Consider the following 72,089-nt stretch of genomic DNA (forward strand, 5'->3'; position numbering starts at 1 on the left):
TTGAAACACTCCTACTGTCAGAGTTATTCATTCTATCTGGTCCATGGTCCATGCAGATGGATCAGCGTGGAAGTGGTAGGGCAGGCCTCTTTCTGTGCTGCGTGACTCTGCAACTAGCACTGAGACACTGACACCTCTCCTCCCTGCTCTGCGGCACTGTGTGACTGCCTGCATCAGATGTGTAGCTGCCGCGGTCACTGGTCACCAGGGGGAGGGAAAGCTGTATCCATTCTTGCTCACTTCATCCCCTGTATTAACTCATTAGCAGACTCTCCTCTCCGATATGCCGCATTAGATGGATTATGATGAGGGTCCTTGTACCAGGAACAGGGGAAGCATTGTGTGGGGCCTTCATTAGCATTGCTTAAAAAGGACGTCCTTCAGTGTGATTAACAAAAAACAAATAATCCCTTCAGGGGTTTGTGTAACAATAGCGCTGACAACCCTTCCATGTAACACGTAGACAGCCTTGTGTAAAGAAACATTCTTACACATACATATATAGATGCACTTCGAGAAATAAACACACACATATATGAACATTTACCTATAGAATTAACTATGTGTTACCTATGTATATATAAATGGGTAGGTTGAAATATACACAAGGATATACAGAGGATCGTCAAAAATATGTACATAAACAAACAGAATCATAAGAGACCATGCACAGTCATAAAATTGTTCAGCATGGAAACTTACTCCACATATGCACCACCTTCTGTGTAAGTAACTTGCCTCATATCCCTTCCCTTCTCACTTTGAACTGATCACACACACACACACACACACACACACACACACACACACACACACACACACACACACACACACACACACACACACACACACACACACACACACACACACAATGCTGGAGGAACTCAGCAGGCCACGCAGCATCCAGCATCTGCAGATTTTCTCTTGTTTGTGTTTTAAATCTGTGCCCTCCAGACTTGGACCCTCCCACCCTGGGGAAAGTACTGTGACTGTCTGGCACGATGCTGGGCCCAGAGGGCCTGTTCCTGAGCTGTTCCATTCACTCTGTCTGCTGCTAGTGATCTTGTATGCCTGTATAAGACCAGCCAGGCCTTGACATACTGTTTACAATTAATTTGTTCTTTGGGATGAGCAGTGTTCATTGTTCATCCTTTACCTTGAGAAGGTAATGGCGATCTGCCACCTTAACCGGCAGCAGTCCTGCTGGTGACGGTGCTCCCACGGTGCTGGGGGGAAGGGGGAATAGTGCTCCGGGATTGAGACCCAGTGATGATGAAGGAACAGATATATTTCCACGTCAGGGAGGTGGGGGACACGGAGGTAAATCTGCCGGTGGTGGTGCTCCTCTGAACCTGCCGCCTTTGTCCTTTCTGGACAAGGGCAAGGAAATATTTATAAATTACAGACATGGACACGGGCACAGGATGCTTGCTTCTCAAGCATCCACATATAATATTGCACATTTAAAAGCGGCTCATAGATAAGGGCAGATACGGTTCTGAGGTACACAAAGAAACACATCGTATCATACAGATAACCAGTACTGAAACATTGACATGGATACAAGGTGGATAAAGGTCCACGGCGATCGCGTGTGTGTCCTTGTATGTATTTCGCTGTATGAATGTCTCCGTGATGTATTTGGTTAATTTAAATATTTCATTGCCTATAAACATGTCTAAAATTAAATGAAGGAGTGATACGCAACAAGCACAAATGGACACGGCGGAGTCGCTCTCTACACCCACACAGATACACGCTAGGCAGCGGCACAGACACGATGGAGTGGTTGATAAACCCACGGGCGCAGAAGTTTCGGAATAAACCTGCCCCGACAGTTTATGCCAATCTAGAATCTCTCAAGGTTACCCGGTTGATATCGCTTCTATACAAATTCGTGTCTCGTGTCTCTCTGTGGTCTCGTGTCTGCTCTTAAAGATGGTAAATTAATTTATTGTGGTAACGTGTGTGGTAGTTCTTATCAGGGTCCATAAACCAGTCACTCACTATATGACGATGGTATATTCGCGACAAGGAGGCTGTCTCTCTCGCTCCCTCTCCCTCTCTCTATCTCTCACTCTCTTCCCCCCCCCACCCCGTTTCTTTCTTTCCCTCCCCCCCCCCCAAACTACCTTTGCCACATTATCCCTGCACTAAAAACTGCGGACGTTAAGTGTGGTGTTCAAATCACAATCGCGCCTTCCAATGTTTAAATGTATTACACTTTTAACCCGTGACTCCGCATCCCTTCCATACAATCAGGACAGAGTTTCGAAACTAATTCGTTAAAAGACTCGGCCGTTATATTCTGTGCGAGTTAACACCCTGTACTACAATCTCAAATAGAAGCCTTAACCTTGCCCAGTTTTAGTAAGTGTGAAATGAACTGTCGTTCCGCTCAGTTTAATGATTCCAAATACAGAGGGACGCCGTCTCCTTGGGAGAGCGGATACTGTAAAATCCAATAACCGCATTAACAAATGGCTATCGATTGCCATCTAGAGCGGCTGGCAGTTCATCTTATTGCCCAGCCCACCGACACCCACCCTCCTCCTCTAACCATCTCGCCAATCTCACTTCCAGACCTTGAGAGAACGCTTCTCAGTTGGCGCTGCTCCGCCTCACATCTCCTATCGGTTGCAAAGGATCACGCGTGAGTTTCTTTTTTTTTAATTAATTAGCTTTGCATCTCTTTTCTTTTACTCCACAGACTGTATGCGTTGCACCGTCAAACCTGTGTGTTTTTTTTTGTTTCTTACTACTGTGAGGAAACCGCATCTCAAACACAAGTGATTTCTCTCCCCATTTTCCATTTACAATGGAAGAAGAGGGACGTGTGTAACTGCATGTACAGTGGACCCCGCGCGGCTGGCAGCTGCAATTAAAAGGGTAATGCCGCTCGACCGCGCGTTTGCATGCTGCAGATGTCCGTCCCATCGGGCCGGTTCCCTCCGCTTGAGGGGGATCACTCCTCACAAGCATTAGACTCGGAATTCCCAGCCCACCCCACTCCCCCTGGGACTTTCAACCCGCTAAACACTTTCACCCCAGCTGAAATCTGTGACACCTCTCCGGCGGTGGGATAAGAGGGGTTAGTAATCTGGATCAAGGAACAAATGCAAAACAGGAGGGGCACAAGCAGATGGCGGAAAGGCCACTACCCCCATTAAATGTGAACATAGCTGATCGACCCCAGGCCTCACATCCTCTTCTGTGTCTGTTCCCCATACCCCTCAGTCCTCTGACCATTAAAAAACGTTTCAGCTTTCTCTTCTCATACCCCCGAAACCAGCTTCCACGGCCTTCTGGGGTTGAGATTTCCAGAGACTTGCCACTCTCCGCGAGAATTTCCTATACATAGCTCAGTTTGAAATGTTCCAAAGATGTCCCTTTGCTATAGACTCTCCCACCAATGGAAACATCTCAATATCTACCCTGCCAAGCCACAGTAGGATCTTAAATGTTTCAATTAGAATGTCCCACATTCTTCTACGCTCCAGATAAGGCAGGTCCAACTCCTAAAGCCACCCGTATTCCGACAATAGTAATTCCAGGGATTGGTCTGGCCAATCTCTTCTGACCCAACTTTCCTAAATTCCGGGAACAGCATTCCGAGTGTGAGCCCACCCCCCCCCCCCCCGGCACCCGTGCCCCTGGTTGTTGTGGGAAGCTGGAGCCAGGTGAGCAGGCTTCCAAACAGAGAGACTGGGCGAGTTGGCGGCCTTGAAACTCCAAGTGGCCTTAATCCAGTCGGTTGAAGCTTGAGGAGTTAGGGAGCTGATTGAACAATACTACCAAGGGGCTGACATCCAGTGACAGGAGACATACCAATATAATGAATAGGGGTTGATGTAACAATGAGGCTGATGTCCCAATAGGAGTTGGCGTACCAGTAAGGACATCCAAATGAAAGGATAATGAACTAATGGGAGTTGGGGCACCAACAAAATCAATAGAACCAAGGGACTGATGTGGAAAAAGGAGGCTGTGAGCCAATAAAATCAATATAAGTGAGGGATTGATGCACCCATCACATTACACGCACCGGTAAGATGAATAGGACCAGGTACTAATGTGCCAATAGTCGGTGTCCCAATAAAATCAATAGGACCAAGGATGGGGGTGGGGGTGAGGAGGTACTGTGAGGCACAATTGTTGCTCTGTCCAGGGCATCTCCTGGTAGCCAGGTGTGGACCAGATATCTGAGACACTGGGACAAGCACGTGATCGGCCTTCCATCCACGGGAAATTCACGGAGAGAGAGGACGACGGTTGAAAACAGGGTAACCTCACCCCAGCCCGGGAGAGTAAAGAAAGACAACGTGGCTTTGGCGAATCAGAGAAAGGGGAACATTAACACGCTGGAGTCTGATGATGATAACGAGCCAGGAATCATTAGACAACCAAACCTTCTACTACGGGACACTGGTGCAGTAAAAAAACCTTGCCAAAGGGTTTCATGGGAGTACAATCGAAGTTATGTCAAGCAATCTTCAAGGGTAACTCTAGGAGACTGGAAGTGAACGATAGGCTTTTATTAACAGCAAAAAGGGAGCACGACCATGTCGAAGACCGAGGGAGGAGCAGAGCCCCAATCGCCTTTATACAGGGGTCTGTGGGAGGAGCCACAGGAGCAGTCAGCAGAGGGGCGTGTCCAGACAGGTACACACATAGTTTACCACAGAGACGTACTGGGCCAAGTTGCTCAAGATTGTCCTTTTAAGCAGGGTGGATGGAAATGGAGATGGGCTGGGGTTTTGGGAACAACATCGAGCCAGTGACCCCTGGAACGAAGGGTGAGCGGTACAGGTGAGCGCCTTTCTCCATTGCGCGCGGATAGCGACGTGCGCAGTAACACGGCCAACAGCACCTCGTGCCCTCTGACTGGTCCGTTTTACTTAATCCGCAAATATCTCTCCAGGGCAATGAAGAAGAAATCACTCCTTCCTTTACCGACCCTAATGGGACCTCGCATCGCAATGAAAATATAGATGCCATGAAACCTTTAGGTAGATCAATAATCCTGGGAGTGATGGCAAAACTGGGTCTAATCGATGGTTTCGGTGTGTTATAAACTGAGTCATAGATAGCCGGGAGTGAGTACACTCTGGAGTCTGATCAGTGGATTTCCATATAGAATAACGGGTATCTGGGAGTGATTACAGGCTGGAATCTAATCCAATGATTCGGGGGGAGGGGTGGGATGATATAGAGAGACTCATGAATTATTCCGTTTATGTGAACAATAATGAATGCGCGGGAAAAACTTAGCGCGTTTATAAACTGTGCTCTCTGTTATGCATGCAATATGCAGTATGTGATCATAATGTAATGAAAGAGAGGTGGTGGGTGTATTGTGCCCGCTTTAGAAGGTAATTAAATCACGCGAAGGTACAGTCCACCAGACAGCGATGTCCTCTAGACAACGTCCGTGCTCTTACTCGAGAATTTTGCAGTTGATGACAATTGTGTCATGAGAGGTAGTGAGCGGGGTCCAACCTCTGTCGCGACGTTTGTTCCCTGTCGCCGACAGACATTTCCAGGCGGTCTCCGTGCGATCAAAGAGTCGGGATGTTTAAGTGGCGAGGCGGAGATCACGTGGCCTGGTGGTTTTTCTACGCCACGGCGCCTCTCCAGGAGCAGCCAATGGCTCTGTGGCGCTTCACCAGCCCCACTAGAGTCAGACGACACATCTCATTGCAGATTAAAAGGGAAAGAGTGAGTGAGTGAGTGAGAGAAAGAGAGAGCAGGTCAAACAGACACAGTGCTTTACAAGAAGTTAATTGAGAAAACATCAATAGCTGGCAAGGCCCAGATTTTATTCTTCACTGAATCTTCAATTCGTGTATCGTTTCCCTCAGATCAGAATGTGTAGAAGCTTCTGTTGTAAGAACTACTCCATGCTAACCATACCCCACCCACCACCACCGCCGCCGCCGCCTCCTTTTCCCAGGATGACCCGTTTTTCTGTCTGCCCGCCTCTGTTTAACCCCTTCCTCCCCACTTCCCATCAACGGCGTTGTTGGGATGAAGCTGAGAGGAAAAATGGGATTACACTGAGCTAAGCGAACAGAAAGGGAAGGGGGTCCACGCAAAGGTAAGTGAGGCAGGAAGGACGGGGGAAAGAAAATGAGAGGAGTAAGATGGGAGGGGAGAAGAGTAAGAGGGAGAGAGAGTGAAGAGCAGTGTTTACTGTCATTGAAGCGGGGCCAATAATACTTGGAGCCCCCCCCCATCATTTTTTTCAAGGGTGAACTCGGCTGCAGTAGCGGGCGCAGGAACTGCCCGAAACACACTAAGCGTTTCTTCTATTTATATTCACTTCTTTAATTTTTACAGCGGACAGAGAGGGAGAGGAGGGGTGTAGAAGAACGAGGAGAGGGGGGTGGTGTAAAGAAAGACACATTAAAGGTGGGCTGACAGGCAGGCGTGGGCAGCGTTAAGTGCGACGGAGCGGGTAGACGTAGGGAGCCGGCGATGCAGGTAGCGAAAAGTGCAGGGCCCACGCAGGTAAAATAAGCTCAGGACGGGAGATACAGGGGGAAGGCAGTGTGAAACCGTTCAGCTCCATTTGGGAAAGTTGCAAATACCGGCTTGGTATTCGAATTTGTGAAGTTACCCGTGATAATGGAAGGGTAGACGCGGGGCGTCCAGTAATAATCCGGGGGTGTTGCACGGGGAGTGATGAGATTAGGGGACGCCTGGGTAAGGGTGGAAGAAAATTACGTTGATGGGGTGAGGTGGGCGAGAGGAGATTATGTGGGACAGGAAGACCAGCGTATGGTGGGATGGTCTTTGAAGTGCGGAACAGCAGAGCGGACATTTCAACCGGAAGGTGTCCTCCAACAGACCAGGTGTGCGGTGGGGCTTCATGAGGTACTCATAGGACATTTAAATTCTAGCGAATGCCCTAAATCGGCACCACGCCGGGACAGCAAGGCATCCGAAGAGGATACACGCTGTTTTATCATGTGACGAAACCCACACATACAAAACAGAACCCACTGAAATCATCTTACCTTCCTAAAGCCGTAAGACATACAGCACATAGCAAATCCGCGGAGGAACTCAGCTGGTCGAGTAGCATGGGGGGGGGGGGGGGAGAGAAGAACTGTCAGTTATGAGAGGCATGGGTGGGCAGAATGCTTTCTCTCGGGAGAACTGTCGAACACCAGAGAATACGATTATAAGGTGTGGGGGGGGGGTCGTATGGAGTAAGGTTTTTAAACGCAGTGAGTGGTAGATACCTGTACTGTTAGTGGAAACAAAGTTTGCTGCAGTTTTAGAGGCTCTTAGAGATGCACATGAATATGAAGGGAAAGGAGGGATATAGATGGCACACACAAGTAGAGAATATTTAGTATAACATTGTGGGCCGAACGACCTGTCCAGCGCCGTTCTGTTCTATGTCCTATGAGTGTCTGCCTTACACACCCACCCTACTCCCGTAAGAATTTCACTTTGAACGCTATCTCTTAACAACCCTTCAACAACTAAAGGGCCAATATTATCGGCCGAGCACAGAACAGGCAATTCAATAAAATCAGAACTGCGAGAGAGGAGAAAACGCCTTCATAGGTCACCAGCGAGCGTTGCCGCTTTAAGAGCATTAACTTTCACTTTAGACATTTTCTACACGCTGCTTCAGTTTCGGGGTTGCAAGGGTCGAGAAGCAGTGCCGGTTCCCCCTCTGCAGTGAATGTGTGGCCAAGCTAAGAATCGGCCGGCCGGTTCCGCTTCACCTCTCCCGAAACAATTCTCAGCGCAGCCATTCTGCCGACCCAGTGGACGGCCGAGGATGGTATTAAACGGTCGGCAGTTTCCACTCTCCGAGAGGGTTATGAATTCTCCGTTTGCTGAACACACTCCCATTCTAACCGTCGCCTGGGAATTATTATATATTGTGTTTGCCTTCGCTGCTTTGCAAAACTTTCTCGTCCGTCTACCCAATTCAATGTCAATTGCTAGACTGGAATCATTTGAACGTATACAGTATCTGCCGTTGCTAAAAAAACTGCAGATGTCAATCTCGTTTTTGACTCCGCCTCCCCACTATTGGTTGAAAGTGCAGCGAGAGCAAGCGCAGTTAGTTAGTTAGTTGAAAACGAGCTTCTGTAGCTGTAACTCTGAAAGCCTCTTTCCCTCTCTTCCCAACTCTTAATTTGAGAAATACATCTATAGATTCCTTTTAAAGGAGATTTTTAGTTGTTTTGTTTTCAGGATTTTGCGCGCGTTTCTAAGGACTAAAGTTGGATTTATTTTATTTTCGTAACATTTATTTATTTATCTTTGTTTTAATTTTGAGAATAAGTTGTAGGCTTTAAGGATTCGAGCGACCTTATCCCTGCCTGCAATCGAAGAGGGAAAGAGAGAGAGAGAGAAACACCGGCAGCTGTTAGGGAGAAGCGGCGCCTCTGTGTGTGTGTGAAAAAGAGAGAGGGAGCAAGAGTCAGAACGATTCACTTTGCCCTGGTCAAAACGACAATTATTCGCCAGTGAAGAAGCGCAGAACAGGCACGGAGAAAATTCGAAGGATCGGTCATCGTTTGGGGATGTTACATTAAGTGTTCTACCAAGGAGACGAAATTAAGGAGATCAGAAAACGCAACATTGCACACCGGAGGGTTTACCTTGCTGGGCTCTTTTGACGTTTGCAATATTTCGTGGTATTGCAACAGGAACTTTTTTTTTTGCTTTTACAATTCTGTGAAACCAACCGGCTGAGATCGCGGGCTCAACGATGACTGTTACAGACGCTTAGGGCCCAGAGTCTCCGCGTCTATATCCAAAATCTTAAAGAAGAACATCAAGGAATCTCGATTTTTGTGGGATATAATTTAACAGCAACCATGAACTCGCTCCTTAGTTTACTCAACTGTCTTTTGGCTGCTCTCTTGTATTTTCACAGCGCGAAGGCAAGTTATCATTCTCTCTGTTAACCTTAATAAATTAACAGTAATTTAGTAACTGCTGAAAATATAAATTTGCATGTACGTTGAAGTGTTCCGCCGAGGCACATGTGCGTTGGTTTGACAGACATTAAGTATGTTAGTAAGAGGCTAATAATACTATTCAAATTAATTTACCCTTCCCCTTATTCTCGCGCGCTCCCATTTCCTCAACCCGTCCCTTGAGTGTGTTTGTCCCAATTTTCCCCTTCGCCCGCTCCCTGCCTCTTCTCCCCCACTCTCCTCATCCATCTCTCTATCTCACTTTCTCTCACTCTCCTTTGCCCTCTCCGTCTCTCTCTTCCCTTTCACCCCGTCTCTCCCCCTCTTCGCTCCCTCACTCGCCTACCCTATTACCCCTCTCTCTCACACATTGCACCCTTCTCTCTTCCCCTTCTCCTCGCCTCTCTCTATACCCCATCTGCCCTCACCCCTTGCCTCCCGTTTTAGCTTTCACACATCTGCCCGTCTCTCTTTCTCTTCCCCTCTTTTTTCACCACTTACCCCTCTCTTTCTTGCACACACTTTCTATCGCTTCCTGTTCCCCCTGCCCCGTTTCCGTCCCCCCCCCCCCCAGTCATCTCATCCCTTTCCCCGCCCGCGCACACATATACACAACGGCGAGCGAGTCCACCCGGGCTTTAACCTGGAGACCGAGGAGTCGCTACCCGGACTCGACTCGGGGGAGTGGGGGCTGGTTTCTCAGATAAATGTGCCACTTCCCCACCTCCCCTTTTCTTTATAAGCAAATGACGAAACATTGCTGACGGCCCTATTAAAACGACAACGTGCGCGCTTTAAAACCCCGCTTCAAAGCTAAATCCGGGATGTGTGAGCGGGGGAGCTCACCGCTGAATGGTGAGAGCTCGGCGCGGGCTCCGGGACTGTCCCCGATCACTCCGCCAACGCCTGGGGGCTCGGCATCAGCCCCTAACCTCACCGCCTTGATCCCGGCAACCTTCTCTGAACAAACCCTCCCCAACAATCCCTGCACCACCTTACTCTCTCCTATCCCTCTCTCTTGCCTGTCCCTAATTCCCCGTCCTTGGCCCTTTCTTCTGCCTCTTTATCTCCACATTTCTACCCAAAATCCCAGTCTTCCCGTGCCAATTCCCTATTCCCTTCTGCCCCCTCCCCTGACTCTCTCCGTTCCTAGCCTCCCATTCATGTCTCTTCTTCCCGTGTTTCCCTCTCCGTATTCCCATCCTTCTATGTCACTCCTTCCAGAACACTGTTCCCGAATCCCCTCTAACCCACCCCCACCGTCCTGTCGACCACTTGTTTCTGTCTGCCTTCCCAGTCGTGCGGTCTGTTCACGAGCCGGGTGCCGGGATCCGGGAGTTTCCCACCTTCCCTGAGCCCAGGCTTCCTGTGAGGGAGAAGGGAATGTCAGGGTTGCGGGCGGAGATTATTCAATAGCTGCTCAGGTCGCAGAGTGAAGGGTAGTTATTATAATTCGCGAGGATGCGGAAGAGGATTTAAATTTCAACGCAGAGTGAGTGAGCGTGTGTGAGAGAGAGACGCCCGCTTTCGAAGGCCAGCGAAAACGGCTGGCTCTCCCTGCTCCAGCCCAGGACGTCCACACGGCAGAATCTCCGCCAAATCGCTACGTACTTCGTCATATAAATATACTTTTTCAGATAATTACACAACTACACAAGCTGTCAGGGAACCATGTGCATTGTCGTAGTACTACTGTCGTACACCCACCTCAAACACACACACAGTTATACATACACTGACATCTCTCCTTCACACTCACACACTCCCCCTCTCAAAGATACACTGATACCTCTCTCTCTGCTTCCCTCCCTCCCCATCTACATCCACTCATGCCCGTGTTCCTGTCCGTCTTTTTGCCCATCTCTCCGTCCCTATCCTCCTCTCTCTTTCCTACCCATTTCACTCTTGTCTCCCAGCCCCGCCCCCTGCTTATGTCTGACCATTCCTCTACCTCTTCCTGTCAATCCACCTCCCTCGCCCCCAGCCCGGGGCTTCTGAATTTCTGCTCCATCCACTAACACCTTCCAAAGGGCCAGAGCCGGCGGCAGCGCCGACACCAGGTGCCGCTGTTGTACTGCGTTCAATGTAAAATCCAAGCCATTCGCAACCTTCAGTGCTTTTACCCCCAGCTAAATATTTTCTCTCGCACTCTGTCTCTTTCTCTCATGCAAGCAAATCAATATTTCTGTATAAAGTCCGAGATGTCGAAATGTGAAGCTACAAGGTCGAATTTCAAAATAAATAAATCCCCCTTGACCCAGGTTCACGATCTGTTAACTCCTCCCACCCCTAGTTCTTGTTCGCAAGTTTGTGGAGTGAGTGTGTGTGTATATATATGTGTGTGGAGGTGGGGTGTTGCTGTGATGGTCCGGAAGTTTTCCGCGATCGTGAAATAAGGGAGCTTTTTCGGGGAGTTCTGAATATCAATGTCCGTTTAGGCGTTAAATAATTAATTGAATGGGGAAAATGTGTCGGGGGATGTGTGAAGAACAAGTGGCGACAGCGTGAGCTCGCTTAGTTTCCCCTCTTAAGATTCTACAAGCCCTTGTTAGATAGAAGGCACGCAAGGGTTAAAAAAAATTATGGGAGACCTGGATAGAATAATTGCGGGACGCTTTGGCAGAGGTATCTAATACTAGAAAGCATGAGTTTAAGGGAAAGAAGTATCGAGAGGGTGGTTGGAATCTACAGCACGCCGAGATGAGAGGTGGAGGCAGAGAGACTCACATTTAAGAAGTATTTGGACAATTTCTTCAATCACCAAGGCACTGATTACTACAGACCTAGTGCGGGTAAATGGGAGTTCAGAATGGGGACGTAGTCCTGTCCGATGACTCTCCAGCACAAGTCGTATAAAACTACCAATATACGCAGTCTTTTTCCCAGGTGAAAGGGATCGACAACGAGAGAGCAGAAGCTTAAGGTGAGAGAAGAGAGATTGAAAGGGAAATTGCACGAAGAAAGTGAAAGGGATGTGGAACGAGCAACATTGGAAAAGACTCGGAGAAGTAGAGGGACAGGAAAGCTTTAGAGCATTGTGGGTAAAATGTAGGAAAATGAGTTTAGGTGCGGCCTAATCATAAGGGCCTGATTTTGTGCTGTGTGACCAGACTCTAGAGCCTGATGCCTGGAAATGATGACTTTAAAGGTAGTAAGTTAGCAATGTGACTTCTATTTTTGTCTATGTTGCCGCTAATTTTAATAAATGAATTAGTGAATGTAAGGTATATTCAAATAAAAATATTGCATGTATATTCACATCCCCGTTCTCTCTTTTCCCTGTCCTGTCTGCAGATGGCCCACATCCCCAACGAGGGACTTCGGAGGAATGAAGGTAATGATCTGATGACCGTAAGTGATCGTAGTAATTGGGTTTATACTGTTCCTGTGGGTCCTGTCTGTGTAGCTCTCGCTGGCCTGGCTTGCTCATTGTGGACTGGGTTCGCCACCTGCTGGCCACTGGCAGAAACTTGGCTGACAGCCCATGCTCCCTTCCCCCTCGCCCCTTTACCCTTCCTACCTGCCTGCTGTGAGGTGGTGGGGGAGGGCGCTGAGGATCTCCTTCTAGGCCAAGCAGAACGTCCGCCTTCCATGGATGGGCGAGCCAGCTAAGAGCACAACTGCATGTTTGGTTTCTTGCTTAACGTGCACGCCTCCCCTCTCTGACACCAGCGCTTTTAACTGGGCACTCAGAAGGCGCCAGCAGCCGTTTGTAGGGGCAGTGGGGCAAATGGGTCACAGTTCAGCATCGCAGTTAGGCCATTGAGTGACAGGTGTTTCAGAACAGCAGAGGCTGTCGGTCAGGAAGCATTTGGATTGGGGTGGGGGGTGTGTTGGACATTCAGATTAGTTATGTATTCAGTCATGAGTTGTGGGCTTTGTAGAGTGAGTCAGCATTTAATGCCCCATTCCAAGTTAGTCTTGAGAAGGTGGTGGGGAGCTGTCCTCGAACCGCTGCATTCCCGGAGGTGTGGATATACCCACAATGGGGGAATTCCGGGATTTGGACTCAGTGATGCTGGAGGAACTGCAGTATATTTCCAAGTCAGGATGGTGTGGACAACTTCACAGTGGTGGTGTACCCTGTGTTTTCATGACCCTGCCTTTCTAGTTGGTAGACATTGTGGGGTGGGAGAGTTTTGGTGAGTTGAGTAACTAAGGAGTTACTGTTGGATGTTTTCTCTGAGTCGGTGAATGAGTGGTGGGGGTTCTCCCACACTGACCTGCAGCAGTGTTTGAGGGTGGTGTAACAACTCGGGCTATAGAGAAAGTTCAAAGTTCGATGTAAGTTTGTTATCAAAGTACAAGTATGTCACCATATACAACCCTGAAATTCACTTCCTCGTGGACATACTCAATAAATCCATTTTTGAATAGTGACCATAATAGCATCAGTGAAAGACCGTACCGACTGGGCATTCACCACCTCAAATGGCACAAAAGTGAGTACTGTCAGAGCTGGTAGTATTCAGGCAACAGTACAGATCTCTCTCTCTCTCTCTCTGATAGCGGTGACACCTGTACAGAGAGAGGACCTGACACAGTGAAGTGAAATACAGGATTTGGCACTGTATGGTTATTAACCAGCACTGCCACTGCCACAGTACAAACACTGACAATATTTACACAGTGAGGACACAAGCTGTGAGACTGCAGAAGAACCTTCCTCTGGGACAAACACTGATCCCGGAAGAGATAGAGACTGTAGAGAGGACTGGTGATGTCAAAGTTCTTTGCATTGAGATTGACACTAAAATGACACAGAGACTTCAACACCATAAAACTGTTTTTCAGATAATCACGGTTTTTGTCATTTGGCTGTGCACAATTTGGCCGCTGTGACCGTACATTGAGAGGGCAGCTTTGACTATTATATTTTGGACTCATTGCAACGGTCACCGGAGGTGCTCGGGGTGTGCAGGTCTGTCTGTCGAAGGACAGATGAGTGGTCGACATACAGCATACCTGAGCAGAGATGCACGTCAGGAGAACAGAGAGAGATCATTGCCCCAGCACAATAGGTGACTGGTCGTGGTCCAGTGGAGAGACCGTCGGCAATGAGCAACGTGTCGGAAAGTCAGGGTGTTTTGTGCGTTGCTGGTGTTAATTGGAGCAAAGTCCACGTGTTTTTTGGTCTGTCACTCCCACAGTGGCTGTACATCTCCAGTCCTAGCCCAGTGGTCCAAACACTAATTCTGGCAATGCAGTGTAGCTGCTGTGGGACCCAGTGATCGATACATGCACTGAGGCCATAGGAGGATCTGATTCTGGTACAAGCATTGGTGTTTGCACAGGCGTTGAGACTACAGAGGGGTCCGATACAGGAAAGACACTGGTGCTATTACAGGGACGTGATATCGGTACAGGCAGTGACACTGTGCAAGTACTGAGACTGTAGGAGTTCCCTCCCCTACAACACTGTGTGAGAGCCTTCAACAGTAGCTGGAGAAGGCAGCTCACCCCCACCTTCTCGAGGGCAGTGCAGGACAGGTTGTACCCAGATTCTGAGTGCCTGAATTAAGTGGTGAGGAGAGTCACTCTGCTCCCACTTTCAGTCCTTGTTACTATTGTCGGATTGAACTCAAGTCTCTGGACCTTGGCATGGTCATCTGCAGCTCCGGTCCAGGGGTTTCCGTATTACCTGTCTCACCTGGCCTGAACACTCCTTACACCGCCCAACACCTTAGGCGCACAGAAGGAGCCCACCTCTCACCCAGTCACAGGTCCGTGCCTGTGAGCTCATGGTGCCCCTCTGTGGGAGAGGCAGGAATTGCCCTTCCTGTCAGCATCACACGCCTTTCCGGTCACCACCTCTCCGTCCCACCCGAGGCTCTTCGCCAACTAACCTGAGCCTTGCCCCAGCTGGGAGTCACTCACCAGCCTCTGCTGAAGCTCACCGCCTCAACGCGTTTTCGCCCGTTACCCCGGAGAGGTTTGTGGTCGTATTGCAGCCGTGCTCTCGAACTGCACTCCTCGATTACAGTACAAGTGAAAATATCTCACGATACTCAGCAGGTCGGGCAGCAGCTGCAGGAAAAGAGGGAAAGACATTGACCAAGGGCGCTCTTCCTTTGCATCTGCTGTGCGTTTGGTTAAATAAATCAAAGTGTGAGAGGCACCTTTTGCATTCATCTGAGGCACAGTTAGATACTGGCCCCTGGGGCAGTGTACTGTACAGGAATCCTCACCCCCACCCTTTTCCTGAGGGGAGAGAGGTTCTGTCTGCTTGGGTATAGGACAGAGATTGGCTCCGGATTTGGAGGCTTGTGAGGTGAGGAAGGTGGCTGCTAACTGTCATGCATTTTGTACTGTCTGACATTGCTTGTCGCTGCCCCTCTGACTGGGGAGGAGCAAGGGAGACAGAGAGAGAGAGACAGAAAACTGTACAAACAACTCTGTGTACAGTTTAGAGAAATATGAGATAAGATAGTACGAGAGCTGGTTATAAAGGCCATCTTTAACATGTGATCGAACAGTGACAAGGTCATACAGTAGAGAAAGCTAGATCTGACCTGCTGCTTGCCAAATACAAGTCACGCGACTTTGCTGCGGAATTCACAGTAACCTTTTGCCTCTCCCCATGTGAATTTTCCATTACCTTCCCGGTCTTACCTGCAATTAACTTTTTTGCCTTTGATATGCAGTTAAAGATTGGGTTGGAGGCTAGATGGGCAGATGAGGAAAGAAATGTGTGTGTGGTTCTGTAAGAGAGAGAGAGAGAGAGAAAGGAAGGAAGGAGGTGGGGTGTTTGTGTGTGAGTCCATGGTATGACTGTGTATATGTTTATGTGTGTGAGAAGGTGAGAAGAGGGGATTAGTGTTTGTCTATGTGAGTGAGGAGGACGTCATGAGAATTCAAATTCAATTGGATAGGGACGTGAGCATGCAGGGAATGAAGGGACATGGATCATGTGTGGGCAGAAGGAATTAGCTTAATGTGGCATGACGGTCAGCAGAGACACCATGAGCGAAAAGCCTGAATCCTGTGTGGTACAGTTCTAGGTTATGGCCCTGAGTACCGGGGGGGGTGTGTGTGTGTGTGTGTGTGTGTGTGTGTGTGTGTGTGTGTGTGTGTGTGTGTGTGTGTGTGTGTGTGTGTGTGTGTGTGTGTGTGTGTGTGTGTGTGTGTGTGTGTGTGTGTGTGTACGTACATGTACTGTCCATTCTCTGAGGCCGGCCTGTGTAACCAGAACAGCTGAAGGACATTACTGAAGGTCAGGCACGTCATTTGAAAAGCTGATCTCTCTCTAGCTGCTTCAGACAGCACCAGCTTCTAGCACAGCACCCCCATCAGTCCATGACTTTCACCAGGAGGTTCTCCTCAGCATCGCTGTAGGTTTTCAACAACGACAGGAGACCTGTCTCCTGTTCTTAAAGTCGAAATCCTTTGCACCAGAGCAGTTCCACACTCTGTACGGAGGTCTGGGTCCTAGTTGTCACAAACTGGGCTCTCCCATTGTTGCTGTGGCTGACCTCTGTGTTGCCTACCTGGCTGTTGGATCTCACCTGCCCAGTCTGCTGAAGCTGACTTTACCCTGTCTCACCGGGGAACGGGGCCCACCGGCTATCCCCACCTGGTTTAGCCTGCCCATCCAACTGGTGTACCAGGTCATGGCCACTTTCACATGCGAGCGGCGACCTGGAGCCACGGGTAGGAGCTGAGTGTCCGATGGGGCCCAAAGTTGTGTGAGCTGCCCCAGAATGGACACAGCAAGCCCCTTCACTGGAGGTGCCGCCCCTTACCCGGACACCCCATGTACCCCCCCCACCAGTAACTAACATCAGGCCATGGGAAATCCCACAGCCCCAAAAACCAGTCCAGGTGAAAACTGTGGGGAGGACGAGAGCGCCACAGGGGCTCGACACATCCTCTTGGTGGTGATGGTTTGCACTGCTGCTGGGCCAGTGTGACAGATAAAGGACAGGCCAGTCCCTCTTCGCTCACTCACACACACACACACACACACACACACACACACACACACACACACACACACACACACACACTCACTCACACTAACTCACTCTCTCTCACACACACACACTCACTCACTCACTCTCACACACACACACACTCTCACACTCACTCACTCTCACACACACACACACACACACACACACACACACACACACACACACACACACACACACACACACACACACACACACACACACACACACACACACACACACACACACACACACACACACACACACACCACTGTTGTAACACAGGAAAAATGGCAGCCAGTCTGTGCACAGCAAGATATAACTAGATGAAGACAGTTTGCATGAATTGGGGGACTAAGTGGCATTAGCTGTTTTGGTGAGCTTGTGGAGACTGGTTGTGCAGAAGGCAGTGTCCTAGGTGTGGGCAGGAGTCTGGTGAGGCAGCGAAGAAGTGGGTCAATAGGCCATGATGCCACAGCGAAGAAAGTTGACTCTACAACAGCTGGGTTTAAAAGAAAGAGCCCAGTTTACTCCTCAACCTTTGTTAGTAAAGGGCAGGAGCAATATTTAAGCCATTTGATCCCTCAATACAGTTCTACCACTCAATCCAATCATGACTGATCAAAGTTTGGCCTCGGTGCATTGTTCCTGTCCCAACCCCAATAGACCCAAATCCATTGAGATCTTCGAAGGCTTTTAAGCTTCTGATTCCTTCTCCAGCGCATTCACGATCTCCAGGCGCCGAGTCCTCTGGGTCCCTCTTTCAAATCCCACCACTGCCTGTTATGTGGTCACCATGGTATGGTAAGGCAGGTGACCTCTTAGTCACAGCTTATTCAACGAGGGCAAATGTGCATCAGGGTGAGCTCAGTGCTGGGTTAGTCCATTTTAATGGCTTGAGCTTGAGTGCATGGTAATGTGTCAGTCAGCCCGAGCTAAGACACTCACACGCCATCACTTTAACAATGACTCTTTACAGCCATGGAGTGAGAAACGATTGAGCATTGAATCTGGGTCATGTGGGGAACTAATGCTTATGGTTGGATGAAGAGGTTTAAGGAGGCTCTCCGAGGAGAGGTATCAGGGAGTGGAGAGAGTAGGAGAATGCTGTGGGGTTCAGAGCTTGGGTGTTAAAGCACGGACATCAGTGGTGGAAGGATTAAGCAGGAACTGTGGGGAAGGGCAGATTTTTGGCAGGAAGTGGTCATAAATTTGGGGGAGCTGGAGGGAGGGGGTTTGGTGTTACACAAGTATTGTGAGAGTAGGAGTGTGTGTGGGTCAGTGGCGGGGTATAGTCTTCCCTCAGCCTCTGGTTGCACATACAGTCCAGCTGGTGTAGACGCTAGCTCGCAGTTTGAGTCACCCAGGTTCGATCCTGGTCTCGGGCCTCATCTATGTGAAGCCTGAACCTTCTCTCTGTAATCGCGAGCACTTCCCTAGGTGCTCTGGTTTCCTCCCACATCTCAAAGATGTGTGTGGTCTGTAGGTTGATTAGCTGCTGTAAATTATAGGGGAGTGGAATAGAATTGGTGTACAACTCGTGTAAGAGAGTTGCTGATACCACGGACTTAGTGGGTTGAAGGCCCTGTTCTGTATAATGCCGTGAGACCCCCATTATCCAACTCCTCATTCTTAGATGTGTGGGGGCAGGGTTTCAGTCGCTCTGCCAACACCTCTCAATATGCCCAATGAGATCGGGGTCTGGAGCTACCCTTACTCCCATTGGTCTACCCATTGACAGTCAATCCCAGAGGCTTGGGACTTGAGCCAAGGGACAACTCACGCGTGGAAAGAAACTGTCCCCTCTCCTCCAGCCAAGTGCTCAGTGTCCCCACGCAGGACTGCATGGAGTTCACTCGTACCTTTGCTTGTATTTCAGTCATAAAGTTCATGGATGTGTGGCAAAAGAGCTACTGCAGACCGATAGAGACGCTAATAGACATCCTGCAGGAGCATCCCGATGAAGTGGAGTACATCTTCAAGCCCTCTTGTGTGCCTCTAATGCGGTGTGGTGGATGCTGCAACGATGAAAGCCTAGAATGTGTCCCCATCGAAGTGCACAATGTGACAATGGAAGTAAGTGCAACTTCAGTACTCGGAGGTAAAACGGTCAATACTGATCCAGTGGGGCTTGGTTCGCTGATGGCCGCCCGTCTCTGATTGTATATTTCAGTCCGACTTTATGGTTTGGTTAACTCTTAAGACCTGATTATTGCCCATCCCTCATTGCCCTTGAGAAAACTGGACTGAACTGCTTCTTGAACCGCTGCTGTCCTTCTGGGGAGGGTGTTCTGGGATTTGGTCAAGGATGTGGAGCCTCACGCTAGGAGTGGGATCGGCATTGCTCTGTTCTGCCTTCGCCTGAGGCCTCGTCATCTCTGGGTGAAAAGGAGCATCTGACCCTTTCTCGCAAGGGCCTCTGCCTTGGTACCGCCCATAGCGGCACTGACCCAGTGGTCCCCCAAGCTGAATCAGGAAGGGAGGAGGCCATCCGAGCACTGCAGGCAAGACCAGAGCTCATCGCCCATCCCTCACTGCCCTGGAGCTGGTGGCGGTGAGCCCCTTGGCGGACTGCTGCCGAAGGCGCTTCCACGATTCTTGAAAAGGGAGGGAGTCCTTGAATTGAGATCGTGACAATGAAGAAATGGCAGGATGGTGGCGGACTTGAAGTGGACCTTGTGGGTGGTGGTGGTGATCCTCTACATCTGCTGCCCTTCGCCTCTTGGCAATAGAGGCAGCAAGTTCGGGATGAGCTGTCGGAGTGGCCTGGGTGGGTGACTGCAGCTTATTTTGAGGGAAGTGCACAATGCGGTCACTCTGGGCCCGTGCTGGAGGGAACAGCAGGCTGAATGCCGGTCAAGCAAGCTGCTTTATCATGGATTGTGTTGGGTCCCAGTGACAATTGTTCACAAGCGGAGGGTGTTCCACCATGCTGCCACCTGTTGCCCTACGGATGGTGGAGGTGCCTTGCCCAACCCTAGACCTGCTCTGTACCCTCACTGTATCTGTAGCTGGTCCAGCTGAGTCTCTGCTTTGTGGGGACCCCCTGGATGAGGATGCAGATGAATATCTAGGTGAGGTGTTGGACTCTCTCTGGGAGCCCTTTGAAGAAATGGGCTCAATTGCACCTTGTACATGATCCACTTGCCCAGCAGAGGTTGGTGAGAGGGTGGAGCCACATATGTTGGCACTGTGGAGAATGTGTGCCATTGTTTCTACAGATGTGCTGGGGGTGGTGGGGGGGGAGAGCATTGCTGGAGGTGTTGCAAGGATTGAATATCTTTATCAGGGTCCAGCAGGGTCAATGCTACCAGCTAATCAGAGCCTGTTGCCTGTCACTTTAAGACCCACCGAGCAGCTGATTGCGGACAAGCAATCCTAATAGCTGTCCAAGGTCAACCACAGGCTGCCTTCTGTCACTGACGGTGGTGTGCTCATTACTGTTTGGCACCCAGTCAATTTCCACATGCAATTGACGCCAATTAACAAAGTGGCTCCACCCCAACTTAAACCTTGGGCCACCGAATTTTGACAGAGGGGCTTTCTATATATAAGCATTTACATTTATTTTTAAACCTCCGTTTGCAGCAAACCCTGAACAGCTAATCAGGAGCTTTTAAAATGCTGTCATGTTGGAAAGAAACCAAACTGGCGAGAACAGATTTGCTACAATTGAACTTGTTTGCTCCTGAGATCCTGTTCCCTGTCGCTGAGTGGGATCCTGCAACATACAGGGAGGCTATTCGGCCCTGTAATCCTGGACCAGTTCTTCAAGGGAACCTGCCAGTTGCTCCCACACCTCACTCCTTCCAGGAACAGTTCTTTTTGAGTAATTATCTACCTTCCTTATGGAAGTGATCACAGAAAAAGATTCCAGCACCTGATCAGGAGTACGAGTTGAAATACTCAGTATTCACTACCATTCAGTCTTTTGCTATCAGGACCTCCCATGAACGAAACCATGCTGACTACTCCTGAGCAGGCCTTGACTATCCAAGTGATGGTCGATCTTGTCCCTCAGGATTCCCTACAGTTGAAGTCAGGCTCACCAGCCTGTTGTTCCCTAGCCTGCCCTTGCTACCCCTCTTGAACAATGAAAGAACCTTAACCACCCCTCTAGCAAATATCTCTACAAGGGCCTCTGTGCTTTCTTCCTGGTCTCCCAGAAAGTCCAATGGTGCACTTGGTCAGGCCCTGGGAATTTGTTCATTAAAGCTTCAAATACCCCCTTCCTTGTAATATGCAAGTGTCCCAAGACCTCACTACTTGTTACCCTAAGGACCCAAAGTGTTCCCCAACTGCAACTTCTGTTACTTGGCCCAACTCGTTCCCTAAGAAGAAGTCCAGTCTTCTCTGTCCCAAGTAGATTCCTTTATATATTGCGTGAGGAAACTATATTAGACACCCTACCCAAATTCTGCCCCATCCTGGCCCTTTGCGCTCTGGCTGGTCTAGTTGATAATGGGAAGATTGAAATTTCCCACTCACACTGCCCTACTACTCTCAGAATTATGCGCAGTTTCTTCACAAGTCTGCTCCCCAAGTTCCCGCTGGTTAACCCTACCTCTTCTCATTTCTAAGTTCTACCCAAATGGACTCATTGGATGATCCCTCAAGAATATTCTCTCTAAGCACTGCTGTTATGCCCTCCCTGACCAAAAAAGCAACACCCTCTCTATTCTTACCTGTTCCTCTATCATGCTTAAAGCAGCAGTAGGGAATGGAGGGGTAGATGGGATTAGTTTCATTTGGAATTGTGGTGTGCATGGACATTACGAGCCGAAGGGCCTGTTTCTGTGTTGTACCGTTTTTGTTCTACGTTCTGTCGAGAGAATGCCAAGCCATTTTACATGAAATATAGAACAGTACACCACTGGAACTGGCCCTTTGCCCCCTAGCATGTGTGATGAACACTCCTGTGAAAGGACAGGTGACGTTTGTATTCATTAAACAGTTTACTAATGTATGCTTGTTATTTCCTTCCCCCTCAGATAATGAAAATCAAGCCCCACCACGGGGAAAATTTAAGCCTGATGCACTTTGTCCAGCACAGTAAATGTACCTGCAGGTGAGACATCGATTGATTGGCTGCGACGAGCAGAAGAGGCGGGAACTGTGGAAGGGGTTATGTCGCACTGAGGGCACGAGTCCAACCCCCAATGGGGAGGTCTCTTCTCCAGAGGCCAGTCATTCATATCCTGGAGGGAACATCTTTACAGCAACTCCCTCGACCCCACTCCTGTATGCACAGTCCCAGGGAAAGAATAGTCTGTGACATGCTGTACTCCAGTCCCAGAGAAAAGGATAGTCTGTGACACACTGCACCCCAGTCCCAGGGGACAGGATAGTCTGTGACACACTGTACCCTAGTCCCAGGGGAACAGAGAGTCTGTGACACACTGTACCCCAGTCCCAGGGGAAAGGATAGTCTGTGACACACTGTACCCCAGTCCCAGGGGAACAGATAGTCTGTGACATGCTGTACTCCAGTCCCAGGGGAACAGATAGTCTGTGACACACTGTACACCAGTCCCAGGGGACAGGATAGTCTGTGACACACTGTACCCTAGTCCCAGGGGAACAGAGAGTCTGTGACATGCTGTACTCCAGTCCCAGGGGACAGGATAGTCTGTGACACACTGTACCCTAGTCCCAGGGGAACAGAGAGTCTGTGACACACTGTACCCCAGTCCCAGGGGAACAGATAGTCTGTGACACACTGTACCCCAGTCCCAGGGGAAAGGATAGTCTGTGACACACTGTACCCCAGTCCCAGGGGAACAGATAGTCTGTGACACACTGTACACCAGTCCCAGGGGACAGGATAGTCTGTGACACACTGTACCCTAGTCCCAGGGGAACAGATAGTCTGTGACACACTGTACCCCAGTCCCAGAGGAAAGGATGGTCTGTGACACACTGTAGCCGTGTAAAAGCAGTTTATAATTTATCGTTCATTTGCCTTACAGACAAAAGAAAGAAGCTGAAGAGACACAAAAAAGGTAAGAAATGCCTCAATGCTGAAATAATCTGATTGCAAAAAAGCAAAACAAAAGAATCATTGAGTCCCTGCTTTGCGTGCTTTTGATGCCTCATAGTTGGAGAGTGTAGAATCATGATTCATGGGCAACAGTATCCCCCCCCCCCCCAATTTAGGCCCTGCAAATTCACAGAAAGGGGGCATCAACCAATCATGGGCTGGGCAGTGGAACACCCGCTCTCCATTGGTATCACCACAAGCGGCGAGAGGGGCTTTCTGCCTACCTCCCCCGCAGTGCAACTGGTGGACAACCATTCTGCCGTCCAAATTGGAAAGCAGTGCTGCATGGTTGTTGCAATAAAATTGATCAGCCCTGAAAGTGCCCCCTCAATTATTTCCCACTCCCCTCAACATATTCATCCTGGGCAAAGGATTGGAGATGCAACAAGGCTAGCTTTCTCAAGCAAAGGTTTTAATTGGATGATTGGGTGTGATGTGTCATTAGTGACACACAAGGCGTAGTTGAAGTCACGTGGTGAAAGTGTTGGCAGTAGAGGTGCTTTTCTGTGCTTCATATGCAGTTGTGAAGGTGTGGTGCCCTCCAATGTGTGTTCAACCTTGCTGTAGGATGGCGGAGGGAGCTGGTAACCAGTGCATTGGCTGGAGGTTGAGGAATTCAGGGTACAACACAGCCAGTTTCTACACAGCAAGATCCCACAGTCAGAATGACAAGCAAGTATTCAAGGGATTTGGTCATTCAGTGTTAGTTGAGCACAAACTCCCCCACCCCCCTCTGTAGGAGACCCCTGGCTCTTGCTGGAACAGTGGCCAGTCAGCAAGGATGTTTGACACCCACCTGTCAGAGGGGACAGGGGACATCCCAACAACCACCCCCCCCCCCCACCCCGCACCATCTCCAAGTGGCAATGTCACCAGGAAGCCCCTCGCTAAACTGTTCTCTTTTCACAGCAAGCGGAGACGAGGGAGCAGCAAGGGTCAGACTCGGAGGAAAAAGAAGTGCAGAGTGGCAGTGTGCAGGCCGTATGTCAGACTACACTCTCTCTTGTCTGAGCTTTCCTCTGCCCGGGTCTGAATAATTCCCTCTTGGGCTGAACTATTTAATTCCAAGGGGAATATTCAGAAGGCTACCAGTGATGGGGAGGACAGGCAGAAGTCCATCTGCATGGAAATTTAATGCACCCTCAGTAATTCATTGGTCTTGGCTTTTGCCAGAACTAGGACTGTGAGGCTTGGTGGTGGCTAGAGGGGGAGGGGGAGCGGAGGCAAGGTCGCAATGATTTCTGCTTATGGTGACACACAAGGCTGGCTCCTACAACCAATTAGTACTAATCAGCTGCTGGCCAATCATCTTTGCATTTTGGTATTACTAACTAACAGCAAGCGCGCGTTGCATTCATCATGCGAGGTCAATCACCAACCTATTCGCCCTCCACAGTTCCCCACCCCAGCATTTTAGCGGTCGCACTGGGGGTGTCACCATAGCAACCACTGCCCACGCCCACTGAATGCCTTGGCGTTGCATTTCCACTCGTGCCACACAGACAGCCATCTTAAGTCAGTGCTGATATTCCCAGGGGAGGGTGCTGTCCTTGGCTGAAGAGTTGGAACCAGGGGGTCACCACCTCAGGAGAAGGGGGTTGGCCCCTTTACCCTGGCAAGAGCAGAACTTTCTCCACCCAGAGGGTGGTGAAGTGTTTGGAATTGTCCACCCCAGAGGAACGTTGAGCTCACCCATTAGCTTCAGAGGATTAGAGGTGAAAGCACTGTGACATGTCCAGTCAGCCAGGGCTTCACAAATGTCAGAACCGCTTGAAAGCCATGAGATATAGGAGCGGAATTAGGCCATTTGGCCCATCGAGGCTGCTCCACCATTTCTTCATGGCTGATCCATTTTCCCTCTCAGCCACCATCTCCGGCCTTCTCCCCATATCCCTTCATGCCCTGACTAATAATGAATTCAGAGAGGACTGAAGGGAAGGATGCGCTAGCCCTGGAGCAGGCCTAGAGGAGGTTACAAGAATGATCAGTGTTTGATGCCTTGGGCCTGTACTCGGTGGGGGAGGGGGGAGTCTCATTGACACACATTAGATATTGAAAGGCCTAGATAAAATAGATGTGGAGAGGATGTTTCTATCAGCAGGAGAGTCTAGGATCTGAGGGCACAGCTTCAGAATACAGGGATGTTCCTTTAGAACTGAAATATGGAGGAATTTCTTTAGCCAGATGGTTGTGGAATTCATTCCACAGATGGACTGTGGAGGCCAAGTCCTTGGGTATGTTTAAGGCAGAGATTGATAGGTTCCTGATTAGTTAGGGGTGGAGGGTTAAGGGGAGAAGGCAGGAGAATGAGGTTGAAAGATATCAGTCGTGCGTCACTGAAGAAGACGTTCACATTATGCTTGTTACCCTGGGACTTACCCAAGGACTTTACAGGCATTTAGTTAATTCCTGAAAAAGGGCTGGGTGATGTGCACTAGCTTCTCGTTCTCATGTTCCTGAAGACAATAAAATAAGCGACTTATTTTCTTTCTTCCCCCTTTTAATGTGATCTGTCTGGGTGGAGGATGCTTTGCTTCCTCCCTGGAGGTGTGAGCTCTGTAGAGGCTCAATGAGCTAGGCCTCAGAGGGGGCTGATGCTTCCTTGAAGGACAGCTGAGTTGGGGAAATGGAGTTCTTTGTCTATCCGGCATTATGCTGCTGAGTTGCTACAAGATCAGCAATGGTTTTGCCCGTGTTGGAGCACTTGTCCAATTGCAGTGGTTTAATTCTGGAAAGATGTAGGCCCTAAGTAAGCTTTTCCTAGGCTGGATTTTGACACTTGATTTGAAGTTAGCTCCAGTGTAAAGATCCCTCTGAAGTTTGGCAAAGTGCTCACATTATCTCAGCCAAGCAGTCTATCGAAAATCAGTTTCCTGGCTGTTTTTGAGTGGGTGTAACTATTCTGTGTGTAAAACAGTGGCCCAGAAAATTAGAAATGGATGATTCCGTCCAAATGTCAAAGAACATCCAAGCATATGCATATCCTTTGCCCCATGACTTCACCAACCAACAGAAGCTTTCAGATCTACTCAGTCAGGAGTCACGTGGTGGCCTCAATGTGTGATTCTGCTTTGTTTTGCTGCATTGAATTGTCAAATCAAATTGGCACCAAGATTTCCTCTGACAGCATTTGCATCCTTGCATCTTATTTTTATTTTGACACGCCAAAATCCAACCGGAAATGTAGTAATGGATTTGGAAGAGGCAGAGAGATCTGTTCCTCCATACCATCTAATCATGACTGACCCGTGATCTTCCTTCCCTCATAACATGTGATAGCCCTCACCCAGGCAATATATTTTTTAAAAAGTCCAACAATCCCATTCTCGGAGTTTTGATGCTACTAGAAATGTGGGAATTAAGTACAATAGTTCCAATACCATTCCTCAGTTCCTCTCTGAATTTACCAGGATAAGCTTTTAGTTTCTGAATATTGCCTGGCTCTAGTTTATTAGTACCACAGACCCCAATGCACCTGCTGTAAAAATTCTGTGCTTCATATGTGTTTAGATTCAGACTTGGATCATTGCTGATTGAATCCCAGGCTCCAAGGCTGATCATCTACTGACACTATCACAGACAGACAGCACTCCCTTGGTCTCAGGCAATTGGTTGAAATCATGCTTTGGGTATTAATTTGATCTTCAGTGTGTGGGCGCGGTGATCATGTAGAAGCTTTGAACCCTGGTTCCCTTGGCAGTTGGCTCACGCGGTGGGGAGAAGTTCCTCCTCCAAGGTCTCAACCTTCCTTTGAACGCAGCCAGCTCTCTCCCTTCCCTCTCAGCTCTCTTTGGCATGGGGTGAGCTGGGCTTTGAGATTCATACATGACTGGCTGATTAATTTCATCACCACTTCCCACCACCTTTCTTAGCTACGACCCATCGGCCTACCAATCCACCTCTCACTGAAAAAACCAGCTGGGAGATGTGAACATTTATGGCATTTCAGAGAATGTGCTTACTGATCTATAGTGTCTTCAGGGAAATTACCACCGGTTAGGGTAATCTGGCGGCACTTTCTGTTTTGCATACGAACCCCATTCATTGTTAGCCGGAGCGCAGTTTGTTGCTGTTAACGTGATTGGAAAGCCCCTTACCTTCACCGCTCCTTCTACAAGTCCGATGGCTGCCAGGGAAGTGTGCAGGGCTCGTGGTGGGGAGGGTGGGAGTGCGAGGAGTGAAAGAAAGAGAGGGGCAAAATGATGGGTAAAGAGAAAGGAACGAAGGAAGCTGGCAGTGAGGAAAGCAAGTCAGAGCGAGAGGCAGAAGGGAACGTGGAAAGGGAACGATTGAGAGAGAGAAAGATGGAAAATAAAATAATTCAAAGTGCAGAGTACTTTAAATGGGATAAAACAGACACTAATGTGCAATTATGGAGGAAATCAGCATAAGAAGGGGCTGTGTTTTAAGGCACAATCACTCTCTCTCTTTCCGTCCAGCACCCCTCCTCTCGCCACTACAAACCTGCGCTGGGCTGTTGGGCAAACTCCTTGATTGTCAATTTGCATGTCTAAATGTTTCTTTGCTGACGTGCCCTAGATTTAGAGATGTTTTCTGTTACCTTTTTGCAGTCACTGTGAGCCTTGCTCAGAGAAGAGAAAGCACTTGTTTGTACAGGATCCAGAGACCTGTAAATGTGCCTGTAAATTCACACATTTACGTTGCAAGTCAAGGGGTCTTGAGTTAAATGAACGAAGTTGCAGGTTCGTCAGATAAAAGCTCGCTTCATGCTTAACTTCTGTTTTTGTTTGACTTTTGACGTCTGTGCTGTGTGCTTTGTTACTGTCGGTTTCATTGTGGGTTGCATGTTGATTTATTACATACCCATTTACTCTCTGGGCCTTTTCCCTCCCTGACGTCCAATTCCTCAACCAAAGTAAAAGGCTGCAAAAGGTGGGGGGGGTCACTGGTTGGTGCCTAGACCAGCTGTCGGCACTGGTCAGAGGTTAGGGAGAAGTTAGGGGGTCACTGGCTGCCAGCATCATTCTGAGGTCAGGCAGTCACTACCCACTGCTAGAGCAGCATGGTTGGGGAGGTCAGGGTCACCAGCCATATAGGCAATGGTCAGAGGTCAGGGGTCACCAGCACTGGTCAAAGGTCAGGATGTCAGGGGTCACCACCCATCAAACACAGGTTAGAGATCACCAGCACTGTAAACAGGGTTCACTAGCCACTGCCTCTAGTGAGATAAGAAACAAGGTGAGATCATGCATTAAGCTCTATGGTTTGCTTGGATGTGGATTAAAATTCACTCTTAATGAACAAAAACACCAAAAATGGACTGCAAGAAAGTTCTTCCCACACCCAGTTGCCAGTTGAAATACTGAGCAAGCCTGTGAACCCTCACTTGCCCAGGTACCAATCCTAATCCACTCAAACAGAGTAGATGTTATCTTCTTCGGTGGTATCAGGTAGTCAGAGTGGTACAGCACAGAAACAGGCACATTAAGACTGTAAACTTCTGTTTCTGTCGAAATGCCTCTTTATGTATCTTATTCCTCGGGCAACATGTTCCAGATGCTAATCACTGGAGAGCCCCAATTCCAGCACCCCTCCCAAATGATCGCACCAGTGAGATAAATGGATGGGGTGATGACACATTTTGGCTCAGTTTGCTTCAGCAGGTTTATCTGTTGACTTTGGTAAACCAAGTTGTGCTAGAGGAGAGGTGTGTGTGAGATTGTGATCCCAAGACATCTCCACCTCCCCAGCACTTGAGCTTCAAGAAGTCACACTGCCCAGTGTCCACAGGTTGAGTAAAAATGGGTGTGTAATAAATATCACATCAGTGAAACACGTAAATCTCTTGACTAAGGATGAGTTTCCCTTAGGGAAAAGCTATCCTCCTTTGTTGAAATGGAAACCCATTTAATAAGAAACGATGGTCTTATTTTGGTGTGAATTGTATTTCTGCATGGCATTGTTAATATTGTTGCCTTTCCAATGCATTTCATTCAGATGGCATTCTGTGGTAGATAACCAGTGCTACTTTATGCTGTCAGCTGGGCAGTGTCTAACCTAGCCCATCTTATCTCCTCTCCACCTTCACTTTCTCCTACCGTGCATGATAACAAGAGAGGATTGACTAACATTAACAGTCAACATAAAGAGATGCATGCTCTTGGTTAATGCACACTCAACAATAAAACTTTACTTTAGCAAACGGAACCTGAGAGTTGTAGAGAGACGCTGAACAGGCCCTTCAGCCCATTGAATGTATGCTGAACATCCATCACCCGTTTATATCAGTCCCATTCTTTTCACCTTCCCATCAACTGCCCCACGTGTTCTACCACTTGCCTACAAAACGGGCAATTAAGCGACCAACCTGTACGTCTTTGGGATGGGGGAGCAAACTGGGAGACCTGGGGGAGGCCCGCGCAGTCAGAGTGCAGTGAATCATGGAACCGTAAATATGTGTTTAAATATGGTTTAAGAGATCCCAAATGTGCACTTGCTTCCCCACTCATTCTTCCCACAGCTCACTGTTACACAGGGGTGAAGTCGGTGTCTGGTGTTGGTTCCCTGAAGCACCCTTCTCATTAAAGGGGCTCAGGAATTTGCACAATGCCCCGCTGCCAGGCATTCAAAACATTCTTAATCTCTCCCCCCAAAAAACATTTTTTGTGTTTAGCATTTCAAGTGGATAAGATGGAGGAGGCAGACGGGAATGAATTAGAGGTTATGAGTGCTGTATTGAATGATCAGATGAAGTTAGGAAATCAATTTAGCTGCTTATTTCTGTACGATAGTGCAGTGGTGATGTCACTGGCCGAGCAGTGAGACTTCTGTTAATCTACAGATAGGAGTTCAAATCCCACCAAAGCAGTTGGAGAATTAAATAATTCAAGGAATTAAATAATATAGGAATTAAAAATGAACATAAGTAACAGAGACCCCAAAATTTCAGATTCAGTTTATTGTCATTTAGAAACCACAAATGCAATGCAGTTAAAAAATGAGACAACGTTCCTCCAGAATGATATCACAAAAGCACATGACAAAACAGACTACACCAGAAAATCCACATAACGTTTGGCAATCCCCAATCCAGAGTCCGGAGAGGCTGCTGCGTATCGATATCGCGCTACCATCTTAGCACGTTCCCCGGAAAGGAGCTCCAAGTCCACCAGACAAAACAAGACCAAAAACTAAAGCTACAAGACCTGCACAAAACCACATATTTACAACATATAGTTACAACAGTGCAATAGCATAATTGATAAAAAAAAGACCATGGGCACAGTAAAAATAGTCCAAAGATGTTAAAAGACTATAAGTTTGAAAGAAACCACCACACAGTTTCCACAAGTCCTCAGGGTTCCCAATTGTCTCGTCATCCCACGCCAGCGGCAGAAGGGGATACACCCGCTATGGACTTCCACGGCACCGCCCGACTCAGCCTCGCAGACACAGCACACAATGAAAGCTCCGTCAAACCCAGCCTCGCAGAAACAGCACACACTGAAAGCGACCTGACTGCAGCGGACTCCGAGTCCGTTGAACCTCCAAGCCTCCGACCATCCCCTCCGGCACAGCTTCTCCGAGCACCATCCTCTGCCGAGCGTATTAAGACGGCCCCGCCAACGGCCATCGGCAACGCGACCCCGAGGACTGGGGGCCTGTTCTTCCCAGCAGAGTCCCGGACCTCACAGCAGCAGCAGCAGCGAAGAAGGTCTTCCTGGAGATTTTCAGATGTTCCTCCGTGCTCCCACGTCCGTTTTTCATCCGATTATGATTGCACACGGCACCCCACTTCACAAATAACAGATAATCAGCTCTGGAGTGGCCGCTGCAAGCTGCATCGCGCCGCCATCTTGGATTCCCACTGTTGTTATGTAGCCTGGCCGAGATGTATGTCTTCTGTCAGGGTCACTAGGTATCCACGCTCTGTCATCTTACGTGTTGCATGATCTAAAGGTGCCCCTGACACGTGATTGGGGCATTGGGCAGGTCAGCTGTTGGTGATACAGAGACTTGCGTTTCCTTCCTGTTGCTGGCCATGCAGTGTCTTCTCGTGAAGTCAGGCCTTTTGTTGACCAGTTTGTCTCTGTAACTATCTCTGACACCCAGCTTCTAACCTCCATCCCTCTTTCCTCTTCAAGATCTCTCTCCTGTTTCACTTCCTCATCCAGTTACTACTGGGCTTCACTCCAATGGCAACCTCGGGAAAATTCAGATGGTCCCCACTTGAACAGAGAAACCCCATACCTTCTGTCCCCCTTCCATTCCCTTGAAACTCCCTTTCCTAAAGCAGCTGGGTAGTGTGCGATTCTGACAGTTCAGTGAGGGGTAGGAGGCAGAGTTGGAGAGCGAGGGTCTCTGCTGTTCAACTGGAGGAGTAAAATGAGTGGTCTTAAGGGAGGATCCAGACACAGGTTACCCTGAATCACCTAAACCAGAGTGCAGGTAACAAGGCTCTTCTGCCCCTGAAGTGGAGTCTAGCCTTTCTTCCTGTTCACACATACAACTTCACTGCGGGACAGATACAGCCTAACCTGGCCCCCTGTCACTCCACAGGAGTGTCAGACTGGCTGAGATAGCCACCTGTCCGATACCCCGCCAGTCGACGGGCAGCTTGCACCAACATGGTGTGGCTTCTGAGCGCCTGACTTCCTGCCAGGGCTCGTCGACGTGCCAGTGCTCTCAGTACCACGTGAGTGAAGTGGGGCAGCGGCAGTGTCCGCTTTCTAATGGAGCCACTGCCTCACCGCCCTGTTCCTCAGCTGGCTGAGCAAGGTCTGCACATCCGCCCTGGGTGCTCCAGTTTCCTCCTGCGTTCCACAGGCGTGCAGGTCTGTGGCTTAATTGGCAGCTGTGTGTGGGTGAGGGGTAAATCTGGGGGGCAGTTGATTGGGTTGTTGGGAAAATAAAATGGGATTGGTGTAAATAGGGGATCAGTGGTCAGCATGGAATCACTAGGCTGAAGGGCCTGGTTCTGTACAGTGTGACTGTCCAATAGGCACAGAGAGGGTGAGAGCTCTAAAATCTCTTCTCAATCCAGGAATAGGAAGCCACTAGGCACAGTACCTAATTAAACCCCACACCGCTCCTCCTGATCCCAGTCCAAGATAGCAAGCAGCAGAGAATGGTATATATACCTTTATTTAAATCCGAGCACAGCCACTATTACAATACTCCATCCTATGAAAGAGCCTGGTGAATGTTCTACTGCCTTTTAAGTGTGTGCACCTGTTAATCAGTTGCTCAACCGCCCTTCATTTTGTGTAACCAGTTAATTACAACTAGTCTCCTATTCATTATTGCCATAACACCCATTTAACTTCTCTGCAATGGTAAAGTGTGCACCACTCTCCAATGTGCCAGTTCTCACCTGCTCTCTGTCCGTTCAGCCTCCCTCTTTGCCTAGTTGGGCAGGTGGACACTACGAACCTTCATTATTGGCTGAGCTTCAGGTACATGATCTTAATGAGAGAGTAGAGACTTCCTGGTTAAAGTTTATTCTGTTGGGATGTTGGATGCCAATGACAAGCCAACAATTTTACACCTCCCTTATTACAATCACAACTATGTTAGTGTCAACAGAATGGCTAGCTGGACCATTGTACCGGGCATCTAAACGGCCACTATATTAGCTGGTCTGGAGTCACATGTCAGTCAAATTGAGAAAAGGATGTTTGAATTCTGTAACTGAAGCTCACTAGTGAGCCTTTACCATGACCCTGTAGTTTAACATTCACTGTTAAGAAGACTAGTTCCTTATCCCTCCTAGATTTATTCATTCCTGGATCATAGGCTGGAAGAACGGTGATGAGAAAGGGGAGGTTGGATGGCGCTGGGTTGGGAAACCAGACAGGCCCTGTCCCAGTTGGTGGTTGGAACTGGGGCGAAAGGAACCATCTGGTCCAGTTCCTGAGAAAAAGTTGATCCGGGTAGGAGTTGTGTTGAGGTCTGGTTATTGGGAGAAGAGGACAGCAAATTGTGCTTAGTTTTTGAGTAGTGACAACGTACAGATGAGGTGAAAAGGGATGGGCACTTTGTTCTACCAGCTAGTGGGGGGTGGACCCTTTTTTGGGGCTTGGATCTTCCCGTTGCCTTACATCTTCCATGGTCGGGGAGACTGACAAATGTTGTTCTGTGAGTGACCCTGTGCTGAGCTCGGACCTTTATATAGGGACCTCTTTCCTGGTGACAGTCCTTCCTCACACTCAGAATAAATTGTTATGAAAAAGAAGAGGAGAAACACCTTTGGAATTCTCAACTGTGGGATTAAGGAAGCTTGTTCATTCCAAACATGGATCAATAGATACTCAGGAAATCAAAGGATTTAGGGATAGTGTAGGAAAGTAGTGCTGAGAGAGATCTGCCATGATCTCAATGGATGCTGGACTAAAAGGCCTACACTCTTGGTCATTATGCTCTATTCCTTGTGTTCTTCTATCTGGGACTAATATAGTTCTAAATCTGTAAACTTGCCCTGAAGAGGAATTTTGCCACCCTTCATAGGCATTTGGAGATGGGGAGGGTAGAGTTATCCCTACTTTACCCTCACCACAGACCTTCCTGAGAGTTCAGGTATTGGGGATCTAGAGAAGTTCCCATTGTTGGTCCTTGCACATGCTGGGCCTGAGTCAGTATGGCGCACTGGATGCACATTCCTGCACAGGTCTCCAGGAATCTACCTACTTCAGGCCTCAACAAGCCAGGAGAATCTGGTGCACAATGCCATCTGTGGATCAAACAGGGGCTTAGTGAGTGAGAGAAGAGGAGAGCACCAAGATCTAATGGCCAATGGACTGTCTTGATACTAAGGTTCGAACTTGAAGGTGAGAGAAAGGGTGTGAACTTAGCTACTGTTGGAAACAAAGGAGGCAAATGGTCTATTCGCTGGTAATGGAACACCTCAGATATAGCTTCATAGTCTGTGTTTATTCCTGGGTTGAAAATCAACGAAACCATGGAATTGCTCACTGCTTTGGAGCACCTTGGGGCCATAGGTGTGCTATCCAGTCTTCCATCAGAGTGAGTGTAATTACTCTACAAGCAACATTCAATGGCATTATAATGTCTGCATCCTGGAGGTCATCATCTGAGCTAGAACCGTCACACAAACATTGAGACAGGAGTAGATCAGAGGACAAGTAGCTTGCGTTCACCGCCTCATCACCTAGCATCCCCAAGGCTTTTCCACATTTACAAGGCACAAGTCAATAACCTGATGGAATGCCGCCTTGGGTGAGGCCTTCTCCAACAACTCTCAGGAAACTCAACACCATCTGGGACACAGCAACTGCTTGACCGGCACCACATCCACCACCATTAAAAAATAAAAATTAATTTCCCCCACCACCGCCCTACAGTGGGTGCAGTGTGAACCATCTACAAAATACATTGAACTTACTCATCCAAGCTGCTGTGACAGCACCTCCAAAATCTACCAGGAAGCTCAAGGGCAGCAGGTGCAATGGGAGTACCACCAGTTTCAGCTTCCCCTCCAATTCCCACACCACCTTGACTCGGAAATCTATCACTGTTCCTGTACCGTCATTGGGTCTCATTCCTGGAACTCCCTTCCCAACAGTACCATGTGAGCACCTTCACCAGGAGGACCACAGTGGTTCAGGAAGGCATCTCGCTTCCACCTTCACGATCCTTGCTTGTGACACTCATGTTTTTTTAAAAACTCAAGGAACAAGAATTAGCAAGGCTTAACTTTGAAGAGCGACTCGTCTTCTAATCACCTACCTTGAAGTCCAAAGCTCAAAAAGTACCTAGCGATGTTACATGGTGAAGTGACTGAGTCCTCCAACTGGAAGAAAAAATGTGCTTCCAACCTCACTATGCAGCACCCCCTCCCCCACAGACATCTCCAGGACCGCCAGCCTAACACTGGTGGCTGTAAGATTATCCTTACAGTCGGCATTCTCTTTCCTCCCCTGCACAAGGACATTAATGAAGTAAATCGCCCTGCTTTGAGGAATTGAATTACACAAGGGGACCTTTGCTCCTGTTATTTAAGTCCGCCCTATGACACTCTAGGAATGCCTGCACATTCCTTTGCCGTGTTTTATTAGCTCTTTGATAACTGTAGCAGGTACCAGTGACAAGGTTTTACATGAAAGGGAATACTACAATCACATGACCTGACCTGGAAAGACTTCATTAGCAGTGTTAATGGAAGCCAGGCTTGCTTTTGTTTGACCTGAAGTCAATCATTAACTTTACCTTGTGAAATACTTGATGTCGACCTCTCTCTGCCGGAGTCAGGAACTATCTAGAAACATGGAACTAACAAGGTGACAGGGAGGGGTGGCTGGGGAAAGAGAGGAGGGGAGATGAAGACTAGCTGTAGGGAGGAGGACGATGAGGGAAGGATGGAGAATTGGACAATCTATGCCCATTAGGGACATAAGTAAGGTGAATGCACATAGTCGTTTTCCCCAAGGTTGGGGAATCAAGACACAGGGGGAATAGGTTTAAGGTGAGAGGGAAGAGATTTAATAGGAATCTGAGGGGCAACTTCTTTTCCCAGTGGGTGATCCTTGTATGATATGATCTACCAGAAGAAATGGTTTAGGCAGGTACATTGAAAACAATTAACTGTGATCTGGACGGGAACATGGACAGGAAAGGTTCAGAGGGATATGGACCAAACACCAGCAAACGAGACTAGCTTAAATGGGAATTATGGTCAGCATGGACCAGTTGGGCCAAAGGGCCTTTTCCTATGTTATTAAACCTATGTTATCTATCAGGTCTTTTGTAGGATGGGGTCAACTATGTGGTTGAGAGCCAGTCACTGTTGACAGCGTCTTATCTATTGAGCTTCCTGCATCTCTATTCAAGCCTTAGGACGGTTTGCAGATGGTTGAAGAATCGGTTATTTGGGGCTTAGCCTTTTGGAGATCATGAACATGCTTCAGTTCTGCTGAGCTCAGGGCAGCAGAGGGTGAAGTCCAGCAGCAGTTTTTATCTTTGTGACTGGAGAAGGCTTGAAAAGAGAAGCCTTCCTTGTCTGCACTGGAGGCAGCGGGCACTACTGCTGCATGTTTCCTCAAAGAATATACAGGGTTTCCCAGTCTCTGGTTGCCATTTGGGAATCAACCACAGCCTAACAGATTGTCCAGTCTTTTGTCAGCCCCTCCCCGTACTATGGTAGGAGCTGAGTGTCCTACGTGGAGTGGAATATGTCATTGCTGCTTCTCATGCCAGAATACAAGAGGGGCACTTGCTTCTCTGTCTGGCCTTGTCCCTGTCTATGCCCACAGAAACAGAGGATAGGGCACTTTCAGCTTTGGGCTCCCTGATCGTGAGAGGGATCTGATGTGACAATTGGGGCCCTAATGGCAAAGTGCTACCGATACTGGGAGTCGGAGGTAAAATCAGAGAAGATGCCCCACCTCTGTAGAGTTAAAGGCCAGTGATCAACCTGCAAGGTGTCCTCTTTTACTTTCAAGCCTTAATGCCTTTCCATGTTCCTGTTCAAAGTGAGGAAAGGTGATACCAGTAATCTCAGCATTCTCCTCATTTAAAGGAAGCTGGAATGTGGCTGCTGGTTTTGTTAATGGGTGCCTCAGTGAGCTGCTGCCTCACCAACTCCAGCGACCTAGGTTCAATCCTGACCTCGGGCACAGTCAATGCGGAATTTGCACTCTTCCTGCGACCGTATCCCAAAGACATGCAGCTTGGTAGGGTAGTGAGCCACCGTAAATTACCCTTAGTGTATAAAGAATCTCAGGGGAGTTTACGGTATATAATAAGTTGCAACTGTACAGTGAAATATGGAGAGGGAGAATGGGACTGATGGGCTTGTTGTCAGGTATCCAATGGGATCCCTCTCTATCATTGCGATTTCAAATCTCACCAGAGCAATTAAATATTCATGAATTTAAGCAGTTTAAAAGCTGTAACCTTTCACTAAAACCTTTTTTTGTAACTCTTCCCTTCGACATCCAACACAACCCTAATCCCTATGAGTTCAACCTTCCTGGTTCTTGCAGCTCCTGCTCTGTAGCTGATGGCAACACTGGCTGGTTTAACTGATTGGTTAAGTGTAAAGTGTAACCCTCAGATCTGGCTGGCGGAGTTAGTCTAGGAGAAGACAGTCTCTGGCCTTGCCAAACTTGTGAAATCTTGTTTGTGTGGATGCTGTGTGATGTGTTCCCCTGTTACAAATCAGTTCCACGAAATATCAGACAGTACACCATATGCAATTAAATGATTGAGCTTTATAATTATTAATTTGACTGTAGGGTTAGTAAGGAAAAAGGGCCCATTTTAACGTAACAGCCTGATGTGCACGTTGGAGCTCATGGTTTTCCTGTCCGTTAGTTCTCCATTGATTTCCTCCGAGAGTCGAGACGAGATAGGTGATAAAATACAGAAACAAGCCCTTCAGTCTATCGTGTCCATGCTGAACATTGTGGCCATCTATACTAATCCCATTTAGACCATAAGACATAGGAGCAGAATTTGGCCACTTGGCCCATTGAGTCTGCTCCACCATTCCATCTTGCTGATTTATTGTCCCTCTCAACCCTATTCTTCTGCCTTCTCACAGTAACCTTTGATGCCTTGATTGACTAACAACCAGTTGACCTCTGCTTTAAATATTCTCAATGAGCTAGCCACTTTAGATGTCTGTGGCAATGAATTCCACAAATTCACTACTCTCTGGCTGAAGAAATTCCTTCTCATTTCTGTTCCAAGTGGACATACTTCTTTACTGAGGCTGTGCCCTCTGGTCCTAGACTCACCCACTGAAGGAAACACATTCTCCACAGCCAACCCTTGTAGGCCTTTTGATATTTGATAAGATTCAATGAGATCCCCACCTCATTCTTCTAAACTCCAGCGAATGCAAGCCCACAGCCATTAAGTGTTCCTCATACATTAACCCTTTCATTCTCAGAATCATTTTCATGAACCTCCTCTGGACCCTCTCAAATGCCAGCACAACTTTTTTTTTAGAAAAGGTATCCAAAATTGCTTGCAATACTCCAAACGCAGTCTGACCAACGCCTTAGAAAGCCTCAGCATTCTCATCCTGCTCTTATATGGAATGAACGGGTAACATTGCCTTTAGCTTCCTCACCACTGACTCAACCTGCAAGATAACTTTTTTTTATTTTTTTATTAGTTTTTCGAAACATTTTACAAAATTAAAAACCCCAAATCCCAATGAGGAGCATTAATACAGAGCAAGGTTAAGCATACAATAACAATATGCTACACAGGAAGAGAATTTAACAAAAAAGCACCTAAATTAAAGACAAGTGAGCTTAGTGTCCTCCCCAAACCCCACAACACAAGAAAAAAACAACAACAACTCCAGACCAACCACCACACAATATAGAGAGTATAAGTCCGGACAGTCAAACTCCCAGACTGTAAATACACTTAGCAACAGAGGATAATAATGCCTACTACCTGAAAAAAAAGGGAGCTGAAAGCAAGGGACTGAAAAGAAAAAAAAACCCTAGTCAAGAGGAAGGTTATGAAAGCAAGATAACCTTTAGTGAATCCTATACAAGGACTCCCAGGTCCCTTTGCACCTCTGAATTTTTGAATTTTCTCCTGGTTAGAAAATGATCTATGTCTTTATTCCTTATACTGAAATGCTCTCTCACAGTCTGTATACACACTGCAGAGACTTGTTTACCAAATGCACCATCCTCAGCCCTATCACTCTGCCTATTTAGTTTAAACCCTCCCAAAAGGTTCAAGCAAACCTCCGCAAGGGTATTGGTCCCCCTCAAGTTCAGGTGGTAACCCATTCTTATTGTACAGATCATATCTTCCCCAGAAGGGATACCAATGATCCGGAATTCTGAAACTTTGCCCCTACACCACTCATTTATCTGTACCGCCATCCTATTCCTGCCCTAACTATCATGTGGCACTGGGCGTAATCCAGAGATTACTGCCTTGGAGGTCCTGTTCTTCAGCATTTTCCTAACTCCATATACTCACTGCCCAGGACCTGCCTGGAGATCCCTTTCCCTGCTGCACCTCAGAGTGCCACTGGCCTGGCTGCTGAGGCTGTGCCCTGATGGTTTATCTGCCCCCACTCCCCCAACAGTTGCCAAAGGGGTATACTTGTTGCTGAGGGGATTTGTCACAGGAGAACCCTGCACTGACTGCTTACTCCCCTTCCTTCTCCTGGTGGTCACCCATCTACTATCTGAAGCCCGCACTCTGGGGGTGACCAGCCCAGTCAAAGACTCAGCTGTGAGGTTTCAGCCTCCTGACTATTCACATGTCATTTAAATAGTACCTAAATGAGCACTTGAATCTCCAAGGCGTGGGCCAAGCACTGCTGAATTGGATTTGTATGGTTGAATTAAATGGTTGCCCTGGACACAGTGGGCTGAAGGGCCTTTTCTCACGTTGTATGACTTTAAAGAGGTGGACAGCAGTTCTAGTGACATTGTCCCTCTAATCATTGTCTTCTCTCTTTCTCTCTCCCTTCCGCCCATTCTAGGTGTGAAAAACCCAGGAGATGAGCAAAGTCTGACGTGAAAAGCAACTTTCATCAGAGACTGTAACCATTATAATTTTTTTCTGAAAAAAACATCCAGTTTTTTTTCATTGGACAAGAATACATAAATATGAAGACTAGAAGCACAGCACTTTGAATTTGATTGATATTACTTGTGGAAGACATTTGAAACAACAAGAGTCAATCCCAGACCTACAGCAAGTTGTGCGTGACTATTATTAATGAAAGGGTTAGTATTATTCAGGATACATGCTGCTAAAATGTTGGAAAAGTACTTGGAAGACCATTGGGGAAGTAATGAATTCCTGGTTCAGTTTATTGGGTCACTTTTTTTAAAATTAAAGACAATTTTATATATATATATATATATATGAAATATAGAACTATATATATAAATTGCGAAAGACTTCCGTAAAATTGGAGAGATTAAATATATATTATGTATTAAATTACGGACTCATTGAAGCTTCGCACCAAGGACCCAAGATTTTCCGGAGAATGGATGGAAATGTTTCTGTTCGAAGATTTGGAATGAGATGGGGCAGAGGGAGGGTTTGGTGATTGAAGTCAGAACACACTGCAAGATTTTGTTTGAAAAAAGGAAATGACCGCTGGACATCCAGTGCAGACAGCAGCCTTGGCTGCCTGCTTGTGTCAAGGGAGCCCGGACATTCAAAGGGTAAGGGCCCATGTGACCTGCTTGTCCAGCATCTCTGAGAGGAAGATTTTTGCCAGCCAGGAGGTCAAATCTTGTCTCCAAGGAACTGTCACTGAAGCAGTAAATCAGGGCCACTGGAGACAGTCAGAAGTGTTTTTTGGTGGTGTGTTGTACACAGAAATAGAAAGAGAGAGAGGAAACTGAAGTACTACCAGCCAACAGAGGCAATCAGGCCTCCGGAGGGAGCATATGTGGCCAACCTCACAGGCTTGAGACACATCCTATAAGGACGAGGCAAGTGTGGAACAATTTGCTGCTGGTCATTTTGACGTGGTTTCCCTCAAGGTCACCTCTGGCCAAACTGCTGCTCTTGGATGTGACTCCAGATCCAAATCTGGCTAAGATATCCCGATCCTCTCACACACACGCACGCACACACACACACACACACACACACACACACACACACTTCCCCTCACCTGTATGCAGTTATGATCTCTTGCTGTTTTTCAGTACCTGGACAACCAGTGGTGAGACTGGTATGTAAAACGGTGAATGGGGGAAGGGGTCTGGCTATGCAACACCATTCCTCTACCCTCAGTCACTGAACTAATCCCAGCAGAGCCTTGCTTGGTTAACCAGCTTGTCATTTAAGCTGGGATTCCAAGAGTAACAGGGCAATGTTGGATTAGCTCACTGGTAACATCACAATTAAATGTCACAGAGAGAGGGGGTTAAAAACCCGTTCTACCAGTCTGCCCCTGAGCCAACACCCTGCCAGAGCAAGGGAGTGATCCTATTTGGGAAAACACGTGCACCCATGTAGTTGAGTGAATGGTTTGGGAACAGGTGGGGCACACAGTTACTAACTATCAGCAGTGAAGAGCAGGCAGACCCTGAACCTGAACCAAGCTGAGCCCATAATAGGGAACTTGTCACCAATTACTACCTTGTGTGTACTGGGAAAGCCCTGGGGTAGAGGAAACGAATGGAGAATCAGTGAAAGTGACTCATGTAAATGTGATGAATTCTTCAAAGCAAGCAGCTGTTAACCTTGTGAAGCAACGTTAATGTACCTACAGATGTTGTGAAGTTGCTGTGGCAATTATTGTTCCTTGTCCTTTTGGCTATCTTTGAACTCCCACTCTCAATGTTATCATTATGAGACCACCTCGCCTTGCCCGCCTCAGACCACCCCTATTTCTGACGTGTGTATATATATATATTATTTTTCTTTTCTCCCTCTCTTTTCTACTTTCTCCCACTTGCCTTTTCTCCTGGCTCTATACACCTCCCCTCTTTCACATTCTCTCTCACTTTTTCTCTTGTGTTTCTTCTCCTGTTTTCTCTATCTCAGTCTCTTTTGCTTTCTCTCCCATTCTCTCTCTCTTTCTCTTTCTGTCTAACATTCCCTTCCTCTTTCTCTCTCACTTTCCATCGCTCACTCTCTGATTCTCATGACGTCTCTTAGCTCCCACTTACAACTGAGGCGGTCACGGCCAACACCTACTGCCTAAGCAGAGGTAGCGGAGCATGCTGCCTGTGGTTCATCCCCCACCCAATGCACACCCCCACTCGCTCACCATCCCCTTCCTTGGCAAGTGCATTCCTTGACACACATCACAGACACACACTGTAGCCTTTGAAGCACACAAAGTAATTCCTGTTTGTTGGCTGGAAAAGTTTGGACCTTGGCAACAGGCTCCACATTTCCACATCACTCAAATCATTGGGAAATGCAGGACGGGGTGCATCAACTAAACCCCATTCTCCCCTATCCACCAATCTACCTTGCAACTTCCTTCTTGGTATTTGGCCGTTCCTGCAGGCTCTGTTCCACGGGGCTGTCCAAGTGCATTCCATCTCCCCGGCTGGCCTTGCCTGGATAAATCACTCCCCTTCCAAGGCACCTTCTGCTCATCCTTCCAAAAGCCATCTCATTGGGCAAGCAAATAAAGAAAATGACCTGCTGTGTATTTTATGTAGAACTGAGAACAATTAGAATTGTTCTCGAATATTCTGTCTGTTAAATATTAAAAGAAAGAACATGAAAGAAAAATCCACACAATTGATTCTTTGCATAATGTTTATAGTCACATTTTTAGTATATTTTTTTTGTCACTGAAATATATTTATTGGTGCTACTGTTCTTATCCATAATTATTAAAGAAATACTGTTAAAATATTAACAACATTATTTTGGTCTAGATAATTATTCTGTAGCATCATATATTTATTTTTGAACTAAATATAAATGTTTTTTTATTAAAAATGTTAATTGTAATCTGTTTTCTTCCAATCATATTTTTTATAAGTGTTATTGGGGGGCGAAGAGCCTGGGGGGGTGTTTTTTGGAGGGAATCTAGGGTCAGTGAATTGGGGGTGTGGAGAGGAAAGCCATGTGTTGGCACTTACCCTGCCTGGTTTGGGTCCTGTTTAATGGGCCTGCCTTTCTCAGGAGAGATGCTGCTTCTAATCTACATAAGAACGTAAGAAATCAGAGCACGAGTAGGCCATCAAGCCCGTCGAGCCTGCTCCACCATTCATGGCTGATATGGCCATGGACTCCTCTCCACCTACCTGCCTTTTCCCCATAACCCTTAATTCCTCTATCTACAATTGGATTCTGTCCACAGCCTTGTACTTTAATTATTGCAGTCATGAGTTATGAAGGCACCTTCTCCACTTCATTCCATGATGACAGGGCTGATGTATGAGAGATTGGGTTGGATAGGTTTATATTCACTAGACTATAGAAGAATGAGTGTGGTTCTCATGGAAACCCATAAAGTTCGAACAGAACCGGACAGACTGGGCTTAGAGAGGATGTTTCTGATGGTGGAGCAACTTGGAATCAGGAATCAAAGGCCTAAGGTACAGAGTATGACATTTACAATGAAAATTAGGAAATTTCATTACCAAGAGAAGGGTGAACCCGTAAAATTCTTTCTCAAAAGGCAGTGTCATTAAGCATAATCAAGGAGGAAGAAAATATGTTCTGAAAGCCAAAGGAATCGATAGATATGAAGGAGAACGTACATGTACTATTACCATTTCCTCCAACCTCGCCCTCTCTGAAGCAGAACATTCTGCCCTCAGCAAGGGCTTTACTTTGTCCCCCTTCGACAGCCTGCTGTGACATCGAGCTCTGCTTCCATTGTCTCTGTCTCCAAGCCCACTTCTTCAGCAAGGATTCCTCACCGCACACCGAAGACAACTTCTCCCATCTCCATCAGTCCTCTTCTTCCTGGACACCCCACTCTGGTCTCTGCCTGTTTTGGATCTTTTCATTTCTAATTGCTGACGAGACATCAACTGGCTTGACTACAATGCTCCTTTTCCTCATTGAACCTTACCCCCTCTGAATGCACTGCCCTCCACTCTCTCTGCACTAACCCCAACACCGTCAAATCCGTAGACAAAGGGTGTACTGTTGTAGTGTGACGGACTGAACTCTATCTCGCTGAGGCCAGGCGGCAATTCTCAGACTCCTCTCACTTACCCTTTGGAAAGGACCCCACTTCAGACCATTAGGCCACTGGCACCTGCACCATCACTCCAGAGATCTCCCATCTACTGCCACCAGCCTCATACTGCGCATTTCTACCTCCTACCCAAGATCCACAAGCTTGATAGAACAATCCTGCTCCTGCCCCACTGAACTCCTGTTCACTTATGATTCTATCCCCTCGGTTCAGTCCCTTCCCAGCTATATTCATGACACTTTACATGCTCCTGATCTCCTCAACAACTTCCAATTCCCTGGCCCTGATCCCTTTATTTTCACGATGGATGTCCAGTCCATATACACTTCTTTCCCTCTTCGAGAACGCCTTAAAACTTCCCACTTCTTTCTTGACAAAAGATCAAACCAGTTCCCTTCCATTACCACCCCTTCTCCACTTGGTGGGACTGGCCCTCACCCTCAGCAATTTCTCCTTCAGCTCCTCCCACTTCCTCCAAACTCAAGGGGTGACTATGGGCACCCAATGGGCCCCAGCAATACCTGCCTTTTTGTTGGATACATGGAACAGTCCATGTTCCAAGCTTGCCCTGGCAACACTTATTGATGCTTTTTGCACAACACTGATGGCTACATTGGTGCTGCTGCTTGCCCCCATGTTGAGCTCATAAATTTCATCAAATTTGTGTCCAACTTCCACCCTGTGCTTAAATACGCGATCCATTTCTGACACCTCTCTTTCCTTTCTCGATTTGTCTCCATCTCTGGAGATAAACTGTCTACTAATATCTTTTATAAATCTACCGATTCCCATGGCTATCTTCACTATATCTCTTAAACCATAAGACACAGGAGCAGAATTAGGCCATTCAGCCCATCGAGTCTGCTCCGCCTTTCCATCGTGACTGATCCCGGATCCCACTCAACCCCATACACCTGCCTTCTCACCATATCCTTAGATGCCCCGACCGATCAGGAAACGATCAACTTCCACCTGAAATGTACCCATGGACTTGACCTCCACCACAGTCTGTGGCAGATCATTCCACAGATTCACTACTCTCTGGCTAAAAAAATGCCTCCTTACCTCTGTTCTAAAAGGTTGCCCCTCAATTTTGAGGCTGTGCCTTCTAGTTCTGAATACCCCCACCATAGGAAATATCCCCTCAACATCCATCCTATCTTGTCCTTTCAACATTCGGTTGGTTTCAATGAGATCCCCACTTAATCTTCTCAGGACAAGGAATTATAATTGCCACTCAATTCCAGTGAGTACAAGCCCAAAGCTGTCAAACACTCCTCATATGTTAACCTCTTTATTCCCTTCTCTGGGCTCTCTCCAAACACATCCTTTCTGAGATATTGGCCCCAAAACTGTTGACAATACTCAAAAGTGCAGCCTGACTAGTGTCTTATAAAGGCTCAGTATTATCTCCTTGCTTCTATATTCTATTCTTGAAATAAATGCCACATTGCATTTGGCTTCTTTATCACAGACTCAACCTGTAAATTAACCTTCTGGGAGTCTTGCACAAGGAATACTGAGTCCCTCTGCACTTGTGATGTTTGAATTTTCTCCCCGTTTAGATAATAGTCCGCACTATTGTACCTTTTACCAAAATACGTTACTATACATTTCCCAACACTGTATTCTATCTGTCACTTTTTGTCCATTATTGCAATTTATCTAAGTCCTGCTGCAATCGCATTGCTTCCTCAGCACTACCTACCCCTCCACCTAGCTTTGTATCATTCTCAAACTTTGCTACCAAGCCATCAGTTCAATTTTCCAAATCATTGACAAACAACATGAAAAGCAACGGTCCAAATATTGACCCCTGAGGAACACCACTAGTCATTGGCAGCCAACCTGAAAAGTCCCCTTTTATTCCCACTGGCTGCCTCCTGCCTGTCAGCTATTGTTCTATCCAGGACAGTATCTTTCTTGTAACACCATAGGATTTTATCGTGTTAAGTAGCCTCACGTGTGGCACCTTATCAAACGCCCTCTGAAAATCTAAGTAAATGACATCCACTGCCTCTCCTTTGTCCACCCTGCTGGTTACTTCCTCAAAGAACTCTAACAGATTTGTCAGGCAAGATTTCCCTTCACAGACACCATGCTGACTTTGAGTTATTTTATCATTGACTCCAAGTACCTCGAAACCTCATCCTTAATAATAGACTCCGACACTTTCCCAACCACTGAGGTTAGGCTAACTGGCCAATAATTTCCTTTCTTCTGCCTTTCTCCCTTCTTAAAGAACGGAGTGACATTTGCAATCTCCCAGTCCTCCAGGACCATGCCAGAAGCAAGTGATTATTGAAAGATCATGACCAATGCACCCGTTAACTCGTCAGCAACCTCTCTCAGGACTTTGGGATGTAGTTCAACTGGTCCAGGTGACTTATCCATCTTAAGACCTTTGAGTTTGCCGAACACTTTTTCTTTTGTAATAACAATGGCAATCACTCCTGCTCTCTGACACTCATAAACGTCTAGCATACTGCTAGTGTCTTCCACAGTGAAGACAGATGCAAATTACCCATTAAGTTGATCTGCCATTTCTTTGTCCCCCCCATTACTATCTCACCAGCATCATTTTCCAGTAGTCCAATATCAATTCGCACTTCCCTCTTACTCTTTATATAACTGAAAAAAAACTTTTGATACCCTGCTTTATATTATTGGCTAGTTTGCTCTCATATTTCACCTTTTCCTTCTTATAATTTTTTAGTTGCCTTTTGTTAGATTTTGAAAGCTTCTCAATCATCCAACTTCCCACTCACTTTTGCTACCTTATATGCCCTTTCCTTGGCTTTTATGTCGTCCTTAACCTCCCTTGTCAGCCCTGGTTGCCTCGCCCTGCCATTTGATAAAATCACTTCTTCTGTGGGACGTACCTATCCTGCTCTTTGTGAACTATTCGCAGAAACTTCAGCCATGCTGTCATCCCTGCCGGTATCTTCCTCTAATCTACCTGGGCAAGCTCCTCTCTCTTGCCTCTGCAATTCCCTTCATTCCACTCACATTTGACACATATACATATTGACACGTGGGACTTATGCTTCTCCCTCTCAAGCTGCACTATAAATTCAATCATATTATGATCACTGCCTCCTAATGGTCCCTTTACATTAAGCTCCTTAATAACATCTGGGTTATTACATAACACCCAGTCTAAGATAGCTTTTCCCCTAGTAGGTTTAAACACAAGCTGCTCTAAAAAGCCATCTCATAGGCATTCAACAAATTCTCTTTCTTGCGATTTGACACCAATCTGATTTTTCCAGTCCCCTTGTATATTGAAGTCCCCCATTAAAATTGTGTTATTACCCTTATTATAGGCCTTTTCCAGTTCCCTTTGCAATCTCAACCCCACATCTTAGCTACTAATTGGGGGCCTATATATGATTCCCATAATGTTTTATACTCTTGCAGTTTCTTAACTCTACCCACAAAGATTCAACATTCTCTGACCATACGTCACCAATTTCTAAAGACATAATTCCATCTCTTACTAACAGAACCACACCACTGCCTGTGCCTTCCTGCCTGTCCTTTACATACAAAGTATATTCTTTGATGTTAAGTTCCTAACTATGGTCTTCTTTTAACCATGACTCAATGATCCCCACATCATAATAATCAATCTCTAATTGTGCCATGAGTTTATCCACCTTATTCCGAATACTACACGCATTTAAACACAGCACCTTCAGTCCTGCATTCTTCACCTTTTAAAATTTTGCCTCTGTGATACAATTTAACTCTTTGCTCTGTCTGCATTTGTACCCAATCATTGGCTTGTCCTTCCCTATATTCATGTTACACCTATCATCTACTTGTAAACCTGCTGACTCATCCTCAGCTCTATCATCCTGGTTCCCATCCTCCTGCCATATTAGTTTAAACCATTCCCAACAGCTCCAGTAAACCTGCCTGCAAGAGTATTGTTCCCCCTCAGATTCAAGTGCAACCCCATCCCTCTTGTGCAGGTCCTACCTGCCCCAGAAGAGGTCCCAATTAACCAGAAATCTGAATTCCTGCCCCCTGCTCCAATTTTTCAGCACACGTTTATCCACCACCTCATTCTATTCCTATACTCACTGTCGTGTCAGTGTCCTGAGATAATATCCTGAGATTACTACACTTGAGGTCCTGGTTCTTAGCTTCCTTCCCAACTTCCTGTATTCTTATTTCAGGCCCTCCTGCCTTTTTCTACCTATATCTCTCCTCACCCTGCCTTCCATAAAAATGCTATTCCCATTTCTCATTTCCTTCGTCCCTGCCATATCTGTTCCCAGGATGAGACTTTCCCTTTCAGGATATCAGAGATGTCTTCCTTCTTCAAAGAATGGGGTTTCCCTTCCTCCACCATTGATGCTACCCTCACCCAGATCTCTTCCATTTCGTGGACATTGCAGTCACCCCATCTTCCCACTGCCTTAACAAGGATAGAGTTCCTCTTGTCACCTACAATTCGATGAGACTCTACATCCAACACATCTTTCTTCACAACTTCTGCCATCTTCAACCATCTTTACCTCTGCCCCCTCACTCTCCACTTTCTGCAGGAATCGCCCCCGCCATGATACCTTTGTCCACTCGTCCCTCCCCACTAATCTCCCTCCTTTGTGAGGGCACTTACCTACTGCTTCCAGGGCAGATCTTCTGATATGATTAATTGTAGATTTGGGTGGGGAATGGCAGATGGAGTTTAATAGGGGAAAGATTGAGCTGTTAAACTATAGGAGGTCAAATGAAAGAGGAAGGAGTACAGGAAATAGCAGGATCTTTAGGAGCGTTGATGTGCAAAATGTATGTAGGTGTCCAAGACCATAGCTCTTTGAAAGTAGCAACACTAGCAGATACGGTGGTCAAAAAGGCAGGTGGCACGTTTTCTTTCATTTGTTGGGGAGGTGAATTTGAGAGTCATGAAGTCGTGTCACAGATGCATAAAACATTTACTAAGGTCACATTTGAAGTATTGTGTGCAGGAAGAATATGGAGGCTTTGGAGAGGGTGCAGTCAGAGTTCACCGGAATGCTGCCCTCAATAGAGAGCGTTAGGTATAAGAAGAGGTTTGATGAACTTGGATTATTTTCTCTGGTGTGTTGGAAGCTTGGGGGGGAGGGGTGACACCTGATGGAGTTTTATAAAATTATGAAAGGGTAGATTGAGTGGATAGAGCCATTTCCCCAGGGTGAAAATATCAAATCCTTCAGAAAATACAAAGTTTGGACATTTAAAGGATGAAAGGGAGGAAATTTAAATTAGATACGTGGAATAAATGTATCTTTTTTGTTGCACAGAGAGTGCTAGGTGCCTGGAATATGTTGTCAGGGATGGTGGTGGAAGCAAACAAGATGGAGACTTTCAAGATGCATCTAGACAGGCACAAGAATACACAGGGCTATGGGTCATATATAGGCACAAGAATACACAGGGATACAAGTCATATACAGGCACAAGAATACACAGGGATAGGAGTCATATACAGGCACAAGAATACACAGGGCTATGGGTCATATACAGGCACAAGAATACACAGGGCTATGGGTCATATACAGGCACAAGAATACACAGGGATAGGAGTCATATACAGGCACAAGAATACACAGGGCTATGGGTCATATACAGGCACAAGAATACACAGGGATAGGAGTCATATACAGGACAGGGCTGTGGGTCATATACAGGCACAAGAATACACAGGGATAGGAGTCATATACAGGCACAAGAATACACAGGGCTGTGGGTCATATACAGGCACAAGAATACACAGGGATAGGAGTCATATACAGGCACAAGAATACACAGGGCTATGGGTCATATACAGGCACAAGAATACACAGGGCTATGGATCATATACAGGCACAAGATTACACAGGGCTATGGGGCATATACAGACAGATAGTTTTAGTTTAGTTTGGAGTCATGGTCAGCACAGTCATTGTAGGCCGTAGAGCCTATTACTGTTCCATTTTAACCGTCAATGTTGGAAATCTGAAATAATAAAAATGCTGCAACACTTTTAAATGATGAGCTTCTGTCTTAAAACTGTTTCCTCTTTGACAAATGCTGTCTAATCAACTAGCAGCTTAATCTTCCAGGGTGTAAGTGCTTCATGTAGAAAGGATTTGGAGGAACAGTAGGAGGAGTTCCATTTTTTATTGATAAGTATATCACAGCAGTAATCTCAGATTAAATTCCTGAGAAACTTTATAGATGGATCTGAGAAATAAGAAAAGGATGATCACCCCCCCCCACCCCGCCCGCTCAATCAGGAATCAGAGGAACAAATATTGTGGGAGATTAAGGATAGTTGCAATAGAGTAAGTAAAGTCCACAATGGATGGCAATATGTGTACCATAGTATCGAATTTTAACTTTCCCAGATGGGGACAGCTATTGTGCTAAGGACTTAGAGATGGATGGCATTTGTTAAGTGTGTTCAGGAAAGTTTCCTCAACCAGTTGATAGAAGTCCCTATTAGGGAAAGGAAACGCTTGACCTATTCTAGGGAAATAGGGCAGGACAAGTGACTGAAGTGTTCATATGACATAGGAGCAGAATCAGGCCATGGTTAACCAGCATCATCCTTGATCCTGGAGCTAAGTGCCTTCAAGCTTCCCGATGAAAGGGAAAGAGAAGAGAGAATGTCCAGAATGGATGGGTTTTTGATTACGTTGGCTGCTTTACTGAGGCAGCAAGAAGTGTGGGTAGAGTCCAAAGAGGGGAGGCTGGTTTCCGTGATACAGTGAGCTTTATCAAAACTCTGTGCAGTTTTTTTGTGGTATCAGGCAGAATAGTTGCCGTACCAGCTGTGATGCATCCAGATAGGATGCTTTCTGCAATGCATTGATTAAGAATTGGTGAGGATCAAAGTGTACATATAAATTTCTTTAATCGCCTGAGGAAGCAGATGTTGGCGTGCTTTCTTGTTCATGATTGCCTTGTGACTGGACCAGGACAGACTAATAGTGATGATTTTGTTTATTCTTACTGATTGGGAGTTGCAGAGCTGTAGTCAATAAACAGTGTAGACGTCTATATTCCTCAGATGCTTCAAAGAGGAATGTAGGACCAGGGAGATGGCATCCTTTGTGGACTTGTTTCAGCAGCAGGCCAACTGTATTGGCTAGAGGTTGCCCAGGAGGCTCAGTTCTGGAACGACCTGCTCTCAAAGCAATCCATGATAGTGGATATTGGAGCCACTAGGCTCCAATATTGTATCATATTGTATTGTATCAATATTGTATCCAATATTGTATTGTATCATTAAGATACAATACCTTGTATATATTTTTAGGTATTGGGATGAGGGTGGCCTTCATAAAGCAGGTGGGAACCTCAGATTGAATTAGGAAGAGGTTAAAAATATCTGCAAATACCCCTGCCAGTTGAACTGTGTAAGATCTGAGAACACGGCTGGGACACCATCTGGGTCAAATGTTTTACACGGGTTTATTCTCTGAAGACTGTTGTGACATTTGCAACAGTGACTATGGGTTCAGTTTCATAGGCACCATGCACAAAGCCAGGCTGACTATCCCAGCTGTTGGGCTGGATAGTGATATTTCACTGCACTTCTGTTTCAGACATGTATAGAATGTGTTAAGCTCATCAGGAAGGGATGCACTGTTGTCAGTGATGTTTCTTTTCTTCATTTTGTCATCTGTTGCAGCATGCAAACCCTGCCTCAATTGCTGGCTAGGTCTGGACTTGTCTCTCGGCATCCTTGACAGCCTTATTAAGGTCATACCTCAGTCTCAATGTTTTTATCTTGGAGAAAGACATGTAAACTTGAGAACTCTGAAAAGTTAAAGGAGATGTCTTGGGGATAGACCACGTTGCACTGGAGAAGGTGCCGGACATCTTAAAATGTATGACAGTTGATAAACCTTCAGGACCTGATCAGATATATCCAATAACACAGTGGGAAGCCAGAGGAGAAATTCTTGGAGCCTTGGCTGAGGTACGTGCATCAACATTAGTGTATGAGGTTCTGGGAGACTTGGCAATATATCTAATATTATGCTTTCATTTAAGAAGGGCTACAAAAGAAAACCTTGGAACTATAGAGCAGTGAGCTGAACATTTGTAGTGGGTAATGTATTAGACATGATTCTCATAGATAGCGTGTTCACTCAGTTGGAAAGAAAGGACTCAATTAGGGGTAGACAGCATGACTTTGCGCATGGGAGATCGTGCTTCATGAATTTGATGAGTAACCAAGAAAGTTGATGAGGGCAGAGTCATCTGAACGTACTTCAGCAAGACCTTTGATAAGATTCTGCATTTAGGCTCCTCTGGAAGCTTAGATTGCACAAGATCCACGGAGAGCTAGCTAACTGGATAAAGACTTGGCTTGATGGCCCTAAAGAAAGGGTAATGTTGGAAGCTTGTTTTTCAGAATGGAAGCCAATGTCTAGTGAAGTGTTGCTGGACCTATTGTTGTTTGGTGTCCAGATCAACACTTTGGATGAAAATGTACAAGATACAGTTCATAAGTTTTACAGATGACACAAAATAATTGGAACCAAAGACAATGAAAAAGGTCATCAAGAATTACAGTGAGCTTTTTATCAGCTGGGTAAATAGGGGTAAAGAAAGGATTTGAATTTAGAGAAGTGTGAAGTTTTGCATTTTGGGAAGTCAAGCCAGGTAGGGCCTTCACAGTAAATGGTAGGGCCCTGGGGAATGTTGCAGAACAGAGGGGTCTAGAAGTACAAGTATTTGGTTTGCTGAAAGTAATGTCACTGTAGACAAGCTGCTGACTGATAAAGACATGCTGGCCTTCCTCAGTCTGAGTACGGAGTTAGAACATTAGGTTGCAGTTGTACAAAATGTTGGTGAGCAGTGAAAGAGGGTTTCACTAAACTCCCATCAAAGGGAAGAGGAAAACTTCTTCAAGGTAGGCGAGGCACACCTTAAGGAGAGACTCATATTGAAGAAGCTGGACTTGGAGTACTGTATCCAGACTCGGTCACCCTACTGTAGGAGGGATGCCATTAATATGAAAAAGTGCAGAAAAGCTTTACAAGGATGTTGCTAGGACTCGAGGAACTGATTTATAGGGAGAGGTTGGTTGCCTAGGGCATTCTTCCTTGGAGCAAAGGAGATGGAAGGGTGATTATATAGCGGTCATGAGGGATACAGACCTGTATATTGTTGTTTCCCATGCTAAGAGAACTAAGAACTAGACGGCCATAGGTTTAAGGTGAGAGAGGAGAGATTTAATAAGAGACCGAGGGTGGTACATACATGGGAAGTAGCCGAAGCAGGTATAAAAACACCAATTAATAGTCATTTGGGCAGGTACATGGAAAGGTAAAGTTTCAAGGAATATGGGTCAAATGCAGGCAAGTGGGACTTTGAAATCTTGGTTAGATAGAAACAAAAATTGGTGGAGTTGAAGAAAGTGAAGAAGGTCATCAATAGGTACAGCAGGATAAAGATCAATTACAGTTATAAGATCTTAAAACCATAAGACATAGATTAGGCCATTTGGCCCATCAAGTCTGCTGCACCATTCCATTATGATTTATTATCTCTATCAACCCCATTCATCAGCCTTCTCCCCATAACCCTTGATGCTCAATTATTCAAGAGTCAATCAACCGCCTCTTTCTATATACTCGATGACTTGGCCTCCACAGCCATCGATGGCAATGAATTCCATTGATTCAACTCCACCTGGCTAAAGAAATTCCTCCTCATCTCTAAATGGATGCCCCTCTATTCTGAGGCTGTACTTTCTGGTCCTAGACTCGTCCACTGTATGAAACATCCTCTCCGTATTCACTCTATCTATGCCTTTGGGTGAAGAAAAGGCAGGTGGAGGTGAATTTGGGCAAATGTGAGATTCATTTGCGCTTTGGGAGGTCAAAAGAAAGGAGAAATTATACAGCTAATGGCGGGACCCTCAACAGCAGTGATTTATAAAGGGATCTTGTGGTCCAAAGCTACAGCTTTCTGAAATTAGTAATGCAAGTAGATAAAGTTGTCAATAAGGTGTACGGCATACTTGCCTTTATTTCTAGGTGAGAATGTACTATTGTACATTTTTTAAAATTCTCTCACAGAACTCAGGTGATGCTGGTATAACAACCTAACTTCTTGAACCACTGCTGTACTTCAGGTAAAGGTGCTCCCACAGTCCTGTTGGGAAGCGAGCTCCAGGGTTTACACCCAGTGACTTGGTTTCCAAATCTGGATGGTGTGTGACATGAAAGGAAAACTGCAGGTAGTGGTGCTCCCATACACACACTGCCCTTGTCCTGACGTCACAGGATTGTTTGGAGCAAATAATCCAAATTGATAATGGAATGCATGCTGTGTGTGGCCAGCATTCCATCATTCACTCTCAGAAGCACTAAATTATCTGCAGGAGGAACTCAGCAGGTTTGGGTGCGGTGAAAGAATGTTTGAAGTTTTAGGTCAAAACCTTGCAAAGCATTAACAATACTTTTCCCACTCAACCCCCCTTCCCCCTCCCACCCGCTACAGATACTGTCCAACCTGTTGAGTTCCTTCTGCAGGTGCTGGAACCTGGAGCCACACACAGAATGGTTGCAGTCCAAATGCTGCCAATTAGGTTTAGTGCAGACAGGCAAAAACAGTCAGTATGAAGACAGTGGTCTCAAGAACTTGTGCTGTGCAACTCTATGGTCCCTCGCTGTGCCTTGTCCAGGAATCGCCAGTGTTTTCAGTTGTTTATCCAAGTTTGGAAAGGTTTAAAGGGTTTGAAGGATCCAACCAGTGACATGGATATATCCAGTTAGCTACATATGCCGTACGGTGTGGTGTAAAGACTGGCAAACTCCGGTAAAGAAATAGCCGTGAGTTGAGTTTTTGGAAGTGACTGACTGCTCCATGCCCAGAAAGGACTTACCAGTTGGTGCAAACTTAGAGTGGGCTAGTCAGCTACTCTTTATCACCGGTTATGGGGCAATGCACAAAATACAGGACACAATCAAGGGGATGGAAAACTAATGGCTAATTTACTAAACAGAGCTAAAGAGGAGTATTAAAGGACAAGGGAAAAATCATGCATTTCTGGATATCCAGGGTGCCAGTGAAGCCCTTTCTCCAAAGGTAATCACTATTGCAGGATAGGAAACCGAGCAGTGAAACTGTGCACAGCAAGGTCTCACAAACAGCAGTGGAAGAAACTTCCAGTAAAACATTCCAGTGACAGTGTTGAATATTGGGTAGGACCTCAGGGAACATATACCCTGAGAGAGCTGGCAAGGCCTAGATTTCTCATCCAGATGGTGGTACTGGAATCAGTGTATATGAAACCTTCAACCAGATATTCACATTAACATCTCATCAAGGGTCTTACTGTCCTTTCCCCACCTCTTTCAGCTGAGTCTCCCATCCTACCTTCCTTTGTTTTCACCTCCACACTTCTAAAACACTTCCTTTGCCCCAGTGCCCATGAAACGTGATTGACCTGAAATGTGGATTGTTCCTGTGCTTCTGCATATGCTGCCTAACCTGCTCAGTATTTTGAGCATTTCCCAGCTTTTACTTCAAATCTCCAGCATCTGCGGCAATACACTTTTCATCTTTGGAGTTAACCATTTCCATCTTTAACTTTCACTCGTCTAGCTGCTTTGATGGCAAGTGATTCAGTGACCTGTTTATGAAACATACCGTACTTCACCCAATTAAAGACAATTCATTGAGTAACTTTATAGTCCACAGTGTTGAAACGGGATGAATAATATTTGTTTAGATCATTTACTTGGCTTCTGTGTTAATAGATCAAGTTCCACATTCTCGGCAATTTTGATCTATTTAGCACCCCTTTACCTAATAACTTTAATTCCCAAAGAAATATTCCCTTTTTTCAAAGAATTCCAATTTCCAATAACTTCTACTTGATATTTTGCCAAAATCAGGATAAAATTTAATCTCTTACCAAGACTCGCACACCTTATGACTAAAATTACTAATACCTGGTAGTCATCACCTCTGTGAAATCCCAAGGACATTGCCATCTTATTAATGAACGGAACTGCACACACACAGTTTGGCTGATACGTTTCTGTGATCATAAACTGCTAGGCTGATAGATAAGCTCAATAGACGTGTCGTCCAAACCCACGTACACATGCATATTGATACTTTGTACTTGGATAGCATGGAGTTTTACTTCTCGTTCAGTGCTTTTTAATAAATATTTTGTAATTCTGTAATTCTCTGTCACTAACTAAAACCCAGTCATGAGATGCATCGGTGATCGGTGATAAAGTAGATTGAAATCATTAATTACAATTATGGGCAGATTCAGGCTTTGACTACACAATGTTGAATTCCATTTGCAGTTCCTTAATAAATGACACAGTTTTGGCAGCAAGACCTAGAACAAGGTCAAGAGGCACCTAGACAGGAATTTGAATGAGCAAGGTGCAGAAATTTGAACTCAGTCGGTGAGAGTGTCAGACGAGCCATATTAATAATTCAGCATGGACTAGATGGGCCGAGGGGCCTGTTTCTGTGTTGCAGTTCTCTGTGATTCCATGATTCTAATTAACAACTACACAGGCTGCAGTTGGTAAAGACCAAAATGTATCTTTCTGTGTTGTTGGTGTCGGATCTAGGGATGAATATTCTCTTAGAACATTACTCTTCAGAAGAATGCAAAGAGGCATTTCATGTCCTCCTGAGAGAACCTAGAGTGATATGGTCATGGTGCAGGGCTATGGTTGTGCTGCAGGTCCATGGGCGTAGGCAGTTTGAATGGTTCAGCATGGACTAGATGGGCCAAAGGGCCTGTTTCTGTGCTGTACTTTTCTATGCCTCTATGTGCCCCAATTATAGTTTTATAAAGCTGCTACGTAACTTCCTGACTCTCGAGTTCAGTTCCTCAACTTTGTGATCCGCAAGCATCACAAATGCCTTTTCTTCACTACCCAGAGAGTGGCTGGACTCTAACTGAACCTATGAAGCCAGCTTCAGGGAGCTGTGGACTTGGATCCCAAGATGCCCCTGCTGCACAAGATCCACGGGATGGTGTTCAGCCCAACCACTGCCCTCCCAGTAAAAGGACAGATGTAGGGATGTTTATGGATCACTGCACAATGTTCAGTTCCATTCCAATCTCCTCAACACATGAAGCAGCCCCATACCTGCATATGGCAAGACCAAGACAACCGTCAGGTTGAGGAGTCAAGTCTCAGGTCAAGACTACTGTCATATGTACATGCATGCAGAGGTATGGGAAAAACTTACACCCACAGGAGCACACGCACATTAGGAGCATTCATAAGGAAAACATAAATAAATTGTACACAATTTTTATAAGAAAGAACTCAGAACAAAAACAACAAAGTCTATCTTGGTGCACAGTGATCAAAGTTTTGCTATGCTGCAGTGATTAGGGTTGTGATGGTTGGTTCAAGGACTGAATGGTTGAAGAGCAGTAGCTGCTTCTGAAGCTGGTGGTGTGGGATTTTAGACTGTCCCTCCTGCTTGATGATAGCTGCAGGAAGATGGCATGGCCCAGATAGTGAGGATCTTTGATGATAGATGGTGCCTTCTTGAGGTACGGCCTCCCGTAGATTCTACCTACGGTGGGGAGGGATCTGACTTTGATGTATTGGGCACCGTCCATCGCTCCCTTGCAACTTCTTGTGTTCCTGTGCATTCAAATTGCACAGCGCAACCTTTCAATCAACAGTATATCCGCAGAAATGAGGTGACAGAGGTGTACAAAATCAAGAGGAGCATAGAAAGGACGGAGGGCATTGGTTTACAGCGAGGAGCAAGAGGGTTAGAGGCTTCTGTGGGGGACAAAAATTATCCAGAGAGTGGCTGGAATCTGGAACATATTGCCTGAAGGGGTGGTAGAGGCAGACACTCTCATAACATTTAACAAGTATATGGGTGAGCACCAGAATTGCCAAGGCACCAATTAAGCACTGGTCAATGAATACTTGATGACCATCATGGAAATGATGGGCCGAAAGGTCTGATTCTGTGCTATATGACTGTCACTCTATCAAACTGTGATCTGATATGTAGCAAATAACAGTCATGACACAAAAGTTCCAGGAAATGAGAGTCTAATCACCTGCCCAAGACATTCATAAGCATTACTGTCACTGAGTGCACTTTTTATCTTGGTAACTTTTTTTACCTTTTGCCTGACAGGAGAAGTGAAAAGAGAGCATAACCAATATGGGAGGGGTCTTTGATTAGATTGGCTGTTTTATAGAACCACTCTCTCCCCTCCGCCCACAAAATAAAGGTACTGGATATCAGCACAGAATGCTGAAAAGAGTCTTTTAAAGGAAGTGTATCAAGAAAATGTGACAAACGGTGAGGATAATTCCACCCAGTGAACAACAGAACATGGTTAAGAGTTAACTGGTCTCTTTGCTTGTTCCTCCCATGCCCAAGGGCACCGATAAACGCTTGCAGATGTCTGACGCTGGGTTACAGAAAGTTGACTTCAAGCGATGGGGTTTTCCTTCATTCTTTCAGCAAAACGTACTTTGAATCTCCTACATGAAGAGTGGCGCCAGGAGGACAGTAGCTCGCCAACACACCTCCATGGTTTCATTGGGGGGGGTGGGGGTGACAGCTCTGAACAAGGGAGCTTCATTCAGCAATCGGCAAGCTTACTAACACAATTCGATGCCTAGCCTGGATCTGTTTGGTTTTTGCATTGTAGGGTTTTGTTTATTGCACGTGACTCTCCAGTGAGTGAAGCCTGTACTCGACTTTGGCAGCAGCGTTCCAATGGTGAACTCGGGGAGCCTTTTCATGCAGTCTTTCTTAATCTGAAGGTAAGGCATCTTTTATCCAATAAGAAGCCAAACAGAAACACACCCCTTCTGAGAAAAGATCTTGTGATGTGATGATGAGTCATGGTGGGAGTCAATATACAAGGTGTAATGAATATCTTGCATAGTTAGCTACTGTTGAATGAGGCAGACATCTCCGTGGGGGATAAGCACCTGATTCAGTCAAAATACAACTGGGTAAAGTAGCCATTTCATGAATAGTACCGGTAATTCTCTGGCCAAGGTCTATTGAAGCTGAATAAAATTTGGAACCCAAACTCTGCATTAAAAAGAAAGGGGGATTAGCTGAAATAATCAGGTTGTCAAAACAATACCCTTTGATGCCACACTAACGCTGCCGGCCCTTTCAGTCTCATGTTGAGAAATATTGGTTTTAGTTTTAATTAATTCAGCTAATGACTACCTGCAAGTCAGGCCTGCACTGCCATGTGACATCTGACATTGCCTTGCTCAAATTCAACTAATTGTGTGCCAGGCTGCAAAAGATTGGCTGAGCCTCAGTGAATGGATCCGTTGAACTGATTGCAAGGATGAAAATACCTTTCATAAGGTGTGTTTGTAGCTACCAATTATCTATAGTTCCGGTATAATCCTTTTTTCCCTTCTGTAACACTTCGGTACCTGGTGAGATAGCTCGGAGCCACAATGAGGGATCACTGGTGCCACTTGCCTCGGCCTGCCTCAGGCTTCTGTTTGATTCCAGTGGATGCTGCAAGGCTCTCTCATTTCCATCGCTAATGCTTCTCCTCCAGACTGAACCTCAAGGGCCAGGGGTTCACAGGAGTTACTGAGGCTGTTGCATTTCTTCAAGGAAATTTTAAGCAATTTCTTCCCACAGCTGAGCTGAGAATAGGGTGTCACATTCAGTGAACACAAAGGGTTTTACGGACATGCCATACATGATATCTTCCCAGCGTATTTAATTTTAAATTTTTTCATTCTTTCGAGTGATGTGGGTCTCAGAGGATGAGCCAGGATCAATAGACCAGGAGTTCAGTGTCTTGATCTTCAAACACCCTTTTCCTGAGTCAACCAGAGTGCAGATCTGTGCTTTCCTGCCGAGAGAGCATTCTGTTTCTTTCCAGAATCTCATTGTGAACATTTATTGTCAGAGGCCACTGTGGTACAGCAGGACAGGTTGGTCAAGAACCCCTGATTTGGGGAGATAGAATGTAATCTCTACTTTCTCATATGCTCCCATGAAAGTATTGACAATATCTTGGGACTCAGCCTTTGAACATGTACAGACGGAAGTGTCACAAAATACAGTTCAGTGCAGTGCAGAAACAAGCCCTTCATCCTGCCCGATTGTGTCAATAATGAAGCTAATCTAACTAACTGCCTACATGTGATTTATATGTCTGTTCCTGCCCGTTCATGTGTGGGTGTAAATACCTCAAATTTCACTATCAGATTTGCTTCCGCCATCTCTCTTGCAGCACATTCCAATTGTTCTGAACATCTTTAAACCCAGGCCCTCAAGTATTTGACAATTCCACCCTGGGAAAAAGACCCAGACAATCTGCCTGTCTACTCTGCCATCTGCATATCGCATTGTTAAGGAAGCTCCTATGACCATACACTTGCAGATTAGGGTTTAAATTTAAAAATCACAGGAGAGCATCAGAGATACATACAATATTTTTGCCAGTTTTTATAAGATGTCTACTGATTCATAAACACAAAAACTCAAAGGAAATATAAGCATAAAAAGGCCCTTAGTCTGTCAAGCCTATCCCACCATGCAACATGATCACTGCTTATCTGTACTGGCCTCCTTCCCTGCATTCCCCATTGCTTGTGTATTTAATATTTCAATAATATTTCAGTAATCATGTATAGACATTGTTCGATTAAGTATTTTTGTTCATTTAAATAACTCATTATGTGTAAATACATGGATTGCATACATCATCACACTACCACATGATATGTGCATGTCTCACTTAAAGTATACACAAAGTTAGACCTGCATTTTGGATTCCTTTGAATTCCCAGTCTTCCTTTGAATTAGTTTCACGTTTCAAAATTACAAAACATAACATTGATAATGAAGTTTTTTGTAAAAGGTTCCCCACACGAGGCTCATTCAGAAAGTAATAAGGCATGGGATAAAAGGAGACCTTGCTTTGTGGATCCAGAACTGGCTTTGCACAATAGGCAAAGGGAGGTTGTTAATGGTTCATATTCTGCATGGAGGTCGGTGACCAGTGGTGTTCCTCAGGGATCTGTTCTGGGACCCCTCCTCTTTGTGATTTTTATAAATGACTTGGATAAGGAAGTAGAGGGTGGGTTAGTAAGTTTGCTGATGACACAAAAGTTGCAGGTGTTGTGGATAGTGTGGAGGGCTGTCAGAGGTTACAGCAGGACATCGATATAATGCAGAACTGGGCTGAGAAGTGGCAGATGGAGTTCAACCCAGATAAGTGTGAAGTGGTTCATTTCATCAAATTTGAAGACAGAATATAATATTAATGGTAAGACGCTTGACAGTGTGGAGAGTCAGTGAGATCTTGGGTCCATGTCCATAGGACACTCAAAGCTGCTGTGCAGGTAGATAGTGTTGTTAAGAAGGTGTATGGTGTGTTGGCCTTCATCAACCGTGGGATTGAGTTCAAGAGCCATGAGGTAATGTTCCAGCTATATAAGATCTTAGTTAGACTCCACTTGGAGTACTGTGTTAATTTCTGGTCACCTCATTACAGGAAGGATGTGGATATTATAGAGAGAGTACAGAGGATATTTACAAGGATATTGCCTGGATTGGAGAGTATGCCTTATGAGAATAGGTTGAGTGCACTTGGCCTTTTCTCCTTGGAGCGAAGGAGGATGAGAGGTGACCTGATTGAGGTGTACAAGATGTTGAGAGGCATTAATCGTGTGGATAGTCAGAGGCTTTATTTCCCAGAGCTAAAATGACTAACATGAGCGGGCGTAGTTTTAAGGTGCTTGGAAGTAGGTACAGAGGTAAGTTTTCCACACGGAGAGTGGTGGGTGTGTGGAATACACTGCCGGCGGTGGTGGTGGAAGCGGATGTAATAGGATCTTTTAAGAGACTGTTAGATAGGTGCATGGAGCTTCGAAAAATAGAGAGCTATGTGGTAGGCAGCTTCTAGAGTAGGTTACATGGTTGGCACAACATTGTGGGCCGAAGGGCCCGTAATGTGCTGAAGATTTTCTATGTTCTATGTTCTACCAACCCATTGAAATGCAGTGAGATGTGCAACACAATAAAATGCAGTGAGGAACGATTGAGTCTTTAAAAAAACAGCCCAGCACTTGCAGAGACTGTCAAGTTAAAATAAAAACAGCACAGCACATGTTCTTCGGAAGCGAAGACATAATCGAGGTTTTTTTTTAAAACAAAGTCAGAAAATGGAAGAATTCATGGATTCATAAAGAGTGAGTAACGGGTGATAATAATCGTAATAAAAAGAGCAGAAATGGCTGGCTACATCGGAAAGATTAATGCATTTGATTACACAACAGATAACTGGATTTTATATATGAGAAAATTGGAGCAAATGAAAAATAAGTACCAACTTTGCTGAGTACATTAGATTTAACGGAATACAGTATGCTTCAAGTTTCAACTGCTCCAACCAAACCAGCAGAAATGTGTTTTGCTGATATTATGAAGGTAGTGCAGAAACACTTAGAGCCAAAGGCATTGTTGATTGCAGAACACCTTCGGTTTCATAAGCAGATTCAAAAAGAAGGGGAGACCATTTCAGCATATGTAGCTGAATTGTCTGAGTATTGTAGTTTGGTATTGGGCTTATCGATGCACTGAGAGATAATTTAATTTGTGGAATCTTACAAGAAAGCATTCAAAAATGGCTCCCAACTGAGAAACAACTTACATTTGAAAGAGCAATTGAAATCACAGTTTCAATGGAAACTGCAGACATATATGCAATTGAGTTGCAATCAGGATTGAACAGGGATGAGTGTGAACTAAATTGCAATGTCTAAACAGAAACTAGCCTGGCCAAACAAATTGTGTTAACATTGTGGTAGGGGCTCACATACACCAAACAAATGCAGGATTAAAGGTGAAACTTGTAGAAATGCAACAAAGTCGGTCACATACAAAGAGCATAGCCGGCAGATAAAAACAAATGGCCTGCACAGAGAAGAGAAAAAGATAAAAAGTCAAGTTGCAGTTTCAAAAAGAGCACTGATCTGCATGTTGCTGATGAAAAATTTAATAATGGTGAGAGTGACACAGGACTGTTCAGCCTTGAGATTTAAAATGTGAAAACTACCAATAGACAAATAATATGGCTTACACCAGAAGTGAATAGCAAATTAATTAAAATGGAATTGAAGAATAGGTTCAGCTGTTCCAGTCATTCCACAAACTGAGTTTGAACAGCATTTCAAAGATACCAAACTGAAGCCTGCAAATATCTAACTAAGAGCTTATACTGGAGAAAAGGTCCCATTCCTGTTGGAATAACGTTTATAACAGCAAAATACTACAGCGGACAAGCCACATTGAGCTCACATGTGATAAACCAGGAGGGCCAGCACTGTGTAGTCATGATTGGCTGAGATAACATAGAACATAGAACAATACAGCACAGTACAGGCACTTCGGCCCACAATGTTGTTGCGACCCTTAAGCCCTGCCTCCCATATAACCCCTCATCTTAAATTCCTCCATATACCAGTCTAGTAGTCTCTTAAATTTCACTAGTGTATCTGCCTCCACCACAGACTCAGGCAGCGCATTCCACGCACCAGCCACTCTCTGAGTAAAAAACATTCCTCTTATATCTCCCTTGAACTTCCCACCCCTTACCTTAAAGCCACGTCCTCTTGTACTGAGCAGTGGTGCCCTGGGGAAGAGGCGCTGGCTGTCCACTCTGTCTATTCCCCTTAATATCTTGTATACCTCTATCATGTCTCCTCTCATCCTCCTTCTCTCCAAAGAGTAATGCCCTAGCTCAACTACAACTTGATTGGAGATCCATCCCCCATTTGCATGCCACTTCACCTGCAATAAAGTCAACGGAAAGCAAAATAAGGAAGGTACTGGATGATGCCACAAAGGTCTCCATGCCGAGCACCATGAACTGTTGCCCAACGGAAGACAAGCAGGTGTTGGAGCCAATCTCTGTGCCTCTGGTTGGAAAGCATATTGGACCAAGGAAGGACCATGCTGCTCAGAGGAATGGTGAAAGTTTAAAAAGCAGCGGTCTGATTACAACAGTTTTTGTAGGCAATATATTTGAGAAAGCTTCCAATATGTTGATCAGGCAGTCACTTGTAAAATGTGGCTTGGTTTTAAGATGAAATACAGTTCAAGGAACTTCAGGAAAGTTGCAAACTTTCAGTTTTTGTGAATATAAGGAACCAGAGTATAAGGAATGCATGCATTAAGGTTTTTGCATGAACTTCAAGTGGGAACCAAAAAAGCTGCTTGTAAAAGCAGAAGAAAGACCAAAGACCAGCTGGATGAATAGAAGGCCAAAGAGAAAGCAGTCAGTGGAGATACAAAAACAAAGTCTTTGTCAGATGATGTTGTGGATGACATAACCAAGAGGAGAGGTCAAATTGTGAAGGGAGCAGTAGAAGGACTACTATGAGAATATTCCAGTGAATTAAATGCATCTTCCCAAGACGAAGATACACAAGCTAGAAGAAGAAAAAGGAAGAAGAAGAAAGTTGGCTACTACTATCAGAACTACTTACTGCAGTCTCAGAGTTAACTCCCACAACTAACACGGAGGAGGTCCCAGAGTCTGAGATCATCTTCACAGCCACAAGTCTCACTGACCAAGCAGTGATCTCCCTGCCAGGAAAGATGATATCCCCCAGGAGTAGGGAATCCTCCACAGTGATTAAATCTTTATGCCTGAATGGGACAAGTTACTATGCTGTGTATGTCTGTATATAGTAGTTCTATTATATAATATACTGTGTACTGTATATAATTGAGGTGCATTCTCTATTGAGTTGGAGTTTATAGCTAAGCAAAGTGGAGTGTTGTGTATTTAGTATTTCAATAAAATTTGAGTATATACAGCATATTGTTTGATTAAACATTCTTGTTCATTTAAATAGTTCATCACAGGTTATTTGTAAAAATATGTGAATTGCATATGTCATCACACTACCACATGATATGTGCCCACTTCATTTAAAGTAAACACAAAGTTAGATCCACGTTTTGGATTCCCCTGTCTTCCTTTGAATTAGTTTAATGTTTCAAAGTTACAAAACAGAACACTCATAACAGTTCTTTGATCTTTAAAATATTTTTTATCTTTTGCCACCTTAAATGTGAATAAATAATAATGCAGGAAGCATGCTTCCGATGTTGGGGGAGTCCAGAGCCAGAGGCCACAGTTTAAGAATAAGGGGTAGGCCATTTAGAACGAAGTTCAGGAAACTTTTTCACCCAGAGAGTTGATGATCTATGGAATGCTCTGCCTCAGAAGACAGTGGAGGCCAATTCTCTGGATGCTTTCAAGAAAGAGTTAGATAGAGCTCTTAAAGATAGTGGAGTCAAGGGATATGGGGAGAAGGCAGGAACGGGGTACTGATTGTGGATGATCATCCGTGATCACATTGAATGGCGGTGCTGGCTCAAAGGGCCAAATGGCCTACTCCTGCACCTATTGTCTATTATCTAGCCTCCACCACCTTCGGGGGCAGAGAATGCCAGACATTCATCAGAAGAAAAAATTATTCGGCACTTCAGCTTTAAATGATTGGGCTTCTTATTTGTGGCCTTGTTCCCTTATTGTCTACAGCTTTCTGTAAAGCATTGAGCATCTAGGGTTCTTGAACACCGGTATTTACTAATAATTATCTTACCTAGAGGCGTTATGCCCTTGAGTTTTCAATTTACTCTTGTCAAGTTAGTGTGGCTGGCACACGTTTCTCACATTCTATGATTATTTGAAGAGGACTCCCTTTCAGTGCCTTGGTGGAGTCATTGTGTTGGAGAGAATGAATGTCTTGTGGTGTCACTCAGTCATTCCTACAAGGCTCCGTTGGTATTCCTATGTCTAAATTCTTGTCTCCATCCTTCCAATGGGGATCCTCCCATTCCTCCAGTCCCAGGTCAAGTCATGAACCTGATGTTTGCAGCTCCTGGGTTGAGTCCTTCCTCTGCACTTGAGTCTAGTCCTTCAAGATCACACTGTGACTCTTACATATATCCTTCCAAATAACATACCTTCAGTGGATGAGAGAAATAAAAGCGAGCATTGAGATCGAGGCTGAACTGATCACGACATCAGCTCCATTTTCTTGCCTGAGCCGCTACAAACTGTGTTAGTCCAAATATCGAACATGGAACATAGAACAGGAAGAGGCTTCTCAGCCCATGTTGTCTGTGCTGACCATGTTACCAAATAAAACATTGGTTAGACCACATTTAGAATATTGTCAGCAATTTTGGCCCTGTATCTAAGGAAGGGTGTGCTGGTCCTGGAGCGATTCCAGAGGTAGTTGACAAGAATGATCCCAGGAATGAATGGCTTAATGTCAGAGGAGCATCTGATGGCTCTGGGTCTGAAGGATGAGGGGGTAATCTCACTGAAACTGGGAAGGTCTGGATAGAGTGGATGTGGAGAGGGTAAAGGGACATTGAATTGAATTGAATTAGACAATAGACAATAGGTGCAGAAGTAGACCATACGGCCCTTCGAGCCTGCACTGCCATTTTGAGATCATGGCTGATCAATTACTATCAATACCCAGTTCCTGCCTTGTCCCCATATCCCTTGATTCCCCTATCCATAAGATACCTATCTAGCTCCTTCTTGAAAGCATCCAGAGAATTGGCCTCCACTACCTTCCGAGGCAGTGCATTCCAGACCTCCACAACTCTCTGGGAGAAGAAGTTTTTCCTTAACTCAGTCCTAAATGACCTACCCCTTATTCTCAAACCATGCCCTTTGGTACTGGACTCTCCCAGCATCTGGAACATATTTCCTGCCTCTATCTTGTCCAATCCCTTAATAATCTTATATGTTTCAATCAGATCCCCTCTCAATCTCCTTAATTCCAGCATGTACAAGCCCAGTCTCTCTAACCTCTCTGCATAAGACAGTCCAGACATCCCAGGAATTAACCTTGTGAATCTACGCTGCACTTCCTCTACAGCCAGGATGTCCTTCCTTAACCCTGGAGACCAAAACTGTACACAATACTCCCGGTGTGGTCTCACCAGGGCTCTGTACAAATGCAAGAGGATTTGCTTGCTCTTGTACTCAATTCCCTTTGTAATAAAGGCCAACATTCCATTAGCCTTCTTCACTGCCTGCTGCATTTGCTCATTCACCTTCAGTGACTGATGAACAAGGACTCCGAGATCTCTTTGTATTACTCCCTTACCCAACTCTACACAGTTCAGATAATAATCTGTCTTCCTGTTCTTACTCCCAAAGTGGATAACCTCACACTTATTCACATTAAACGCCATCTGCCAAGTATCTGCCCACTCACCCAGCCTATCCAAGTCACCCTGAATTCTCCTAATATCCTCATCACATATCACACTGCCACCCAGCTTAGTATCATCAGCAAATTTGCTGATGTTATTTTCTATGCCTTCATCCAAATCGTTAACGTAAATGGTAAACAGCTGTGGTCCCAATACCGAGCCCTGTGGCACCCCACTAGTCACCACCTGCCATTACGAGAAACACCCATTCACCGCTACCCTTTGCTTCCTATCTGCCAACCAGTTTTCTATCCATGTCAATGCCTTCCCCCTGATGCCCTGAGCTTTGATTTTACCCACCAATCTTCTATGTGGGACCTTATCAAATGCCTTCTGAAAATCGAGGTACACTACATCCACTGGATCTCCCCCCGTCTAACTTCCTGGTTACATCCTCGAAAAACTCCAACAGATTAGTCAAGCATGATTTACCCTTGGTAAATCCATGCTGGCTCGGCCCAATCCTATCACTGCTATCTAGATATGCCACTATTTCATCCTTAATAATGGACTCTAGCATCTTTCCCACCACCGATGTCAGGCTGACAGGTCGATAGTTCTCTGTTTTCTCCCTCCCTCCTTTCTTAATGATTACCAATGCATCCGCAATTTCCAGGGCCACCTCCTTTAGTACCCTAGGGTGCAGACCATCTGGACCTGGGGATTTGTCAACCTTCAGTCCCATCAGTCTTCTCATCACCGTTTCCTTCCGAATGTCAATCTGTTTCATTTCCTCTGTTACCCTATGTCCTTGGCTTTATTACTTACATTCTTCACATACATGAGGAGTAAAAATCTTAACATTACATCTCCATTTAAACGTGCAATGTAAAATTTATAATAATTTATAATAAATATGATATACAATAGTATAGTCAATATAACATAGTTGTGTCAGCATGAGTTGATCAGTCTGATGGCCTGGTGGAAGAAGCCGTCCCGGAAACTGTTGGCCCTGGCTTTTATACTGTGGTACCGTTTCCCGAATAGTAGGAACTGGAACAGTTTATGGTTGGGGTGATTCGGGCCCCCAATGTCCTGAATGGTGGGAAGTCATATCTACAGATGTGCTGGGCTGTCCGCACCACTCTCTGCAGAGCCCTGCGTTTGAGGGAAGTATAGTTCCCATACCAGGCAGTGATGCAGCCAGTCAGGATGCTCTCAGTTGTGCCCCTGTAGAAAGTCCTTTAGATTTGGGGGACCCACACCAAACTTCTTCAACCGTCTGAGGTGAAAGAAGTGCTGTTGTGCCTTTTAAACCACACAGCCGGTATGTACAGACCACGTGAGATCCTCGGTGATGTTTATGCCGAGGAAACTAAAGTTGTTCACTCTCTCAAGCCCCAGATCCATTGATGTCAATAGGGGCTAGCCTGTCCCCATTCCTTGAGGAGGAATAACTTTATCCAGAAGAATCAGAATCAGGTTTCATATCTAAAAGCATATATCATGAAATTTGTTACCTTATTGCCTGCAGTACACTGGGTAATATAGAGATAAATAAATATTCCAATTACAGTAAGTATATATATGTGCATTAAATAGTTAAATTAAAAACAGAAATAATATAAGTGGGTTCAATGTCCATTTAGGAATTGGATGGCAGAGGGGAAGAAGCTGTTCCTAATTTGTTGAATATACATCTTCAGGCTTCTGTACTTCCTTCTTGATGGTAACAGTGTGAAGAGGGCATGTCCCAGGTGATGGGGGCCTTAATAATGGAGGCCACCTTTACTGAGACATCACTCCTTGAAGATGTCTTGGACACTATGGAGACTAGTCCCCAAGATGGAGCTGACTAATGTTATAACTTTCTAACTTCTTTCGGTCCTATGCAGTAGCACCCCCCACCCCTCCAGGCAGTAATGTAGCCTATCAGAATGCTCTGCATGGTACATCTATAGAAGTTTTTGAGTGTCTTAGGTGACAAACCAAATCTCCTCAAGCTCCTAATGAAATATAGCTGCTGTCTTTGCCTTTTTATAGCAGCATTGATATATTGGGACCAGGTTAGATACTCAGAGATCTTGACAACTAGAAGTTGTTCACTCTCTCCACTTCTGATCCTTCTATGAGGATTGGTATATGTTCCCTTGTCCTACCCTTCTTGAAGTCCAAGACAAGTCAAGTCAAGTCACTTTTATTGTCATTTCGACCATAACTGCTGGTACAGTACATAGTAAAAATGAGACAATGTTTTTCAGGACCATGGTGTTACATGACATAATACAAAAACTAGACTGAACTATGTAAAAAACAACACAGAAAAAAAACTACACCAGACTAAAGACCTACCCAGGACTGCATAAATTGCACAAAACAGTGCAGGGATTACAATAAATAATAAACAAGACAATAGGGCAGTAAGTTGTCAGTCCAGGCTCTGGGTATTGAGGAGTCTGATAGCTTGGGGGAAGAAACTATTACATAGTCTAATCGTGAGAGCCCGAATGCTTCAGTGCCTTTTCCCCAAACGGCAGGAGGGAGAAGAGTTTGTATGAGGGGTGCATGGGGTCCTTCATAATGCTGTTTCCTTTGCAGATGCAGCGTGTAGTGTAAATGTCCGTAATGGCGGGAAGAGAGACTCCGATCAGCTCTTTGGTCTTACTGATATTGAGTACAAGGTTGTTGCTGCGACACCACTCAACCAGCTGATATATCTTGCTAACACAAAGTACACCGCAGATGCTGTGGTCAAATCAGGACGTACAAACAAGCTGGATGAACTCAGCAGGTCGGGCAGCATCCATTGAAAGAAGCAGAAACGTTAACTGCTTCTTTTAACGGATGCTGCCCGACCTGCTGAGTTCATCCAGCTTTTTTGTACGTCCTGGTATATCTTGCTCCTGTACACCCTCTCATCTCCATCTGAGATTCTGCCAACAATGGTTGTATCATTAGAAAATCTATGAATGGCATTTGAGCTATGCCTAGCCACACAGTCATGAGTGTAGAGAGAGTAGGACAGTGGGCTAAGTACACATCCCTAAGGTGTGTCAGTGTTGATTGTCGGTGAGGAGGAGATATCACCAATCCGCACAGATTGTGGTTAGGAACTTGAGGATCTAATTGCAGAGGGAGGTATAGAGGCCCAGATTTGGTAGCTGCTCAATCAGGACTGTAGGAATGATGGTGTTAAACGCTGAGTTATAGTCAACGAACAGCATCCTGACATAGATGTTTGTATTGTCCAGGTGATCTAAGGCCGTATAAAGAGCCATTGAGATTGTGTCTGCTGAAGACCTCTTGTGGCAATAGGTAAATTGCAGTGGGTCCAGGTCCTTGCTGAAGCAGGAGCTAGCCATGACAAACCTCTCAAAGCATTTCATCACCATAGATCTGAGGTGAAAGTCATTAAGGCAGCTCACACTACTCTTCTAAGGCACTGGTATAATTGTTGCCCTTTCGAATCAGGGGGAACTTCTGACTATTGCAATGAGAGGTTGAAAATGTCCTTGAATATGCCCGCCGGTTGATTGGCACAAGTTTTCAGAGCCTTACCAGATACTCCTTCGGGCCTTATGTCCTTACGAGAGTTCACCCTCCTGAAAGATAACCAGACATGTGCCTCCGAGACAGAGCTCACAGAGTCTTTGGGTGCAGCAGGGACTTTCGCAGCTGTAGTTATATTCTCCCTTTCAAAGCGGCATAAAAGGCGTTGAGCTCATCTGGTAGTGAAGCATCATTGCCATTCATACGATTGGGTTTCACTTTGTAGGAAATAATGTCCTGCAAACACTGCCAGAGTTGACTTGCATCTGATGCTGTCTCCGACCTCGCTCGGAATTATTTCTCCGCTCCTGAATTAGCCCTCCGCAAGTCATATCTGATTTTCTTGTACAAGCTTGGGTCGTTAGGCTTAAGTGCCACAGATTTAACCCTCATTGGACAATGAACCTTCTGGTTCATCCATGGTTTTTGGTTTGGGAATGTACAGTAAGTTTTGCGGGCACACACTCATTCACACTGGGTTTAGTGAAGTCAGTAACAACTGCTGCATACTCATCCAGGTTCGAAGATGAATCCCTGAATACTGTCCAGTCCACCGATTCAAAGCAGTCCTGTAGGTTTTCCTGTGCTTCCCTTGTCTGTACCTTCTTGGTCCTCTCTACTGGTGCTGCAGTCTTCAGTCTCTGTAGAAGTACAGCCAGGAGATCAGACTTCCCGAAGTGTAGGCATGGAATAACACGGTGGGCATTCTTGATAGTGGTGTAGCAATGTCCAGTTTGCTGTTTCCTCTGGTACTACAAGTGATTTGTTGATGGTAACTGTTTAGTAACTTTTTCAAGCTGGCCTGGTTAAAGTTTCCCAAAACGATGGTGAAGGCGTTAGGGTGCGCTGTTTCGTTTATGTTGATCCCATTGCTCAGATCATCTCGAGCCTGCTTGACATTGGTCTGAGGTGGAATGTACACCACTACCAAAAAGATCCTGGAAATCGCCCACAGCAGGGAAAATGGACGGTTCTTAATTGTGGGATGTTCCAGCAGAATTGGGATATCACTGGTACATCAATGCACCAAGAGGAGTTGATCATGAGGCATACACCATCACCTCTGCTTTTGAGAGACTTGCCAGGGTGGTGGATTTGTAGAGTTCATTGCCACAGAGGCTGTGGAGGCCAAGTCATTGGGTGTATTTAAGGCAGAGATGCAAAACTCTGTTCAATTGTTTCTCATAATACAATTTCTTCATTCTGAGGATTACCGTAGATTTCGCACTACAGAGCGCACCTGATTAAAAGCCGCTGACTCTAATTTTAGAAAGAAAATCAATTTTGTACTTGTACAAGCCGCACCGGATTTTTGGCCGCAGGTGTCCCACGTTGTATTATGAGATATTTACACAGAAAGATATTACACGTGTTGGGCTTCAAATTCTGCCCTGTGTTCGTTTTGGAAGAGAGACAACCAACACCAGATTATAGTGAAGCGTGGCTTTATTGCAGAACGCGTTCTGCCTTCCCCTTACATTCTGCTCTTATTTATACCCCTTTTTCCCCCAAACCAAACCCTCGCTACACATATTTGGTAAGGCTAAACTTTGTTATACCTATTTGGTAACATCGGACACTTGTGTCCTTATTGGCCCGATGCCATTCACTCACGAGTTTTCCTGTTTTTTTGTTTACTGAATCACTAGCAGTTTCGGTGCAGCGGAATCCTCAGTTTCGCTCCCTCCCTCCCTTGTACTGCTGTCTAATATCACGCGAGCCACTCCTGACCTGAAGCGGCAGTCCCAAATTAACCCTAACACACGTGAGGATTTTTTAACTTT

At 45.9% G+C, this 72,089-nt stretch overlaps 1 protein-coding gene across 9 annotated transcripts; it reads left to right on the forward strand.

Moving 5' to 3' along the window:
* The first annotated feature begins 2,616 nt into the window (after positions 1–2,616).
* Positions 2,617–42,344, forward strand: vegfab (vascular endothelial growth factor Ab). Of its 9 annotated transcripts, none has more exons than XM_073056093.1 (9): positions 2,617–2,653; positions 8,306–8,915; positions 12,246–12,285; positions 18,780–18,976; positions 21,892–21,968; positions 22,870–22,902; positions 23,850–23,921; positions 27,512–27,643; positions 39,385–42,344. In XM_073056093.1, the coding sequence occupies exons 2-9, from the start codon at positions 8,850–8,852 to the stop codon at positions 39,404–39,406; spliced, it is 639 nt and encodes a 212-aa protein (XP_072912194.1). In that variant the 5' UTR covers positions 2,617–2,653; positions 8,306–8,849; the 3' UTR covers positions 39,407–42,344. The 9 variants fall into 9 exon arrangements, with proteins under 9 accessions (XP_072912194.1, XP_072912193.1, XP_072912192.1 ...); XM_073056092.1 differs by lacking the exon at positions 2,617–2,653 and adding an exon at positions 2,871–2,889; XM_073056091.1 differs by lacking the exon at positions 2,617–2,653 and adding an exon at positions 3,721–4,809.
* The last annotated feature ends 29,745 nt before the right edge of the window (positions 42,345–72,089 follow it).

The sequence above is a fragment of the Hemitrygon akajei genome, chromosome 9, assembly GCF_048418815.1.
Source record: "Hemitrygon akajei chromosome 9, sHemAka1.3, whole genome shotgun sequence".
Lineage (NCBI taxonomy): Eukaryota > Metazoa > Chordata > Chondrichthyes > Myliobatiformes > Dasyatidae > Hemitrygon > Hemitrygon akajei.

Coding starts and splice junctions, on each gene's coding strand:
- vegfab (XM_073056093.1), top strand. CDS start 8,850: ATGAACTCGCTCCTTAGTTTACTCAACTGTCTTTTGGCTGCTCTCTTG. Junction 22,903..23,849: donor GCTGAAGAGACACAAAAAAG/GTAAGAAATGCC, acceptor CTCTTTTCACAG/CAAGCGGAGACGAGGGAGCA. Junction 23,922..27,511: donor AGAGTGGCAGTGTGCAGGCC/GTATGTCAGACT, acceptor ACCTTTTTGCAG/TCACTGTGAGCCTTGCTCAG.